The sequence below is a fragment of the Echeneis naucrates genome, chromosome 8 (genome assembly GCF_900963305.1).
Source record: "Echeneis naucrates chromosome 8, fEcheNa1.1, whole genome shotgun sequence".
Taxonomy (NCBI): domain Eukaryota; kingdom Metazoa; phylum Chordata; class Actinopteri; order Carangiformes; family Echeneidae; genus Echeneis; species Echeneis naucrates.
In genome coordinates, this window is record NC_042518.1 from 19,256,976 (window position 1) to 19,329,064 (window position 72,089).

General features: G+C 42.0%; 2 protein-coding genes and 1 long non-coding RNA gene across 12 annotated transcripts in view; all 3 read left to right on the forward strand.

Moving 5' to 3' along the window:
- bcl2l12 (BCL2 like 12) overlaps nt 1-3,017 on the forward strand; it is a 22,458-nt gene extending 19,441 nt beyond the window's left edge. For both annotated transcript variants that reach the window (XM_029508622.1, XM_029508620.1), the window contains one exon: nt 1,265-3,017. Coding sequence is in view for 1 of the 2 variants with exons in the window: in XM_029508620.1 (XP_029364480.1) it covers nt 1,265-1,306 (42 nt within the window). In the remaining variant the exon portion in view is untranslated. The remainder of the gene's footprint in view (nt 1-1,264) is intronic.
- Nucleotides 3,018-27,404: 24,387 nt separating this feature from the next.
- LOC115047458 (uncharacterized) lies at nt 27,405-38,330 on the forward strand. Of its 2 annotated transcripts, none has more exons than XR_003841011.1 (4): nt 27,405-28,804; nt 30,828-34,280; nt 34,472-36,856; nt 37,013-38,330. It is a non-coding gene; the product is annotated as an uncharacterized LOC115047458 (long non-coding RNA). The 2 variants fall into 2 exon arrangements; XR_003841012.1 differs by having other exon boundaries at nt 34,472-36,700; nt 36,857-38,330.
- A 1,366-nt stretch (nt 38,331-39,696) lies between these two features.
- tspan4b (tetraspanin 4b) lies at nt 39,697-55,320 on the forward strand. 8 transcript variants are annotated; one of them, XR_003841019.1, is made up of 11 exons: nt 39,697-40,012; nt 43,864-43,933; nt 44,020-44,211; nt 44,336-44,410; nt 49,299-49,394; nt 49,689-49,802; nt 51,706-51,841; nt 52,084-52,228; nt 52,336-52,449; nt 52,571-52,955; nt 53,562-53,645. XR_003841019.1 is itself a non-coding variant. In XM_029508498.1 (9 exons), the coding sequence occupies exons 2-8, from the start codon at nt 43,865-43,867 to the stop codon at nt 53,597-53,599; spliced, it is 702 nt and encodes a 233-aa protein (XP_029364358.1). In that variant the 5' UTR covers nt 39,697-40,012; nt 43,864; the 3' UTR covers nt 53,600-53,645; nt 53,780-55,320. The 8 variants fall into 8 exon arrangements, 3 of the variants coding, with proteins under 3 accessions (XP_029364358.1, XP_029364357.1, XP_029364359.1); XR_003841018.1 differs by having other exon boundaries at nt 52,336-52,955; XR_003841016.1 differs by having other exon boundaries at nt 51,706-52,449.
- Nucleotides 55,321-72,089: the final 16,769 nt, after the last annotated feature.

Consider the following 72,089-nt stretch of genomic DNA (forward strand, 5'->3'; position numbering starts at 1 on the left):
AGACCCTGGTTCGGGTAGGGGGCATGAAAGTATAGAGGGTTCAGGAGGTGGAGGCAGTACAAGCTACGCTAGCAGATTCAGCAACTAACCTCATCTAAATAATCCTAGTAAAATCAACACACCAACACAGGCCAACTCACCTGGACAAGCTACGCTAGCAGATTCAGCAACTAACCTCATCTAAACACTCCTATATTCAAGTAAAATCAACACACCAACACAGGCCAACTCACCTAGACTAACCGCATGGTGGCAAAGAGGCTCAAACAGGCCACACCCCCACTTAAATACACTTCCCCTTCCTGGATTTCTTCTTCTGCTTCTCCCTAGAGTCTGTCTATCTTAAGAGCTCCCCCTGCTGGGCCCCCAGCTACTATTACCTCTTCTGACCCAAATCCACTGACTGGATCTTACTGCCTCATCTGACATTTCCTTCACTATTTTCCTCACCCTCTGGCCACTTCCTCCTAACTCTCTCAACAACAGATCTGGCTACAAACCCTCTACATCCTACTTCCACTGGACAAATCCTAACCTTCCATCCTCGCTGCTCAGCATCCTTACCTAGATCTGCATACCTGAGCTTTTTCCTTTCATATGCTTCCTCAACTAAATCCTCCCAAGGCACAGTCAGCTCTATGAAATATATTTTCTTTCTACTCCTAGACCACAAAACTATATCAGGCCTTAGCTTTGTACAGGCTATTTCCTGGGGAACAACAAGCTTTCCTCCTAAATCTACCTGCATCTCCCAGTCACTAGCATCCTCTAAACTGCCTTGCTTCCTCTAAAAGGAAGATTAAATCTCTGCTTCCCCTGCAGACATTGTCTGTCTTCAAAGACTATCTCAGTCTGGGTTTCAGTGCAAGTGGTCATAACAGTGAAATAAAACCTTATATGACAAACTGAAGCAGATACTAAATCAGAGTCAGTCAAATCAGAGGGGGAAGATTCAAACAGCTATGAGTGGTTTGGTTTAACCAAACCAATCCATCAATGTTGATATATCAAGGTATCCCAAGTCTAGGTTCTTTGCACAACACACTTTTGATGAACCCATGGTCCTTGTCCAGGATCTGAGGGCCTTTACCTTGACACAGTCTGGTCATTTTAGTCCCTCAGGGGCAGACAATTAAGACAATACTTGAATGTGTTGAGTGTGCATCCTTTGAATTGACCATAGCAGCAATTTACAAGTAGACTTGTATCTACCAATCTTCATCTCTCTCTGTTTATGAAACAGTTATTTTGATTTCTTCTGCAGGAAAATGCGTTGGACTTGCAAGAGTCTGTGGAGTATGACTGAGTGATCAATCCTCAACTTTGGTTCATCTGCCATCCAAATCTAATGTGAAATATCAAAAGAGCAGGGTCAGAAGCTTATTTGATTTATTTGACTTCATTTTGACATTGTCAAAGAGGAAGTTGCTTTTGAGTCAGTTACTGATATTTTAACCTTGAGACATACCTGCCATGGCTGCTGATAAATCATTAGGAGCAAACAGTGAGGTCATGGTGTTACCAGCTGAAAAGGTACAGCCCCCAGAGGTTCCATGGTGGTACATGTGGTGTCTGTGTCAGGTGCTGGTATGTCACAGTCAAGTCCCAATCTTTTATCTTTGTGTTTAGTCTCATCTAGCTACTGAGGGAAGCATGTAAATGCACTACTGTCTATAAAGGTATAATAAATCAGAGAGAAGCTCCGCCTCCAAAACGTCTATCAGCTAAAATCAATAATCGACACGCCTTATATGGCCTTTCATTAAATATTTATATTAAAATATGAATATTTATACTTATACATTACACTTTTATTTATTTGTCTGCATTTGTCCTCATTGTTTAACACCACATGGTGTGTCAACTTTTTATGAGATTGATGCACTCTTAGTCTTGCAGCTAAATATTTTATTTCAGTGCATGTGTGTGACCATCACTAGCCCTCCCTGGAAGCTAGCTTGTTAATCTTTACTCAGTGAAATTACCTTTGTGTGCCAGGGAGGGCACACCACACCACCACAGTGACTATAGGGGGGAACAAAGGACAGACAAGAATCAGAATCATGCACAGGGGAAGGGAACCAATTGGTGCTGGTAAGAATTGTGTAGATCTCTGGAGAGACGAGAGTCCAGATAGGTGAAGGTGTAACAACAGAGGAGCTGAGCCAAGATAGATAACATCATTACCCCCCCCACCCACTAGGCCCCCCAAGCCATGCCATGACTGGCTGCAAGTGAAGGTGTCTCCTTTCCTGCTTTACAAAATAAAATAGTACGGCTGCAGCATGAGCACAAAACTGCTGTTAATAAAATCAAAGGCTTATTCCGCAAATAAAGGCGCACATGAAATCAAAAGTGACTGAAATCCTCTCACAACTGAACAACATGAATGCACTGTGTAAAAAGGCCAGTGACCTGCACAATGAATTACTGCCACTACTTCCTGATGATGAAAATAAAAAACACAATGACTGGTTTTCCAGCATTATGGAATACAGTAATGCATTCAAGGAACAAGTGGAAAAATTGAAACAGGAAAATCAGCATGAAAACTCAAGTAAATTACCACTTAAGACAAATACTTCTGAGCAACCATAAAAGGAAATAAACAAGTCCCTGCACAAGACCCTCAGGATAAAGTTCGACCTTGTAACAGCATCTCAAATGCAACAAAGATGTCATGCTCATCTACTCGCTTAAAAACGGAAACGAATCTTGCAATTTAGGCAGCAAAACAAAAGGCATTAATGGAGAAACATGTATTGGATGAAAAAGACTTACAGCTACACAAAAGAAGAGAACAGGTTTTACTGGAGAATTAAATTGCTGAGGAAATGGCAAAACGAAGTGTGGTAATATCACAAAGCAGTGTTGGCAGTAAATCAAATCATGGATAGTGACAAATCATAACAAAGTTACATCAAGGCTCTTTACACGTAGAGCAGGTCTAGACCTAACTCTTTATAAAGTTATTTAAAGAGACCCAACAGATCCCCCGATGAGCAAGCACTTGGCGACAGTGGCAAGGAAAAACTTCCTTTAAGAGGCAGACACCTCACACAGGACCAGGCTCAGGGGGGGCGGCCATCTGCCTTGACTGGATGGGTTGAGAGTGGGAGAGAGAGAGAGCGAGACAGGGTGAGAGAGGCATGGGGTTCATGTTGAACTTGTTGCTACATGAAGTTCATGGAGATGAGCTGTAGTAAAGAATTCATGAAGATATGATACCAGCAGAAACTGCCATACACAGTCTGAGACCGCTGGAGGTGCCATGCATGTGACCTGCAGGAAAGATATGACAGAAGAGCAAGGTTTATGGACAGTGCCAAGTGCAGGTGTGCAGTATTTTCCTTTGACCACCACAGCAGCTAGTATTTCAGATGCAATTGCAAATTTGATGACAGAGTGGGGAATCACTATAAAGGTCTGTGGGATGGTTACTGATGGCGCTCACAATATTGTGGCAAGTGTTACTAAGTTAAACGTTAGGCATATGTATTGCTTTGCCCACATGCTGAATCTCATTTTCAAAAAATCACTCTGTCAGACTTCTGAGCTGGAAAACATGCACAGTAGGGCCCGCAAAATAGTGGCACACTTCAAGTCCAGTTCAAAAGCAAAGGAAAAGTTGTACTGTTTAAGCTAATATAAGTATGCCCCAAAAAAAGCTTGTTCAAGAGGTTGAAACCAGATGGAACGGCACTTATGCCATGCTCCATAGGCTTTATGAGCAGAGAGAACCTTAAGGGGCAGCCTTGACATCACTTAGTACTGACATAGTGCCTTTCACTGCTGATGACTATGCAGCAATCAACCAATGCCCGACAGTTTTAAGACCATTGTATCAGGCAACTGTTGAGCTTTCTGAGGAAAGGAGAGTGTCGGAGTCAAAGGCAGTTCCTAAAGGCAAAATGCTGAGACATGTAATTTCTGCCAAATGTGCCCAAATGGCTCCTTGTATTGGTGCCATGCTTGCCAACCATTTGAAAACTAATTTGGTTGAAAAATTCAGTGGCTTGGAAAAGGTGAACTCCCTGTCTGTGGCCACCATCTTGGATCCATGGTTTAAACAGGCTGGCTTTGCTAATCAAAGCAATGCTCAAGCTGCTGTAGAAGGCTGACACGAGAGTGTGCCAGTCTTATTGATGGGTCAGCAGAAGATGTGCCACTGGAGATTGCAACAACATCTGCCAGTACTGGTGAAGAAAATTACAACTTGTGGGCTTTACTGGACAACTGTGTGGAGTCTCAGTACTGCACCAGCAGTGCATCTGCCAGCGCATCAGTGGAGATCTAGAGATATGCATGTTGATTACTGTTGAAACATCAGTTGATTTATTTAGTCATTCATTGTCTCACCGTCTGTGTCAAAGACATTTGAAAGAGCAAATTCTGACAAGAGCAGAGGATCCCCTGAAGTAGTGGGTGGCACGAAAGATTTTATATCCTACGCTGTGGGAACTTGCATGCAGGTATCTGTGCATCCCAGCATCATCTGTTCCCTGTGAAAGGATATTTTCCAAAGCTGGGGAACCGGTCAACCAGAAGAGGAGCCGACTGAGGCCTGCGACATAGAAAAAATTATATTTCTCAATAAAAACCATACAAATCCCCAAATGACAAACCATTATCTTTAAAGGTTTTCCTAAAAACACTTCACACACACACACACACAAATAAAGCAATGTTTTTGAATTCAAACACCACGATCATTTGCAAAGTAGGAAGGATCTCTAATCCTGTTAGGGACTTTTAGTACAGTTTTTAAATAAAGCTCAAAGCTTGAAATAAACCCTTAACCAACATTTAACCCTTGATGTAATTTGCATTTATTCTTTGGGTTAATCTGGAATGTGTTTTAGAGTATGGGGGAGAGCATCTGCATATTTTATAGTAATGACGATATAATCATTATTTAAATGAAGGAACAAAACACTTGAATGACTACACAGACTTTTCTGAACTTTTATTGCTGTTATGGGATTGAATCAGTGCCTGTGCTTCAGTCGTGCTCTTTAGAGGTTGCTATGGCTTCAGTTATCCACCAGATCTCACCGTCGCTGAAGTCTTGTAGCTTTGAATCTTTTTCGGCACAATTGTTAGGAAAGCCTCAGTGCTTCATGAGACTTCACTTGCCCTCCACTGCAGTTCACCCATATGTTTTTAGTGGTCCATTACGGTTACGGGGATTGCGGCTACCCCCTATGTTCACCATAGTCACTAAAAGAGCAGCTATGCACGCCTTAGCGCTTTCATTGGATTGTAACAGTAGCTGGTTAGCCCAGGTATGAAACTTCTGCATTTCATAGCGGCTCCTGAACGCATCACCGGCGATCCACAGATTCTCCTGTCAGCACTGAGCAGCGCGGAGCCTCCTTGTTTTTCTCCTCACCGGGAAGGTGCCTGCTGATCGATACCTCTGGCTGCACTCGGAACGTGTAAGGTAAGTGCGGGAACACTGCTTGTCTTCGCCAGTTGGAGGTCACAAAGATTAATGTGGAATCGGTGTGTAACTTCGCTAGAACGATGTCGGATATTGTATTTTTCTCCGGCCCCATCCCCAATCGGACCAGTGATGTCATGTATAGCCGCATATCGTCATTCAACTGCTGGCTGTTTAGGTTGTGTCCTGAAAACAATGCGGGCTACATAGATAACTGGAATACTTTCTGGGGAAGACCTGGTATGATTAGGAGAGTCGAGACAAGGGGGCAGAGCCGCAATTTAACACGTTCTTCTGTGCCTCAGTCAGAGCAGTTACCTGCCGAGAATAGAATAGAGTCTCTGTCTATGTTTAGGTCTATAAAAACTGTGTCTGTCCCCCGGCCACCTAAATTTAGAGACGTTACTAAACCCAAATTTAAACAGAAGAGAAGTTAAAAACAAAAAGTTAACAGAAATCAAAACAGCCACAAATTTGGTATCAAATAACACTGCACTTAAATGTGGATTGTTGAATATTCAATCAGATCATCAAAATCGCATTTAGTCAGCTGGATTGGTTGTTCATAACGTTCCTCTATCCTTTGCTGACCACCTGGGGCCTGTCGTAAAAGACTGTTTTGGAGCTTTGAAGACAGCACAGGACTACAGGTGTGCCAGGACTAAGTCATCCGGCATTACTAATGAAGTGCTCACGCATTATATCACCCAAAAGCTTCATGGGAAGCAAAGTTGTCCACCAGTTTTTAAGCATGTGTACAAGTGGAAAGACGTATGGGACTGCAAGCAAGATCTTAGCTAAAATTAAGTTGACCTCATGTAACTTCATATTTGTATCCTAATTACATGTACTCACTGAATGTGTTACGATTTGATTAATGCATTGCAGATGTCTAGTTTTGATTTGGAGGACATGGTGGTGGACATCAGTTACTGGTTCAAAGGTATCACAAATTGGAAAGGATACATGACATGCATGTTGCATGTTTGATACCATTAACCCTCCTGTCGTGTTCGGGTCAAATCTGACCGATTTACAACTTAAAACATTCATAAATATTGTGTTTTACATCTGATTGACTCAAGACCTTATGATATCCTCCACACTATGCACTTGAACATATAAAAGTGATGATCACCTCTTTCATTGAATTTTGATTGTTTTCATCAACCTTGTTACACCTGTGGTGTTCCCGGTCAAAAGTGACCGCCATAGGAAATGAATGGGTATCCAGACTATATTCATCCATCAGATAGAAAACATCCCCATACACACCACCCCAACTCACTCACTCACACACACATTTCAGACTGAACAATGTCTTTTGCGGGTACACATCTCTTTCCCGCGCTTATGTGCCGATCCTCCCATGTGAACCAACTTCCCGATGAAACAATGTATCATATCAAGATTCAAGATGAAAATCAGGCCAGATTCAAGAGGCTTGTGCAGGCATTTACTGACCCCATGACAGAAGTGTACCTGCTATTCTACCAAGCCACCATACCAGCTTCACTAATTTCAACTTGCTTCTCCAGAGAACGCAATCAGCAATATATTTGTTCCATGAGAAGGTGGGTTTGGATCTTGCTGTTTTTTTTTTTTTGTTTGTTTGTTTTTTTTCCATTCTGTGTTTCGGGCTGATATATGCAGGGATCTAATACCATTTTTGAAATGTCTGTCATAGATGGTGAAATTTGTATGCAAGCTATTTTTCTAATTTATGGTACCAGCAGCTCTGCAAGGCCATGAGGTGCCTTGTGAAATTGCCTACAAAGAGAAGGCAAACCATTTGCCAGGTTAGTGTATGACTATCAGTATGATCACACACAGTAATATGTGATAGATGTGATATTTAGCCTTGTACCTAGCTTTTTGCCACTTCATGAGTATAAACCTAAGGTTTGTGGTACAGAGTCAACCATAAGGAAAAACAAATTAAACAAAACCGAAGCAGAACAGCTCAGGTTTAAGGTGTCAGCAACTGTCCAATGCTAAGGCTCCACCTTCGAACCTCACATGAAAGAAAAGCTGTGGTGTCTCTGAGCAAGGGCAAGAACATCACTATCCTTCCAGCTGACAAAGGGAGATGCACAGTAATTCTAAACACAAATGACTACCATTCTAAGGTCTCCACTCTACTACCACTTACTGTTTCTGGATTGTGATGTTCACTTTGATGACAGAAGCCTCCACATTGGAGTATACAGGAAACCTACACACACAGACCAATACCTACTTTTTGACTCAAATCATCCACTGGAGCACAAACTGGGAGCTATCAGAAATTGCAACACAGGGCTGATAATGTACCAACCTCTACTCGGGCCCAGGCAGAAAAACATAAACATTTGAAGGGAGCCCTGAAAACTTGTGGTTATCCAAGTTGGACATTTAGCAGCTCAGCAGCACACTCCAGAAAGAATACCAACATGGATGATGCTGAGAAAATGAAAGACAAGCTCAAAAACATTGTCATTCCATATGTGTCTGGGTTCTCAGAGAAACTCAAGGATTTTTAACAAACATCAAATACCTGTAAGATTCAAACCCAGTAACACTCTCAGGCAAAAACTGGTACATCCAAAGGACAAGGTACCACACAACCAAAAAAGCAACCTGATGTATGCTGTCCAATGCAGTGAGGAATGCAAGGACATATATATTGGGGAGACTAAACAGCCTTTAAACAAACGCATGGCCCAACACAGAAGGGCAAACTCCTCAAGTCCAGTCTCAGCTGTCTATTCCCATCTACAGGAAAAGGCACACTCCTTTGAAGACAGCAATGTCAAGATCCTGGAGAGAGAGGACAGAGTTCTCATTTCTCTCTACCATCCCCTCACTCACTCGACTTGTTTCCTTGGTTACATGCCACCTGAATGGCGAACCACTGGAACCGATGGTCTATTGCCTGAGCACCGTAATCTATGTGCTTGGTTGTTGCTTATAAATGTTCTGTAAAAAGAAAAAGAAACTTTATACACAGTCTGCGGTCATGCAATTCCAATTTTCCACAGCCTGTCAAGACATGCATGAAAATGTTTTCTTGGTTCATTTGTTTGTGTGTTCTGTGATGTCATGAGTAAATAGTAACCATTTAATTGTATTTTTGCAGTGAACATGACAACAAGATAAACCCATGTCCACCGAATTAACCATAGAGAATAGAGATAAAACTGTACTTATCAAAACAATATATTTCTCTTTGTTTTATATGTGATTTCAAACTTAGGTGATGAAAGGCGTAGCTTCAAATCCAAACAACACCCTTTGTTATCGTAGACATATATATGGAGATTCCTCATTGAGTGTGAAGAGACATGCCTAAAGCGGCGCTTTAGGCATGTTAGTTCATTTGTGCCGCTTATGGTTGTTCTAATGAGCGGAACATAAATGCCAGGTCCCTTGGAATCACTTTTCACAGGTAATTTGTCAGAGATAATATCCAGTGAGAAAGTTGTTAAATACTGAAATAAACTCAGACAGGACATAATTTAACCAGCTTACTTTACGTTTCCCTGTGTATTACACAGCTGCTTATTAGTGAAGTAACACGTTTTCAAATTAGTCTCAAAGACAAAATTTGGGTGAAATGCAATGTTATTTAATTTATAAACTGCCTCACCACCTTAATGTGAAGGATGAAAATTCTATTTTTGGTGTAGACATTTCTTTACATTTCTGGCTACTTTTCTCACATTTTTAAGGTTTCCTAAAGACAATATTTTTAGGAGACAATGGGAACTGGCAGTGAAATTGGAAGGTCTTGTGGCAAGTGAGAGGTCGTCTGATCTGCAGTGAGCACTTTAGGGATTTTGACAGGACATTGCAGATTGCCCGGCTGAGACATGGAGTCGAACCGTCTGTCTTTAACTTCCCATCTCATTTACAAAAGGTATGTGTGCCATTTGGCTCAAGAATTCATTCATGTCCATGATTCCTATGTCTTAACCTTTTTCTGTCTGCTTAGAATAAAGTACAGTACACTTTCTGATGCTTAAAACTTTTTTTTAATCTTGTATTATATTTCTTACATTTTAGCAAGTACCATCAAGGACCACAAAAGCTTCAACGAAAGCTGAGGAGAGCCTGCCAGTGGACTTGCTCTCAGCATTTTCATGAATCTGAACTTCAGTCTAATGTAAGTATCTGCATGTAATATTTCTCAAACACGAGAGCTTCAAGGCCCTGATCATATTAAAACTTCTGTCACAGTTTCTCTCTGCCACTCATTTTAGACACATTCAAAGGACACATGAACATACTTTAAAATAAAATAGCTGCTGAATATGTAACCCTGACACTAGGACAGTCATACCCAAGGCGCCAACAGTGGGATTGAGGGATGAGATTAAGAATGTGAGTCACGTACATCTGTGAGTGATGAGGTATAAACATCACTCAATATTTTCATCCCTCTTTCCGCTAGGACCACAATTACGCTTTGCCTGCTTCTCCCACTGTTCTAAAGGCCAAACTTAATAATAATGGCTAGAGTGGAGAGTCTGGAGCACGAGGAGAGGAATTGTTTGATCCAGGAGTGAACGGCACTCTGCTTCAGGATTTGATGGAGTAAAACCCTCATAAATGAAAAGCTGAAAGACAGGCCTGAATTCTACTTGGGTAAAATGGCAACACTAATTTGAATATTTTATATAGGTAGCCTACTTAATATTTACACTCAGTGTTACAATCTTCCTTCCTTATTATTTAAATGAGTCTTACTAATTAGTTTGTGCTAACTTAATTTCAGAACTTCAGGTAGACCTCTTGGCCATAAAAGGCCATGAGTATACTAGAGAGCAAAGAGAATCTGCCCTCATACTACGCCTTCATGGTCTGAAAGCACATTACCTGAGTTCCCCGAGGGAGTCCCAACATCGTCCTCTCCCACGTCCCCATACATTGCAATGTATGTTGCCTAATTGTTAAATACATTATCCACATTAGTCCTACAAATTATGTTTTGTGACTGTGAAATTACATATTTAAAAGCTCACATCAAATCATCACATACTGCATTCTGGTACATTTTGAGCTTTCAGATATGCTATTTTCTCTTTTTTTTTTTCTTTTTTTTTTTTTCTATAAGGGTTAAAGTGTTTAAATTACTACTAGTCTGGTCCATTTTTTGTTGCACAAGTTTCTTGTGTTTACTTTAGAGTAAACACTATTTTCTATTTTTACAAATGTGGCTGACTACGGTTGATGCTAAGCTTGGTAGAGAGTAATATGTACACCTTCTCGTCAAACTTGACAGGTCCTTTGATCTTAGTTGACCTTTTGACCCCTCCCCTCTCGACCAACGAGAGCGTTTCCCCATCCCTAACCACTCCCCTAGTATTTCCACGCCCCTGGCGATGAGGTCACAACCAAGCAGATCATTTGAGGGCAGGTACGAGCAGAACGGCGGGAAATTCATTTCCAGGCTGACAGGCAAAGAGGGAAGACGTGTGCTGTAGTAGTGAAAGGAAAAAACTGTTGAGAGCAGATGGAGTATGTATTTAAAAAATATTGTTTCTCTCTCGCTCTCTACAAAGAGGGAGTATATTGACAATACTACAATGATATTCACACAACAAGATAGAAAAAAGAGTTTTAAATCATCTGAAAGTAGTATTTTCTCCCTATGGAGCGCCACTCACTAGGGTCTTTGTAATTTTCGGTTTAACGGTTTTGTCCGTTGTTCAAACCTCTGTTGTAATGAAAGGAGAGGACGATTTTCACATGACACAGAGTGTTTCTCTCTACAAAGGGTCTTTGCAAATCAGGGTTGACTAGAGAGGAGGTAGGTTTTCACCCATTGATCCAGCCCTAGCGATAAGGCAAGAACCAATGAGATCGTTCGAGGGTGGGTACGAGCAGAATGGCAGTAAATTGATGTAGAGGTTGACATTCACGAGATGGTACACAGAGTGTTTTTCTCTCTCTCTCTCTCTCTCTCTCTCTACAAAGATGGAGGATATTCACAATATATTGATTTTCACATGATTTGAAAGTTGTGGGGGTTTTTTTGTTTGTTTTTTCTTCTCTATGACTACTCACTAGGGTCTTTGTAAATCAGGGCTGAGCGGAAAAGAGGTAGATTTTTGGTTTAACGGTTTCGTTCATTGTTCAAACCTCTGTTGTAATGAAAGGAGAGGACGATATTCACATCACACAGAGTGTTTCTCTCTATGCAAAACTGAAAAAGAACCAGTGAGAATGAAAGGACCAGTGAGTCTGTCTTCTCATTCCAAGAAAGGACAAGACCCTGATTCTAAGGTGTTTACAGCTGATAAAACAAAACACAATGACAGGGAGCCTAGAGACAAGAAAGTCTTGTTTATCTATGAAGGGTAAAAAAAACTGTCAGGGTGAGTCTCAGGCACTCCAATATGTTTATTACATCTCGTAAAAAAAACAAACAAAAACAACAACAAAACAGAGACCCATAAAAAAATTTTGTTTGTCCATGAAGGGAGAGTATATTCATAATACAATGATAATCACATGAGATGGTCTCTGAAGTTTTCAAAAAAGAACTGGTTAGGCTGAAATGACTGAGTCGGTCTTCACATTTCAAGATAGACAGTGTGTTAAATAAGAGTCATTTTAGACTAATCTGAAAGTTGTGTTTCTCTCTATGCAAAACTTACAAAGAAGCAGTTAGAATGAAATGACCAGTGAGTCTGTCTTCTCATTCCAACACTCTAAGGTGTTACAGCTTGCAAAAACAAAACACGGCGGCAGTGAGCCGTGTTTTGTTTTTGCAAGCTGTAACACCTTAGAGTGTACGGGGTGTACAGCCGTACGGGGATAAGCAACTATTCCAGGACCATTCGATCATTATCATCAAAATCTCTACTAGTTAACGATCTCATAGCTGATCACGATATTGATTTATTTTGTATAACTGAAACGTGGCTGCGGCAGGATGAGTATGTTAGCATTAAAGAAGCTACACCCCCAACTCTTGTTAACTTTCATATCCCTCGTACCACAGGTTGAGGAGGGGGGGTGTCTGCAATATTTCAGTCAAGCCTATTTATCAACCCTAGACCAAAATCTGGCTGCAGGTCTTTTGAAAGCCTCACTCTTAGTCTTTCCCACTCAGACTGGAAAGGTGAAAAACCATTTCTGTTAGTTACAGTATACCGTCCACCTGGTCCGTACTCAGAATTCCTATCAGAGTTTTCTGAGTTTATATCAGAGTTAGTACTCAGTACAGATAAAATCATTATCCTGGGAGATTTCAATATACATGTTGATGTAGAAAGTGACAGCCTTAGTTCTGGGTTTCTTTCCCTACTAGACTCAATTGGCTTTTCCCAGCATGTGAATGAACCCACTCACTTCTACAATCATATCCTTGATCTTGTTCTAACATATGGCATTGAAATTGACAAGCTAACAATTCTTCCCCAAAATTCTCTCCTGTCTGACCATTACCTTATTACATTTGAGTTTACTTAAATTCAGCTATAGAAGATGTTTATCTGAAGCTGCTGTGGCTAAATTTAAAGAGAACATTTTGTCATCATTCCCAACAATGCCATATCTAAATTCAAATGAGGATTTCTCCCATACGCAGGTTGATGACCTTGTGACTAGCACTATGGCCACACTGCGTTCGAATCTTGATAATGCCGCCCCTCTCAAAAAGAAAGTATTCAATCTGAGGAGGCTGGCTCCCTGGTATAATTACCAAATCCGTGCCTTAAAGCAGACATCAAGGAAATTAGAAAGAAACTGGCGTTCCAGTAAGTCAGAAGAGTCTCACAGAGCCTGGAAAGATAGCCTAAAAACATAAAAAAGCTCTCCACAGTGCTAGAAGTTCATATTACTCAGCACTCATAGAAGAAAACAAGAACAACCCCAGGTTTCTCTTCAGCACTGTAGCCAGGCTGACAGAGAGCCATAGCTCAGTTGAAACAGTGATCCCCTTAGCTCTAAGCAGTGATGATTTTATTAATTTCTTTACAGATATAATTCTCACGATCAGAGAAAGAATTTATCAGCTCTTGCCTATGTTAGATAAAAATCCCCAACTGAATACAGCAACTCCTGAATCAGCTGCGTCGCCTCTTTTACATCTAGAATCATTCTCACCTCTGAATCTCTCAGAGCTAGCTTCTATAGTTTCATCATCCAGACCGTCAACCTGTCTATTAGACCCAGTAGCAACTAGCCTCTTTAAAGAGATCTTTTTTTTAATTGAGCCGTTCATTCTAGACTTGATTAATCTGACTTTATTTCTGGGTTATGTACCTCAGGCACTTAAGACTGCGGTCATCAAACCCCAGCTTAAAAAGCCTAATCTTGATCCAGATGTTTTGGCAAACTATAGACCCATATCAAACCTTCCATTTATTTCTAAAATCATTGAGAAAGCTGTAGCAAAACAACTACACGAGCATCTGGATGGGAACAGTTTGTTTGAAGAGTTTCAGTCAGGATTTAGAGCCCATCATAGCACAGAAACAGCGCTGGTTAAAGTCTCCAATGACATTCTAATGGCCTCAGACAATGGATCAGCCTCCATACTTCTCCTTGTAGATCTTAGTGCTGCATTCGACACCATAGATCATAATATTTTACTACAGAGACTGGAACATGAAATTGGAATTAAAGGAACTGCACTAAGGTGGTTCAAATCCTACTTATCAGATAGACATCAGTTTGTTCATGTAAACAACAGCTCCTCCTCATGTACTGTAGTCAGTCATGGAGTCCCGCAGGGTTCAGTACTTGGACCAATCCTCTTTACGCTTTATCTGCTTCCTCTAGGCAACATTACCTGGAAACACAGCATCAACTTCCACTGCTACGCAGACGATACTCAACTGTACCTATCAATGAAGCCAAATGAAGTCACTCAGATAGTCAGACTGCAGGCATGTCTTGAAGACATAAAAGTCTGGATGACTGGAAATGTTTTACTTCTCAACTCTGACAAAACAGAAGTTATTGTACTCGGTCCTAAGCACCTCAGAAAAATACTATCTAATCATCTCATCAGTTTGGACGGCATTACTTTGGCTTCCAGCTCCACTGTAAGAAACCTTGGAGTAATTTTTGACCAGGACATGTCCTTTGTCCCTCACATAAAACGAGTTAGTCGGGCAGCTTTCTTCCACCTGAGAAACATTAGGAAAATCAGAAACATACTTTCTCAGGATGATGCAGAAAAACTAGTCCATGCATTTGTAACTTCTAGGCTGGACTACTGTAACTCATTACTATCTGGATGTCCAAACAAATCTCTAAAAGGCCTTCAGTTAATTCAGAACGCTGCTGCACGAATATTAACAGGAACTAGGAAAAGAGATCACATCTCTCCCGTGTTAGCTGCTCTTCATTGGCTGCCAGTAAAATATAGAGTAGAATTCAAAATCCTTCTTTTAACGTATAAAGCTCTTAATGGCCAAGCTCCATCGTATCTCAGAGAGCTCATAGTTCCTTACTGTCCTAGCAGGCCACTCCGCTCTCTAAATGGAGGTTTACTTGTGGTTCCTAGAGTCTCCAAGAGTAAATCTGGAGGCAGATCGTTCAGTTATCAGGCTCCTCTTCTATGGAACCAACTCACAGCATCGGTCCGGGGGGCGGACTCTTTAGTAATTTTCAAGACCAGGCTTAAAACTTTCCTGTATGACAGAGCTTATCGTTAAAAAGTTAAAGTCCTCTATTCTTTAGCTATGCTGCTATAGGCCTAGGCTGCTGGGGGAAGGACTGAGCTTCTCTCTCTCTCTCTCCCCCTCTCCCTCTTTCTCTCTCCCTCCGTCTCGCTCGCTCTCCCTTCCTCCCCCCTTGCATGCGTTGATAAGAACCATCCTTCTTAAAAAACACAGTTTCACCCAGTTCTAAGCATTTATACTGCATTTACTAACCATGTTCTGCCAAAGTCTCTGTCTCTCCCAGTTCCTCTCCTCTCTCTCCCTGTCCTCATCCTGCAGGTGGTGACTCATCTCCATCCCATGTTCCTGCAACACCTGCTGGTCCCATATAGCATGAATTCTGTATTACAGCTCAACTCCATGAACTTCATGCAACAACATGTTCCTGCCTACACCCCCCCCCCCTCCAATGCCTGTCTCTCTCTCTCTCTCTCTCTCCCTCTTTCTCTCTCCCTCCGTCTCGCTCGCTCTCCCTTCCTCCCCCCTTGCATGCATTGATAAGAACCATCCTTCTTAAAAAACACAGTTTCACCCAGTTCTAAGCATTTATACTGCATTTACTAACCATGTTCTGCCAAAGTCTCTGTCTCTCCCAGTTCCTCTCCTCTCTCTCCCTGCCCTCATCCTGCAGGTGGTGACTCATCACCATCCCATGTTCCTGCAACACCTGCTGGTCCCATATTTCATGAATTCTGTATTACAGCTCAACTCCATGAACTTCATGCAACAACATGTTCCTGCCTACACCCCCCCCCCCCCCCCCCCTTCAATGCCTGTCTCACTCTCTCTCTCTCTCTCTCCCACTTTCTGACCATGCCTCTCTCCGCCATGCCCAAAGCTTTAGGTTTTGCTGATAAAACTAAAGGCTATTTTCCTCACGGTTTTAGCTCTGAGCAGTGTTTGAAGTACGAAGGTCCTTACCCTCGAGTTGAGGACTACTGAACAGAGCGCATGACAGCCGCGGGCAAGATGGAGTTTGAGTCGTGGTACGAAACGGTGAGGGGCGGGGTCTTTAACTTTGAAAAAGAAGCGCTGTTTTATTGTCAAAATGACATGGACATTCTCTCTGAGCCTTGTACCGTTTTCAGAAACGGTTACATCCAGGAAACGGGTGTGGATCCTTTTAGCAAGTCGACCATAGCCTCGGCCTGCATGAAAGTATTTCTCACCAATTTTCTCAGGCACAGAACCTTAACCATTCCTCCTCCTGATCATTACAAACATCAGTTTAAATCTTATTTGCTAAACAGCTAGGTAACTACTTTGTAGATGGTTAGGCAGGACGTGTGCCGTGAAGCTGAGGCACACTGCGGAGCCTAACGAGGCCGTCCGCTACATGGACGTGACCTCCCTGTATCCCTGTGTAAATTGCAGTTTGACTTATGCTCTGGGTCACCCTGAAATAATCCTTAAAGATGTTGAACACCCCAGCAGCTACTTGGGCTAATCAAAGCTGTAGTGTATCCGCCCAGAGGTTTGTTTATCCCCATTCTACCCTACAGAACTCTCTCCGGTAAATTGGTTTTTACTCTGTGTCGCACCTGCGCAGAGATGAATTTTCAGCAGGGGGTGTGCACTCAGTGACAGGGCTTGAAAGGGGGTCTGGGTCACGCCAGAGTTTAACAAGGCGTTGGAGATGGGCTATCGTTTGGCCAAGATCACAGGTCGTAGATGGGGAGAGCAGGGAAAGATACATCAGGGACTATCAGACGCGTCAGGGTATTTTGCTGGACGCCTTCCAAATTAAACCAAATCCAGCAAAAAGACAAATTTCTAAATTGTGTCTCAACAGCTTCTGGGGGAAGTTTGCTCAGTGAAATAACCTCTGTCAGACATCTCTCATCACAGAACCCGAAGAGTTTTTCTCTTTTATGTTTTCAGAAAAGCACAAAGTCAAATACTTTAACTTCATCAACGACAGAGTGGCTCTGATCCAGTGGGTGCATGGAGATCGCTACATCGCCCCCCCCAACAAGGTAGACAATGTGTTTGTAGCTGCTTTCACCACGGCCTACGGCAGATTAAAATTGTACGGTTACTTGGAAAAGATGCAGGACAGAGTTCTTTACTTTGACACAGACTGCCTCATTTATGCCACTAGAAAGGGCCAAAACACACTGCCTCTGGGCAACTACTTGGGAGATTAGACGAATTAGACGGGGATAGCATACAAGAATTTGCTGCAGCCGGTCAAAGAGTCAACTTTGACAGTGTCAAACAACTGGTGGACGGCTATGTGAGACAGCGTACTGAGAGTGGGGAGGGGGAGGAGTTCATTGAAACCCCTCAGCAGAACATTGTAAGGGATAAAAGGGGATTTCTCTTAAAAAATTCATTTCAGAAAAAGTTTGCGTTGTGTTTGACAAGAGACAGTTGCTGGCTACCGGTCGTACTTTGCCTTTTGGTTTTTAAAAAATAAAAAAGAAATGTCACACCTTGTTGAAGAAATTGCTTTTGATCCTAGATTGGTCCTACCTTTTTCATGCCAGATTGTGGGACCCAGCAGTTGTGGAAAAACATTTTTTGTAAAAAATGTATTGGAAAATTTACAACATGTGATGAACCGTGTACCTGAGAATTTTGTATGGATTTATACATCAAAGCATGTACGAAGAACTGCAAAAGAAAAATAAAAATATTTAATTTGTCGAAGGACTGCCGGATTCTTTTGAAGATGCTCAATTATTTCCCCCTCAACAAAATCATCTCATTATATTAGACGACGTGTTATTACAAGCGGTAATATTATAAGTGGTAAGAATTTTCATGCAATACAGACACCATAAAAATATGAGCGTGATGCTGCTGACCCAAAATGTATTTTACAAAGGTAAATACAGTCGCACCATCAGCTTAAACAGTAATTACCTGGTGCTGTTTAAAAACCCAGGGGATAAATTGCAAATCAACATATTGGCTCAACAAATATGTCCCGGTCAAAAAGATTTTTTTATTCAAAGTTTTGAAGAAGCTACTCCAAATCGGATATTTATTGGTGGACCTCACACCCGCCTGTCCAGAAAGATTCAGACTCGCCAGTGGCCGGTGGTTTATTTGCCTAAAACAAAGTGAAATCATTTACATATTTGAAAAAACAGTATGTCGGCGCGTATAAAAAAGGAACACTCCTTTGCTGAGGGCCTTGAGTCAAGCCACGCCGCTGAAACGTAAAGACATTCTCCAGCACTGTTCCACAGACTTTCTTCAGTGTCTCAGCGAGCTCTGTTTAAACGTGCTGAAAGGAAACGTGCCGTTGAACGCTTGTCAATATAAAAAACTCAAAAGCCGGAAGAAAATAATCAGACTGCTGGCAGACAAAAAAACTAGTCTGAAGAGAAAACGAGGGGTTTTGATGAAGGCCGGAGACCGGAGGTTTTCTTTTGCCTCTGCTCTCTGCCGTGGTACCAATGTTCGGTCAGCTTCTCGGCGGTCTGATTCAGAAAAACTAAATCATGAGTCAGAAAATGAGCCAAAAGATGTTTCTGCTGAACCCTCAACAGCTTAGCCGAATGATGCAGATGTCAGGCCCGACGGTTGTCCTGGGTACGGAAACTCCGGCTCAAACCATGAGACGTGCGGCCGAAAGTAATTTGGATGAAAAAATTAGGGGTGTATTAAACGAGGCGGGACTAACCCATTATGAGAAAATTAAAAAATACAACGCCGTGTTGCAAAGCTATCTCATCCTCGTCAAACAAGATGACACAGAGGGTGCGGTGAAGACACAACTTACAGCTGTTGTCGCTGCAGAAGAAGAGGAGGCAGAGCCGTTGCCACAGCAACAACAACAACTACAACAACAACAGGACGACACGGTCTCTGAAGTACTGCAAAACCTCGCTCCTCGCGATCGTAAAAATGCCTCCTATAACATGAAGACATTAAGCAAGAGCAACGGTGGATGGACTCCAAACGGTGAATTTGTGTATAAGGGAAAGACTGTGAGAGGTTCTAAATGCTTAAACATTTGTCCTCGTCTTATAATAAAAAAATCCAGATACCGGCGCCGAAGGGTTGGGTGTTTTTTTTTTAAATACTCTAACGGAGGTCAACATTCCCCTATCCGTGAATAGCCCTCAAGCTCTCAAACAATACAGCAGACTCAGAACGGGGGGTGAGGAAGAGGAGGAAGAGGAAGAGAGCAGTGGTGGTGGTGGTTTTGAAACTGCTCGGAAGAAAATCATCCTATCCCCACGATGGAGCATGCCCCCCAAAGAGAGTAGAGACAATGATGAAGAAGAAGAAGAAACACCCCCAGTGGAGAAAAGATATAAAGAGATGAAGAAACCGTGGATTGAATTTTAATAAAGTTTATAGTTGGAAAAAAAAACACATGCTTGAGACCGTTTACTTTTTTGTGTGCGCGTCTTTTATTTCTTATCCAACTTTTGACAATCTTTAAATATTTGCAAAGAGCATACAGTGTGGTGAGAGTCTTTACTACAGCTTTAATATTTTTTCACAAAACGAGTCACCGTATCATCATTTCTTAATGCCTCGTCTTCACCGCTGTACAAAGATAAAACATTTAAACGCAAAAAAAGTTAAACCGCAGGCTCTGTGACATAAATAATAAACACAATGCTGGCCGCAGGCCGTAGATAATGTGTGCTGCAGTTGTCTGCCGTGATATGACACGGTTTTGCACCATTTTTCTAAAAATGTTAAAACGTCTTTAGGCTAGTCAGGAGGGAATCCAAGAGTCGAAAAAAGTTCCTGCTCCATCTTCTTCCAGAGTAAGGGCCAACCAGTGTTCTCCGGGCTTGTGTCCCGGATGTGTGTTCATAATCATATAGGTGGGGAGTGTGAAAGATGACTTCAGTAAAAGCAACTGATCCGAGGCCCAAACTCCGCAGAAAACATTTCCCAGTAAACGATGCATGAGACTTTCCAGCTGAAGGTTATTCATTTTTGCGTTGGTTTGACTTTTAGTAGTAATCCACCAATGCTTGTCGCTTGGAGTTGATTTCCAAAATAGATTTGTAGCAAGCGTAAATGATCAGGGTGGTGGTATGAGGTAACGGCACCCTGAATCTCATTTCCAGTCTTAAATTTCCGTTGGAAACAGGGGATAAGGCGTCGGCGTCTTCGGCGGCATTGAGGTTAAAGACAAACAGAACGTAACCCTGCTCAAATTCTACCCTGTTGATGCTTAGAGTTAAATCTATCTAATAAAGTGTCTCCCTGTTGTACACGTTGTAAAACTCTCTGATGGACACACCTCGGTTAAATTGAGGTTGAAAAGCTTTGCCCGGAATTTGTCTCCCATCACAACACAGGGCCATGTATTCCACGTCGTTGTGGATAAAATTGAACGGAGACAAGTCTCTTCTACCCGTGAAAGCTTCGTGGTGCACCATAGCCAAAACAATGTATTTGAGTTTGTACACCGGCGGTAGACACGGTCTGCATTCAGACACTGTAAATACAAACACTCTATTCCTAGGAAAATGTACTCTGACCAGCTTATGCAGAGTATAAGCATCCTGCTCCGATAGAAATTCTTTAACTTTTTCCACATTTACTTTTTTAACCGTTTCATCTTGGAAGGCCCTGCGGAGTCTGCCTGTTCCTCCAAAGCTGCCCAGGTGAACCGGGTTATAATATGCTTTTTTTCTTGACACTTTTCTCAAACATGTTAACACCTGCGCCTCTCCAGAGTTTATGAAAAATCAGCGAGACTCTACTTTTTTTAATACAACTTTTATTTTTCATAAAGCATCAGAAATATGTTCACTATATGAAGGTTCAAAATACATTGAAAACATATGATGGGTCAACACGCACACTATAACACATTATAATATTTAAACATCAAGGCTGTACAGGGTGGTCCTCATCACCGAAGCTCCAATGGTGGCTCTAATAACACAATGCAGCTTCAGCAATTCACTCAAGACGTGTGTAGGCACATTGTTTTGTACACGTCGATGTATGACATCTACAATCAAAGCATTTTTCATAAAAAGATGATCCACATTGTCATAATTCATCTCTCTGATCATTTCATCAAATGCTTCAGGTAATGAGTGTTTGTCAGTGAATTGCAAGGCAACCGTGATGAGTAAACCCCACAAGGGTCCTGTGTGACTTTGAACCAAGTCCAACCTCTTTCTCATTTCATCTACACGATTATCATTTGTTGTGTTTTCAATCATCCCTTGTAAGATAAAGACTAACCAGCCAGTAGTCCAGTGATCCTCCAAATGCACCATCGATTTTCCACAATAATCCATTTCTTCAACTCTTCTCCGCCGTTCCAGAGGGTGAAGGCTTATTCGATGCTTTTCAACTTGGTGGTGTTTCCTTTTTCAACCAGTTTATCATACAGGTCGGCGATTTTCTCCTTCACGCGTTTTTTGAATTTCAGATCGTTGAGAAAGTCTCTGCCAGACTTTGTCTCTCACCCGACACGTGGACGGAGTGATTTTTCAAGGCCACGGCAATGGCGGGAATAAATTTATCCATCCAAAAGTCTCTCATTCACCTGCTCAAAGTACTTCAGGTAGAAGTAGTCCAGCACATCCTCCAGACACTCTTGCTCCCTCTTACTGGGGTGGCTGGTGATACAGCCATAGCAGATGCCATAGCCATAAAAAAAAAAAAAAAAACGTGCAATACAATTCCCAAACTCAAATAATGGCAGGGTTTTTGGATATGGGGGATGGATTTAATGAGACAGATGTTGCCACTGAGGCTCTTGTGTTTATGGTGGTTGGCATTCAAGGGCATTGGAAAGCTCCAATTGCTTACTATCTGACCAGTGCTCTCTCATGAGAAACACTGGTCTTCATTGTTCATGCATTGGAAGAACTTCATGCTTGTGGTCTGAGAGTGGTGTGCATGACAATGGATGGACATAATGATAGTGTTAATAATAACACAATGATAGTAATAATAATAATAATAATATAATGATAAGAGCAATAATAGTCATCAAATGAAGCAATTATCTAAATAAAGACTTGAACACACCTGGAATTTTTGGGCCCCTTTTGTTCTATTTATGTCTTTGTTTGCCTGTCTTTCCCCATGTCTGACGTTTGTAACAAATAACCGCCATGAATATATGTTGACAATATGCTTTATTACAATTGAGCGATTTATGATCACTTAAATACTGCAAACACATCATTCCTGTACAGATGTAATGCGCTGTAGGAGTGAGGGGCACTGTACCAAGATGGCTGCCGTGTAGGCACTTCCCTCCAATTAGCAGCATGAAATTTTATGGACTGAAGAGGAGAGCTTCTCCAGGAGACATGACGGAACAACAACAACAACAGCATACACAGAAAAAAAACCAAACAAACAAAGAAGTCAGAACTTAGCCACTAAACATAAAGGATAGTTCTAACTTGAAGCAAAAGTGTTGACAACTAGAACAACTTTGGCTGCCCTGCATTTAGCCTCCAGCATCTCGGGTTGCCGTGGTAACCAATGACGCTTGTGCTGTGCGTGATTGTAGTCTGTTTTCATCAGATCAAATCAAATCAAATCAAATCAAATCAGATTTATTTGTATAGCGCCAAATCATAACAAAATTAAATCAAGGCACTTTACATATAGAGCAGGTCTAGACCAAACTCTTTATAAATTTAGTTAAAGAGACCCAACAGATCCCCTGATGAGCAAGCACTTGGCAACAGTGGCAAGGAAAAACTTCCTTTAAGAGGCAGAAACCTCAGGGGGGGCGGCCATCTGCCTCGACCGGTTGGGTTGAGAGTGGGAGAGAGAGAGTGAGAGAGAGAGAGAGAGACAGGCATTGGAGGGGGGGGGGGGGGTGTAGGCAGGAACATGTTGTTGCATGAAGTTCATGGAGTTGAGCTGTAATACAGAATTCATGCTATATGGGACCAGCAGGTGTTGCAGGAACATGGGATGGAGATGAGTCACCACCTGCAGGATGAGGACAGGGAGAGAGAGGAGAGGAACTGGGAGAGACAGAGACTTTGGCAGAACATGGTTAGTAAATGCAGTATAAATGCTTAGAACTGGGTGAAACTGTTTTTTTTTTGTTTTTTTTTTTTAAGAAGGATGGTTTTTATCAGCGCATGCAAGGAGGGAGTTAGAGAGAAAGAGGGAGAGGGGGAGAGAGGGTGACAGGGAGAGACAGAGAGAGAGAGAAGCTCAGTCCTTCCCCCAGCAGCCTAGGCCTATAGCAGCATACCTAAAGAGTAGAGGACTTTTTAACTGTACGCTCTGTCATACAGGAAAGTTTTAAGCCTGGTCTTGAAAGTTACTGAAGAGCCCGCCCCCCGGACCGATGCTGTGAGTTGGTTCCATAGAAGAGGAGCCTGATAACTGAACGATCTGCCTCCAGATTTACTCTTGGAGACTCTAGGAACCACAAGTAAACCTCCATCTAGAGAGCGGAGTGGCCTGCTAGGACAGTAAGGAACTATGAGCTCTCTGAGATACGATGGAGCTTGGCCATTAAGAGCTTTATACGTTAAAAGAAGGATTTTGAATTCTACTCTATATTTTACTGGCAGCCAATGAAGAGCAGCTAACACGGGAGAGATGTGATCTCTTTTCCTAGTTCCTGTTAATATTCGTGCAGCAGCGTTCTGAATTAACTGAAGGCCTTTTAGAGATTTGTTTGGACATCCAGATAGTAATGAGTTACAGTAGTCCAGCCTAGAAGTTACAAATGCATGGACTAGTTTTTCTGCATCATCCTGAGAAAGTATGTTTCTGATTTTCCTAATGTTTCTCAGGTGGAAGGAAGCTGCCCGACTAACTTGTTTTATGTGAGGGACAAAGGACATGTCCTGGTCAAAAATTACTCCAAGGTTTCTTACAGTGGAGCTGGAGGCCAAAGTAATGCCGTCCAAACTGATGAGATGATTAGATAGTATTTTTCTGAGGTGCTTAGGACCGGGTACAATAACTTCTGTTTTGTCAGAGTTGAGAAGTAAAAAATTTCCAGTCATCCACACTTTTATGTCTTCAAGACATGCCTGCAGTCTGACTATCTGAGTGACTTCATTTGGCTTCATTGATAGGTACAGCTGAGTATCGTCTGCGTAGCAGTGGAAATTGATGCTGTGTTTCCTGATAATGTTGCCTAGAGGAAGCAGATAAAGCGTAAAGAGGATTGGTCCAAGTACCGAACCCTGTGGGACTCCATGACTGACTACAGTACATGAGGAGGAGCTGTTGTTTACATGAACAAACTGATGTCTATCTGATAAGTAGGATTTGAACCACTTTAGTGCAGTTCCTTTAATGCCAATTTCATGTTCCAGTCTCTGTAGTAAAATATTATGATCTATGGTGTCGAATGCAGCACTAAGATCTAGAAGGAGAAGTATGGAGGCTGATCCATTGTCTGAGGCCATCAGAATGTCATTGGAGACTTTAACCAGCGCTGTTTCTGTGCTATGATGGGCTCTAAATCCTGACTGAAACTCTTCAAACAAACTGTTCCCATCCAGATGCTCGTGTAGTTGTTTTGCTACAGCTTTCTCAATGATTTTAGAAATAAATGGAAGGTTCGATATGGGTCTATAGTTTGCCAAAACATCTGGATCAAGATTAGGCTTTTTAAGCTGGGGTTTGATGACCGCAGTCTTAAGTGCCTGAGGTACATAACCCAGAAATAAAGTCAGATTAACCAAATCTAGAATGAACGGCTCAATTCCATAAAAGATCTCTTTAAAGAGGCTAGTTGGTACTGGGTCTAATAGACAGGTTGACGGTCTGGATGATGAAACTATAGAAGCTAGCTCTGAGAGATTTAGAGGTGAGAATGATTCCAGATGTAAATGAGGCGCCGCAGCTGATTCAGCAGTTGCCGTCTTCAGAAGGGGATTTTTATCTAATGTAGGCAAGAGCTGATAAATTCTTTCTCTGATCGTGAGAATTTTGTCTGAAAAAAAAAAACTAATAAAATCATTACTGCTTAGAGCTAAGGGGATCACTGGTTCAACTGAGCTATGGCTCTCTGTCAACCTGGCTACAGTGCTGAAGAGAAACCTGGGGTTGTTCTTGTTTTCTTCTATGAGTGCTGAGTAATATGAACTTCTAGCACTGCGGAGAGCTTTTTTATACGTTTTTAGGCTGTCTTTCCAGGCTCTGTGAGACTCTTCTGACGCCAGTTTCTTTCTCATTTCCTTGATGTCTGCTTCAAGGCACGGATTTGGTAACTATACCAGGGAGCCATCCTCCTCAGATTGAATACTTTCTTTTTGAGAGGGCATTATCAAGATTCGAACGCAGTGTGGCCATAGTGCTAGTCACAAGGTCATCAACCTGCGTATGGGAGAAATCCTCATTTAAATTTAGATATGGCATTGTTGGGAATGATGACCAAAAGTTCTCTTTAAATTTAGCCACAGCAGCTTCAGATAAACATCTTCTATAGCTGAATTTATTCCTCAATGCTGTGGAGCCCATTTAAGTAAACTCAAAGAATTGTTAGCTTGTCAATTTCAATGCCATAAGTTAGAACAAGATCAAGGATATGATTGTAGAAGTGAGTGGGTTCATTCACATGCTGGGAAAAGCCAATTGAGTCTAGTAGGGAAAGAAACCCAGAACTAAGGCTGTCACTTTCTACATCAACATGTATATTGAAATCTCCCAGGATAACGATTTTATCTGTACTGAGTACTAACTCTGATATAAACTCAGAAAACTCTGATAGGAATTCTGAGTACGGACCAGGTGGACGGTATACTGTGACTAACAGAACTGGTTTTTCACCTTTCCAGTCCGAGTGGGAAAGACTAAGAGTGAGGCTTTCAAAAGACCTGCAGCCAGATTTTGGTCTAGGGTTGATTAATAGGCTTGACTGAAATATTGCAGCCACCCCACCTCCTCGACCTGTGGTACGAGGGATATGAAAGTTAACATGAGTTGGGGGTGTAGCTTCATTAATGCTAACATACTCATCCTGCTGCAGCCACGTTTCAGTTATACAAAATAAATCAATATGGTGATCAGCTATGAGATTGTTAACTAGTAGAGATTTTGATGATAATGATCGAATGTTCAACAGTCCACATTTGATCGCAGTGTTATTTGAGACTGAATTTGTGGCTGTTTTAATTACAGTTTGGTTTTTGTTTTTAGCTCCTGTTCTGTTTCATTTGGGTTTTTAACTTTTCTAAATTTAGGTGGTCGGGGGACAGACACAGTTTCTATAAAGCTAAAGCTAAACATAGACAGAGACTCTATTCTATTCTCGGCAGGTGACCGCTCTGACTGAGGCGCAGAGGAGCGTGTTAAACTGCGGCTCTGCCTCCTGGTCTCGACCCGGGATTGTCAGGGTTTTGGATTTCTAATAAAATCGGCCATATTTCTAGAAATGAGAGCGGCCCCGTCCATGGTGGGATGGACACCATCTCTCCTAATTAGACCAGGTCTCCCCCAGAAAGACTTCCAGTTATCTATGTAGCCCACGTTGTTTTCGGGACACCACCTCAACAGCCAGCGGTTAAATGACGACATGCGGCTGTACATGTCATCACTGGTCCGATTGGGGAGGGGGCCGGAGAAAACTACAGTGTCCGACATCGTTTTAGCAAAAGTACACACCGATTCCACATTAATTTTTGTGACTTCCGACTGGCGAAGTCGGGTGTCGTTGCTGCCGACGTGAATAACAATATTAGCATATTTACGTTTACCCTTAGCCAGCAGTTTCAGATAAGACTGGATGTCGCCTGCTCTGGCCCCCGGGATACACTTCACTATGGCCGCCGGTGTCGCTAACTTCACGTTCCTCAGAATAGAATCACCAATCACTAGAGTCGGCTTTTCAGCGGGTGTGTCGCTGCCTACGACTATGCCTCTTGTCTCGGACAGTCACCCAGCTGCCCTGACTAGATCCCGGCTGCTCGGGAGCCACTGGGGGGGAGGAAACTATCTTAGCTGCCGTATGAACTTGTCTAGGTTGGCCCGCACCGGCTACAGAGGGGGGGCTAGCTACACTAGCATAGGTTGAGCTAGCTAAAGTGCGGAGCCGGGATTCTAACTCATTAATCTTCGCCTCCATTTCTACCATCATCCTACATCTATGACAAGAGGTGCTATCATAAAAGGAGGCAGAAGAATCAAACACATGCCATTAACACATGAGGCACAGAGAACAGGAGAGGAGAGGAGGAGGAGAAGGAGGAACAGAGAGTGGAGACAGAGAGCTAGAGGACATTGCTAATCGGGTAGTTTGATTAGCGGAGGAGCAGAAACGGTTATAACCTTTGGAGAAAGGGGAGATATTGACTTCTAAAACCTAGTGTTGGTGTGAAAATAATTTTCTGACTGATTATTCGAGTGAATTAGGAAATAATAGCAGAACAGTGGAAACAACACCGAGATGACAAAGCACAAAATCAGGAAAGAGAAGAATTATTTGGACATTACTTCAATAACCAAGCCAAACAGCTGAATGACAACAGTGCCAGCGAGAGACGAGACAGGCAGACAGCCACTTCAGCCGGGAACCAGTCTTGCTTGGAAGGCTACGACAAGGATCTTGACGCGGCCGTCTCTCGTAGGACATCTCCCTTTTTCATGGCCTGGTGAATCACCAACCCAAAGTAAGGTTGCGTTTATCTGCTCTCCCGGCTGGCTTTTCTGAGTGGGGCAAGGCATGGTTATTTGACAAAATTGACGCAAACTTTAGCTTTAAAGCTCTCCTTCCACCAATAAATCCGCCTTGTATTTGATAAACAACCTGTCAAGTAGCACTGGGTTAAACGGTGAGGTTGAGACCCCAAGGGATTGCCCCTACCGAGACTGGACACTCTAAACACATGAAAACCACTGAACTGTGAGTCTAAATAAGTATGGCAAAAGTTATGACTGTATGTATGTGCGAATAACATGAAATGTGGTTGAACAAAAGTAATAATAATCATGCTAATAATAAATGATAAAGATGAGGATCAGAATAATAAGGCTAAAAGTTGAAGTGTTATAAAGTTAAGAATGATTAATACACTAAAATAAGTGGACACTGTGATTGTGAAATATTAACTGTTGTGAAATGATAACCAAGTTGAGTGGTTGGGTGGAATGGAAAAGTGTTGTTAATAGAAACATGGCTTGACAGAAGCGGAAGTATAACCAGATGGTCTCTGAAAAATAGGGAACTTTTGATGCAGCCAGTCTGAGCTAATGGAAAAATACCTAATGCACCAGATCAAGATAGATTATTCAATATGATAATCAAATGAGGTAATGTTATAAATCATTGGTGCTTTGTACTGCTGGGTGTGGAAGAAGCGATGTCTTGTATAAAAAGATAGCGTTGAGGGAAGAGATTGAATCCCTGGAGAAAGGGGAACTTGGCGAAAGTCGCGAAGGACTGAGGCTGAGGACAGCGAGGGACTGAGCTTCGGCAGTTCTTGTTCTGGCAACCAACACCCGGAGGTACCTAAGGATAGCTGACAAAAAAGGGAACGTTACTTCTGATGAGGAAAGGAAGAAACAACAGACCACCAACTAGGTGAAGAAACCAAAGAAGCTGTCTCCTGTCCAGAATTGGCATATGGCGAGCCTCCGCTCTTCCTGCCAGAGAAAATGGGGAAGTAAGATCTGATCTGCCACATCCAATAAATGGAACATAAAGTGCCTCAATGCCAAAGCAGTGATTTCCCCTACCTCAGCAGAATGAGTTGAAACAGGTTGGCACTGGCCATGCGAGCCGCTCTCATCCCACCCAGCAAAACAGAATTATATCAGATTTAAGGTAGTGTTGAGATTTTATGATTTTTATAATGAATTGGGTTGAGTTGAATTGAGAACTTACTTTATTAACTGCACTGCTGTATTTAACCTTTCAAATATATCACCTGCAATAAAACCACTGCGTCTTGCAGTAAAGCTTGCTAAATCTCATCCCTATTTTAGCTTCTTCATCATGAATGTAACCTGGTTACCTGGTTTTGGCTGCATGATACATCTAGAGGTTCTGAAAGGTTATCTTAACTGTATGTTTCCACTTTAATGAATTTATCTACAGACCCTTAGAGCTAGTATGTGCCAAGATAATTGAGAGGGAAGCTGCCATTAACGGGCACGGCCAGCGGTGAGTCACAGTCAACACTGCTACTCTACTATGTACTGGCAGCTGGAGGAGGCAAGGTAAACGCTCGGATGTAGACAGTTAGAAGCTAGGCGAGTTTCCTTGTTACCAGCTTAAATAAATCTGTTGAGATTCTACTCAGGACAGAGCGACATATCCAAGCTCCCCTGTTTCATTTAGTTTATGCTTGGATCTGCACCTTTACATAATAAGCACATGTTCTGATTTCTCACTTATTAGTTAATAAAAACCTAAAATTCAGCCATTTTTACACTCCTTCCTTCAGTTAATTAATTAAAAGTCAATACACAGTAAAGAACATCCCCTTCAGATTGAGACTTGATAAGAGGCAACAAATATAAGAGGCAATAAATTACACAATCCTAGGCACAACATAGCAGAGGGAGTAATGAAGGAAAAATACTCTGTCACTGTGCTTAAGTAATTTTTCGAGAATCTGTACTTTGACTTTTCCTCTTAACATTTAAACACAAATACCTGAACTTTGTTATTACATTTCCCAAAAAGACTGAATATTTTTGCCTTTTTGCTAGGCTTATAACGCTTTATGAAAATAAAAGTCAGTATTTGACCTTTTATACTTTGAGTACCTTTCAGAACCTGTACTTTATTACTTTTACTTCGCTGGGTGATATGGAACAGAATCCTATCACGATATTTCATATCAGTCGATATCGATAGTCGATATATCACAATATAAATCAAATAACTATTTCTGTCAAGTTTTAAGGTTCCTTTTTACTTCTACTTTGTGAGATGTGAAGATACCAAATTAATATTGGTTTAAATATTATTTATTTTCTGTCAGGAGTTAAACGTATGAAATGTACTACAGACCTTGTAGAACTGTATTTCAAATAAATAAAATGATTATCTAATAAACTAAAATCTTAATTCTGACCCGTCAGAAGCTTCAAGTGTTACAGGAGAACACATCAACAACTAAATTCTTTGGTCAACTACAAAAAATTTAAATAGGTAATGCAAAATAGAAAAGTCTCAATTCTGACCAGTCAAAAGCTCGACACAATTTGCAGTACACGCTGCTCTGCTTCTTATTGGACTTTAATAGCCAAAATATCCCCACACTACCGAATTCCTCTGACCGTTTAAACGATGTCCTCTTTTGAGCCTTGTGCTGTGTCCGTTAGGGTGTCTTTCTTAGGGACACTGTCGCTTGTGTTAACATTTTCTGCCATTTTCGCATATTTCGCTCCTGCTTCTAACATACCAGTGACCAGGCACGTGTGCTTACGTTGAAGCCGGCTGCATCACATACTCTCTCTACATGTGTGTCAACCTAGTTTGACGTGACTGTAACTTTATTCCCGCTGCCTGATGGGCTCGGCACGGTGCTATTCTCATTATCATTGGCTGTTTGCGTTGTCTGTCAAAACATGGATGGAACGAGTTCTATCGACCATGTCTTATATTTCTATGGAGGAAAAGTTATTTTGCGATAATTATTGTTGTTGTAAAGAAGTTGAGTCAGCACTTATACTTTTACCTGAGTCTTATGTCAAGAATGTGCGTGCTTTGGCCACCTCTGGTGTACAGTTTTGTATGCCATGTTAATATTACAATTAATTAGTTTTAGCAGTACTCTGTTGATGGATGCATGAATAGGCACACACAGACTCACCACTGACGTTTTACTGTCTTTCAGCTTGATCCTGGACTTTTTAAGTGATGAACAGGACAGGTGATGAGCCTGTTAACGATGACGCATCTGAAATTGCTACACAAGGTACCATAACAGTTTTAAATGTACACTGAGATGATAAAGTAATGGATCTGTTGTGAGTTTGTGATTAAAAATGTGGCCATTCTGACAAATGTCTGAAGAAAAATAATGAATGCTTTGTTTGAGGCCCAGGGGGCTGACCAATGCAGACAGTAATCATCTACACATTTGCTACCAGCTCCATATCCAACCTTTTCACCGACACAAACCCTCCTACCACACACACCAATACTATCACAACCTTATCACCATGTCACCCGTGCTACTCAGAGACCTCTGCAGCAACACAGCTTCATGAGAATATTAGAAGATTTAGATTAGTATTAACAACTAATAGCAGGCTACATGCAATTTAACCCGTGCCTATTTTCTATTACCCATAAAATGATATTGTGTTCTTATGCACCCTTAAGTTTTTAAAATCGCATAAATAAATAAATGTTTTGCATTTGTAATGTTGAGATGCACTGTAATGCATCCAAAGCTACCCTATGGGCATTTACAGGGGTCAGCAATTAAGGTCTGAGTTTCATGGATGGTTTAGTTCAGTTTTAATGCCTGGCAGTATAACCCATGAGAGTGTTTTGGGAGAATGTCTTTGGTTAACATTAAGCATTTTGCATGGATTGAAGTCATGTTCATTTCTTGTCATAGCTTTCTTAAACTTCTAATTTCTTCCGGTCACTGAAGGTGTGAGGGTTTTTGATGAGACAGGGAGTGAGGTGGATGTGGAGGTCTTTGCGATTGCACAGCAGCCTGCTATTGGCATACTGACTATCAGATTTGATAATGGTATAATTGCTCTTTTACTGATTATATTTATTTCAACAAAATCCATGAAATGCTGCCCTAAATTGCACTTTGCTGTAGTTGTGGTGTTATCTTGGGCCTGCCTCTCTCTCCTGAACTTCATGTAGATTTCAAGGAAATGTCATCCAGAATGTCAGTTTTTGAGTTTAGTCTGTCTAGTGTTCTGCCCTTGTAACTTCCTGTTTTATTTTGAAGTCCTAGTTCTGTTGTGTTCGGGGTGAGATCCTTTCCGTTGTCCCTGCTCTGTCTAGTCCTTTGTCTGATTCTGTTCCTGCTCTGTCTGTTAACTATTAAAGTGTTTTTCATCGTCCCCTACCTGGTCTCTGGCTCCTCATCCTACAACACGCTTCACCGCATCTCCCGGCGTGACACAGCAGTTCCCAAGTAACAACTTGCAGTGTTAGTCCCCTGTCTGTTGGTAGTGCCAATGACATCATAATTCTAGAGGAAAGTGACAGCCCTTCAACAAAAAGTCAGAGGGCAGATAAGGAACATGTCAGTTGGCATGGGATTTTTTTTACTATTATTATTATTATTTTTTGCAATGGATTAACCCAAGAGTTTCAGTGTTTTGCATTTTTTTTTTTTGGTGTATGTATTGTCAGTACTGAAATGCTTGTCTACTTCACAGTTGGTTGAACAGAGACCAGCGGGAACGCGTGTCATTAAGGAGTACATCCGCACCAAAAGTCTAAGCAACTCCTCACAATGTCAGATGATCAACATGTCTATCGCTGACATTACAGAAACTCATGGGTGATTTGGTTGTCTCTGGTAGAACTTTGCCTCCCATGTTTGTGGGGAAACCATGTTGTTGTTCTTCTGATTTGCTTTGCTGTGAAACATATTTGAAGCATTTGATTTAACAGTATTGGTTACTCTTTTCAGGACAGCCCACTTTCCACGGAATGTGAGAGAGATGCTCGAGGCATAGTGGAGATGTTCCAATACTTGATGGATCCATCCTCTAAAAATGGATATGCAAGCCTTTTAATGTGTTTGCAAACTGAGAGCAAATTATTGCTTTCATAAGACCTGATGCATGATTTAAAAATGAAAATAGTGCAAAATTGTGTACATTAATTTTAGACATAACCCCCCTAACATCAACAAAACAACCATCATCAAAGGGCAGACATTAGATGTTGTGGAAAACTACAAATATCTTGAGACTATTGTAGTTAACAAGCTTAATTTCACTTGCCATGCTAATGCTTTGTGTAAAAAAGGTCAGCAGCGTCTTTCCTGTCTGAGGAAACTTTCCAAGTTCCATGTTGACAAGTCCCTCATGATTCTTTTTTATAAATCATACATCGAATCTGTCTTGACTCTCTTGCTTCTCTGCTGGTTTGGTAACCTTAATATTAAGACCAAAAATGCTCTTAGTAGGGTGGTGAAGACATGCAACAAGATCTTGGGAGTGCAACAGTGCACACTATCTGACCTATATCATCGGCAGATATTTCGGAAGACTAGTGTCATTCTTTTGGATAACTCCCATCTGTTAATTTCTGAGTTCCAGTTGTTGCCTTCTGGGTCCCGGCTCAGATTCCCTCTTGTTTAGAGTAACAGACACAAACACGCCTTCATCCCTACAGCCATTTCCTTCATGAATACATGTCAGGGAGGAGTCGTACTTCAATTATATTCTGTGGTTACCTATTTAGCTCCTTTGTTACTATCTATGATGATGCTGATTATGATTATGTTTTTCATGGTTTTTATGCGATGTTGATGCTGCTTATCATTGGTATTGTTGGTGATGGTGATGTCCATACTGGTACCATGCACTTTCCCTACTCTGTGTAGGCTACTTATATCTATGTTGGCTTTTGTTGTTGTTTGTTTGTTTGTTTTTTCTTATCAACTACGTCCCAGTGTCTACTGTTGCTTCAGCACACTGTGTTCCCCTTCCCTCTTGGACTGTGATTGTATGTATAATAATAAACAATAAACTTGAACTTGAACTTTCTGTTTCCAAACCATTTAGATCATTTTTTAGTTTTACATTTATCCAAGATCAAATCATATCATAACAGAGTTACACAAGGCACTTTACATATAGAGCAGGTCTGGACCAAAGTCTTAAATATTAAATTTATTAAATTAAAATAAAATAAAATAAAATTTAAATAAATTTATTTAAAGAGACCCAACAGATCCCCCCCAACGAGCAAGCACTTGGCAAAACTGGCAAGGAAAAACGGGGTGGCCATCTGCGTCAACCAATTAATTTCAACTAACTGCTGCTGGTTTTGTAACTAATAAGCCTGTTGTAATTTTGAAGGATATGTATTGCATTTAACTGTTTAATATAAAACTTTTATACTTACTATTTTTCCGGTTCCTCATCTTTTTTGTGCAGCTGTAATTTTTGACCGATGTAAATTATAACATAGTATGATCATTTAACCTTTAGCTCTTGTTTCCAAATACAGACTGTAACAGTGATCTTTCATGCATTATCCTCTTCCTCCACCTGATACGTCCCTCAGCCTTGACCAGAAAAGACCAGGCAAGGTATCTGCAACCCAAGCTGAGAAGCATCTTGCATTGTTCAAGAAGGTTTGTATTATTGCAAATGAGGAAGACAACTGTGCTGTGGTGTAAAACTGTTTTACTGCAAAAATCTTTTTGAGCAATTTATAGATTATTTCTCAGACTAAAATATTAATATTTACAATTAGCAATTCGAAATAGAGACAGTTTTAACCTGTGATTTAAACTTTTAACTTTGACCTATTCTTTATCCTCAGACTGGAAAAAATCTTCAAGAATACGTTGATACAATCAAAAGCACTACTCAAACATATCTTCTTGCTGTTGGGATGAAGAGGAGCACCATCCACGATTTCTTTATTATTCTGGAAAAGCAGGTCATACCATGCAAGTCAACCACTTCTCTAGGTGCTTTTGGTGAATTCTTTAAGGTACACTTTGTATTTGGCACCATGTCCTTCATACAGACTACAATTTACAATATTTCTTCCTGCATCTGCCATCTGTTCCAACAAGATGAAACACCTGTATCTGAGTCTTATTTTATGTGCAGGCCTCATTCATGCTTTGCATTGACCATTTAAGTTTGAAAATGGGCATGTACAGGGCACGACATTAAGCTGACAAAGCTGCACACACTTGTAGTCAGTCTGTGATTTATAAAACAAAGTTTGCTTCAAGTGTGTGTACTCAGGGTTTTATAAATCTGAATATTTTCTGGTGTACGCAAACTTTGGCTTTTGGGCGTACACACACTTCTATTAACGATCCTAATGCAGTTTTGTAAATGTGGCCCATGGTGTCTACTGTAAAACATGCATGCATTGATATTTGGTGATCTAGTGCAGAGAGACAATGAGTACTGGTGTCTGTTAATGATACTACTGCAGATAGTAAATACTGTTTTCTCCCATTCTAACAAATGGCATGACCATCTTTCTGAAGTCTGTTTCCTTCTAGAAATCCTTTGCCCAAGCATCATTTCATGACTCATTATCCTCGATGTGTAAGGAATATAGGACCACTTCTGCACGTTTGGTGTATGCATTATGAGACAAAACATAACTTTTTCAAAACTCAACAGAAGTTTCAAAAATATCACAAAGACGTTGGTCAAAAAAACATCAAAAATACATGGCCTTGCATTGGGAATCTTTCAGCCTGAGCAGAGTAACTATTGGTACAGGAAAGATGCTACCCATTACAGATTTGCAAGAAGGTCCAGAAACTGCAATCAAACTAAATGTGGAAATATCTGATAATGCTCTTTTGGTGAAATGGTTGAAGCATTATGGTACAGAGTATCACCGTGGCTTAGTAGTGTGTGTTGAGATTGATGAGGAGATGCCAGTATTTTGTAAAACCAGTACCATTATTGAAAAAGATGAGAAAGTTATACTTACTGGCTCTGGTCTGGAAACAATTTGTTTTGATGAATATTACCATGCTTTTAAAGTTCTGTGCCAGCCATCCCAGGCACTTAAGGTGGTCAGTGTCAAAACATTGGTCTATTTTAAACCAATAGATGTTCAAATTGCATGTGGGCAAACAGATTCTTCACAGTTTTTAGTACCGTATTGCCATATGATGCAGCCTTGACCAGTGTTTTTTGTTGTCTGGCTGAAGTCATCCTGCACACATGCATTCTGTTATAATGAAAACCATTTTTCATTGTTTCCTGGAGGTGGATTGTTTCAGTAAAGCAATAGTTAAATTGTTATTCAACCTGAGACAGTCAGACAGTTTCTGTCATCTGGCATCATGCTAATAATTACAATCAAGATCTTTTTCACCAGGAATGAAGGTTTTCTTAAATGAGAGCTTTGCCATTTGTCTGCATTTGGTGTGAAAAAAGTAACTGTTGTGGTTTTATATATTCTGTCTCTTAACTGTAACACCTGTTTGATTAACTATTAATATGTGGCTAATTTTGGGCAGTGCCATAAAAGCAGACACTCTTGCATAACTCACTGAGTGGACCAAGATTTAGGTTTGAATTAGTTGGTTGTTCCCAGATGGCAGTTTGTTGTAGGTTGAAAATTGCTGAAATTATTCTGTGTAGCTTGTCAAATGCAATTTGAAATGAGAAATGTACATGTATATTTAACAGGTGCTTTGAGAGATTTTCTCTATTGTTCAAACTGAAAATATTTTATTATGGAGAGTGTAATAAAAGAGCTTTTGCATGCTCTTTATGTTTACTTTTCTAATAATTATACATTTTGATACATGATACATTTTATTTATAACCCACTTTATATTTTACAAGAAAATCTGTGCGACAAAAGCAATAAAAATGAGTTAAAAATAATTTTTCAAAAAAAGCAACAAAAGTTACACTGGAAACAAATTACAGATTAAAATATATTTTTTAAAAAAGGTAAGTTTTTAAACCCTTTTTAAAACTGTTTCTCATCTGTGGAGCCCTCAGATGTACTGGGAGGGTGTTCCACAGAGCAGAGGAACAAAAAGCTTGGTCTCTGAGGGTGCGAGACCTGGTCCTTGGAGGAAGAAGTCTGTAGCTGTTGGTGGAGTGGAGTGAGCATGCTGAGGTCTGGGGCGTGAGAAGTTCTTCAAGGTGCTGGGGAGTGTTGCCATGGTTGCACTGGAATGTGAGGAGGGAGATTTTGTATTCGACCCAGGTGCGAGACCTGGTCCTTGGAGGAAGAAGTCTGTAGCTGTTGGTGGAGTGGAGTGAGCATGCTGAGGTCTGGGGCGTGAGAAGTTCTTCAAGGTGCTGGGGAGTGTTGCCATGGTTGCACTGGAATGTGAGGAGGGAGATTTTGTATTCGACCCAGGTGGATATGGGAAGCCAGTGCAGTGAGTGAAGGATGGGTGTGATGTGTTCATATTTACGTACTCTCAGCAGGATCCTAGCGGCACAGTTTTCAATGTGTTGTAATTTTTGGGTACTCTTGTTGGGGATCCCACTGAGAAGTGCGTTACAGTAATCAAGTTTGGAGGAGACAAAGGTGTGGACGGGTTTCTCAGCATCTCTTAGAGTGAGTGTGGGGCGGAGTCTGGCTATGTTCCTGAGAAGATGAAATGATTCTTTGCAGAGGTGATTAATGTGGGCCTCAAAGGTTAGGTGCGGGTCAAACCTGATGCTGAGGTTGGTGACTGTTGATGATAGTGGGATGCCCTTGCCAGAAAAAGAAATGCAGGTTGTGGTGGAGCTCTGTCTCTGATGAGGGGAACCAATGAGGATGACTTCAGTTTTAGAAATGTTTAGCTGGAGAAAGTTATGCTTCATCCACACCTTTATCTCCTCCAGACATGCGATGAGTATGGAGTGAGGTGGTGCTGCCGATGGTGATGAGTTAGTCTCTGTCCTCATAAATAGCTGTGTGTCATCCGCGTAACAGTGGAAAGCTATCCTGAAGTGGCTGATGACTTTGCCTAGGGGAAGCATGTACAGCATAAAAAGGATGGGTCCAAAATATTCAGACCAGTCAGTGAGGTAGGACTTAAACCAGTTCAGTACTGTGCCGTTTAGTCCAACAGAGTTGTACAGACTTTGGAGGAGTATGTGATGGTCAACCATGTCCAAGGCTGCAGATAAGTTGAGGAGAATGAGGAGGGATGGTGAACCAGAGTGAGCTGTCATCAGCAGGTCGTTTGCGACTCTCATCGAGCTTTTAATGAAAATGTTTACTTTGAATAAATTGTCATTAATGTATGGATATAATTTTGTCTGTATTTCTCCCTCTGCATACATTTTAGGTTTTGTGTTGTAGCTCTACATGGCGAGCTTTAAAAGATTAGATTATCCATAGCACTGGTAGGAGTCAGCAAAAAATCAATACTCTTTGAAGTAATCTCTTGATCAACATAGTGTTAAGCAGGTTTAACACTGGAAGAAAAGTTATTTCTCAACCCTTAACTCTTCAGTGTGTTGTGATTAACACTATGGGTGTGAGTTACACGATGGGTTTTACGTAGTGTAAAACGTGATAAACACTTCTCAGTGTAGCGTAGTGTAAAATTTTAATGTTGTCCAGAGTCAAATTGACTCTGGAAATTTAACTCCACGTCCAATGTACATTTTACACTCTTTCTCTCTCTCTCTCTCTCTCTCTCTCTCTCTCTCTCGCTGTCTGTCTCTCCCTGTCACCCTCTCTCCCCCTCTCCCTCTTTCTCTCTCCCTCCCTCTCGCTCGCTCTCCTTTCCTCCCCCCTTGCATGCGTTGATAAGAACCATCCTTCTTAAAAAACACAGTTTCACCCAGTTCTAAGCATTTATACTACATTTACTAACCATGTTCTGCCAAAGTCTCTGTCTCTCCCAGTTCCTCTCCTCTCTCTCCCTGTCCTCATCCTGCAGGTGGTGACTCATCGCCATCCCATGTTCCTGCAACACCTGCTGGTCCCATATTTCATGAATTCTGTACTACAGGTCAACTCCATGAACTTCATGCAGCAACATGTTCCTGCCTACATCTCCCTCCAATGCCTATCTCTCTCTCTCTCTCTCTCTCTCTCCCACTCTCAACCTAACCGGTCGAGGCAGATGGCCGCCCCCCCTGAGCCTGGTTCTGCTCAAGGTTCTACCTCTTAAAGGAAGTTTTTCCTTGTCACTGTTGCCAAGTGCTTGCTCATCGGTGGATCTGTTGGGTCTCTTTAAATAAATTTATAAAGAGTAGGGTCTAGACCTGCTCTATATGTAAAGTGCCTTGATGTAACTTTGTTATGATTTGCCAGTCAAATAAATCTGATTTGATTTGATTTGATTTGAAGAGTTATATTTACACTGGCAATTTTACTGTGGCTTTATATATTATGCCATAGGGTCTACAGTTTGACCTTTGAAAAATGGGAAGATTACACTTTTTGAGAAAAATATCAAAACTATATGAGGCGTCAACGCTGTTTTCACAGCACCATCTGCTCTTTAAAAATGTTTAAAGATTATTATAATGTGCATGTATTATACTGTATGTGAAAAAAATAAACATACTGCTTTAGAGAATGTGTTTTTATAGACATTTTTATAGGCAGACTTTTTATATTGACACAAAAATTTAACCAATCTCCTTAAATTTCTTCAGGAGGAAAAGCTGAGAGCATTTTTATCAGGGGGTAAAGGCCAACATGGGGAGAAGATGAACTCTAGGAGGCTCATCTCAGTTTAAGATAAGGAGTTCTTTCTTCTTCTCTTTCTCCACTATGCACTGGTGCAGGTATACAATGATTTTAGTCTTTTTGGAGCACAAAACTACAAACCACCACTGTTTTAATCACAACAGGTTATTTCAAAGAGATGCTGAATAACATAATGTGCTGCGACATTACTATGACAGAAACTATGACAGAAAAAGAAATGTGCATGCCTGTGTGTGCATGACAGAGAGAGAGGATTCCTGAACAAAGGGCTAAAAGAAAAGTTTTAAGCTTCGGGCTGGAGGAGGGACAGGAAAACGACAGGGGAAAATGGGAAGGGGAGGAACACAGAGAGGGGCGGGCAACAATACACACATCTGGAAATAGTTGAGAGAGGTGGGGGGAGTTCTGTTAACAAAACTGAACAAAACAAAGGCTAAAATTACTTGAAGTAGGATTTAGATTCCAGGAATTTATCACAAGGTAACCCGTGGACAGAGACAACGCGCCAGTGAGGACTAACAAAGCAGAAAAAATTTTTAAAAAGTGGTTGAAAGGCACAGCTGGTCTACTGACCAGTCTAAAGAGGATCTGGGGAGGAAAGGAAATATAAAACCGAACCTACGGGCTGAATAATCCAGAAGTTACAAAAGGGGGCCAGACAAAGTTGAGATCTGAAAGGCCAGAACTCGTCCTCAGGTAAAGTTGAGCTGTAACTATATACTGCGAATCTCAGGAGCAGAAAACTCAAACTGTGTATGATGGTTTTTGATCTACAGCAGTGGTTCTCAACCTTTTTTGAACAAACGCCCCCCTGAGCTACCATGATGGTCTTAACCCCCCCCCCAAAAAAAAAAAAAAAAAAAAAAAAAAAAAAGTGTGTGTGTGTGTGTGTGTGTGTGTGAGAGAGAGAGAGAGCATGAATTTTGATTTGAACATCGCCTCCAAAATATGTTCTTGACACAGAGACACACACAGAGTATAATGGTAAACAACATGGAAATGTTACTTTAGTTGTAATGGGACCCTGAGCTCTTCAGGTGATTTTCTGGAAAGAACTGTGAGGTGGAATTTAAGTCAAATTGATGTTTCTACTGAGAGAATGGCCACACAGCCTTTAAGGGTTTTTGAATTTAACGTTTATATCACTTCAAAGTATCACAACATTTGAAAATAACTCCAGGTGTAGGTATTAAGCAACTTGGAAGAAAAACACCACCACAGTAGAATTTGTTGAAAGTTTGTGTCATAGGTGTTTGTAGATGCCAACAACATCATGCACACTTCACGTGAACAACGGTGAATTAACCAATGAAAAGACGAAACGGAACCACTAGTGGTTGGAACGAGTGGTAGTGGGTTTTCAAGGGGTTTTGCTGCTGCTGTGGTTTGTTTACAGGCGTTACTATGGCGGCCGCTCCTGCTCATCTTGTCCAATTATGACAGATGCAGAGAGAAGAGGAGATTTTAGCTGGTCATGGAAGCAGCAGACATGGGCTTTTGGTCTCAGAGAGCTTTCCTACTAACATGCCTACTATGTCAGTAAAATTTATTGAAACACATAAAGTCGATTTGCACTAAAAAAAAACAAAACCCTGGGAAACCATGGAAGTTTAAAATGCAGAGTTCAAATTAACTTTGTAAAAGCCAAGTTGTGGTGCCCCCCATTTGAGCCTGAGCGCCCCCCTCTCAGCCTTGACGTTCCCAGCGCCCCCCCCCCCCCCAAGGGTTCAGAACGCTAATCCTAGAGGCATTGAGAATATGTTGTATGTGTTGTATATGTGCAGCATCCACAGATGTCAGACAAAGTTATCATTGCTAACTAACATCAGCGCCATACAGGGCAAAAGGCTGGTCTCTTTGAGTGGCATGTATGTCACCTGTATGTCAGGTATGTCACTTGAAGTAGCAATATTAGTGTTTTAAAGAAAGGTTGTTGACTAGTAGCTAATAGTCCAGTCTCAGCAGATCCATTCCAGCACATATTCTTCCCTTCTATATCTGTTGAGCTTGGTGTTGTTGTTCTACTCCTTATGAACTCTCACACTCCTTGCCTGTTCTTTGTCACATCTGCATTGATAACAGTAAGTAACTTTTCCTTACAAAAGTCAAGGTGTTTAGGGGATCTCTTTCCATGTACCTAAGCAGGGCTGTCCATTAACATTGTAGGTGGCAGGTGTGCAAAATTAAAGGGCTACCCTCTCATCATCACCTATAGGAAAATTAAGTTTTAAAATAACAATTTTTACAAGTAATTATTTACAAGTAGTTTTTACATCAACCATGTTTAGATTTACCATGAGAACCAGAAACAACACAAAAATCAACACCACACTGAAAAATTATCAAAATAGAAATAGAATAAATCAATCAATCTGCCTTCCAAAATGCAATAAAGGCCTATGTCCAGGTACAAATTTAACTGGCACAGGTCAGACTACCTACATGTGGGCTGAGCTCAGTACTCAACTATTGACCTAGGAGATGAAACAAAAAACTTCCACGGGTGCCAGTGGCATAGTGAGCGCAGCACACGTCCAATAAACAGGTGGCTACAAGTTACTTGATGTCACTGGTTAACACATGACATTCATAGTGGGAAATATCATGTCTATTTAGCAAATTTCCTGACAATCTTCAAGCTGTCCTTCAAGAAAGTTCACAGCCACATTTACATAGTTCACTTTGTATTGGACTAGTGTACAGTATTAACAGTTTCAGCTGTCAGTCTCTCTATTCAATTACTGTGGGCTGAGTAGATTGTCTCTGCACCAGTTCTGATATACATCCTGGTTTTCCACTGCAAGATCTAAGCTCAGTGGTATAATTTGGTCTACCAAGGAGGGGAGGGAGTTTCCTTCCTGTAAGCAGTTTGACTTCCTGTGTCGATGTGAGGACCACTCAGTCAGTGACAAATCTGAGTCACACACACTCATGTTTCAGAACAGTGCTGACATTATATAACTTGTATTGGAAACAACTAATGTATAAGATTACACCTGGATTTTAATAAGCAATACAGCACAACACATAATGACGCATCACATATTCAAAAATTAGACTGTAATAATCCTAAATTCAGATGAGCAACCACTTCCCAATGTGACTTAATAAAAGGTTGTGGGCCCTGCTCCAGGCATTGAAACAAGGGACATTTTTCCCGTAAATACACTGACTGCCTGAATTTGGTCCTGTGTTGCATAGGAGTTTCTGTGTTAATTCTTCAAAGTGGCGTGACATTGAAACGTTCCAGTTAAACCGAATCAGTTGAAATCAGTTGACTACAAAATCTATTGGATTATGGATTTGCCAACCCATTTAAGAATAATGATTAAATACTGATGAAATTGTCAACTTATGAGTGGATAGAGGTGAGTTAAAAAATAAATAAATTTTCAGGTGTTCATGCAAATTTTTGTTGTTGTTGTCTCTTTCTTCTGCAATTCATCCTTACAGTTAAACACCACAAAGTGTATCAACTTTTTATGAGGTTGATTTTTGATCTGTATTCAGTGAAACAACCTTGTGAGGCAGGGAAGAGTGCTACACCACAGTGAATATAGGGGGGAAAGAAGGACAGACAAGACGCAGGAGGATGGACAGGGGAAAGGAAGCAGGTGGTGCTGGTTGGAAGTAGTGGTGTGAAAGATGCTGTTCTTTTCATGCCATCTCACTCAATATTATGAGAGTCAAGATAGGTGAAGGTGCCCCAAAAGAGAAGCCATGTCAAAGACAGGGTACAGAGTGTTAGATTGAAAGAAAAGCTCAGCCCATTTTTGGCGGGATTAATCAATTCTTCATAATGTGACACACAAAAGTCTGGGGTTAAGACCCCCCACAGACCTGCCACCCAGCATGTTGGAGCACAAGAGGCACCAAACGCAGAGAGCCACCTCAGCCACATGGCATGCTGCAGCCCGAAGAGATCCAGGGAGGTAACTGCCTGCACCACTGAACCTCCCGAGCAAGCGCACATAGGATCAGGACACAAGCTATTCAAACTTAAGGGTGTCCATCAGTGCCCCTGGTACCAGGACACCCTCGATTGCAGGTCAATGATTGACTTTGTAATTGTGACAGCTGAACTGGGATCATATGTTTTGGAAGTCCAGGTGAAGAGAGGAACTGATCACCACCAAGTGGTGTAGTGGATCAGGTGGCTTGGAATGATGCGAGACAGACCTGACAGGCCCAAACAAATAGTGAGGGTCTGCTGGAAACATCCAGACCAGGATTCTGTCAGGTTAGTCTTCAACTTTCCATCTGGCAAAGCTTTTGGGGTTGGTGGGAACATGGAATCTTTATGTGCCATTTTCTGGGTATGCCCCAAGTGGAGGAGTTCAACTAGCTCTCGGTCTTGTTCATAAGTGAAGGGAAAATGGAGCAGGAGCAGTGTAGGAGCAGGTGTACCATGTCATGTGAAGTTGGTCACATGACCATTGAGTGTCTCTTCATGCTCCCCCACACACATACACACACACTATATCCTAAAGACAAGTGAAACCAGTGCTGAATATTTCATTCTAACAGTTTTAATTCTTCTGTTGCAGGATGTCAGTGTCTCGGAAATGTCTCTGCTGCGTCAAATACTTGATGTTTGTTTTCAATCTCATCTTCTGGGTCAGTATTGATTCCAGTATTTACCTGTAACACACATCATCACAGACAGAGCCTGTGATTAACACTACCTTGTGACTCCTGAACAGCTTGGAGGATGTGGCCTGTTTGGTGTTGGAGTCTGGTTGTCCTTCAACCAGGCAGAATTCTCTTCTCTTCCTCTGTCCTTTCCGTCCCTCTCAGCTGCCAATCTGCTGTTTGTGGCTGGTGGCATCACCATGGTGACGGGCTTCCTGGGCTGTCTTGGTGCTCTGAAGGAACAGCGCTGCCTGTTATTCATGGTGAGAAGCTAAGCATTTTAATCTATCAGTAATATGCAGTGCAGTAGAGGTGGTCAGACAGGAAGTGGAATTGCTGAGGTTGATGTTGAGATGAAAATCTACAGATTCTATCTCTGTCTTGCAGTTCTTTGTGATCCTCCTGCTCCTGGTCCTGACTGAGATCACCTTGGGGTTGGTCATTCACATCTTTCACGATAAGGTGAGCTTGTCATTCGCAAGGTTTAGGTTCAGGGCTTATTATTTTTCATATAATGCAAACTCCACGCAAATAAGCCCTATGCTGGGAATCAAATCTACAACCTACCCAAGTCATTTCTTCAGAAGCAGGTCTTTACCAAGAAACTGAGAATAAATAGGCAGAGGTACAGAATTCCAGAAAGAAAAACTCTGAAAAATGGGATCAGAAAACAGGGTCTCATATGGGAGGTCACCTGGGAGAAATGCTGGAATTCTTATTGGATACGACAAGATGATCTGGCAAAGAGGGAAAGGGGTATGCAGCATACACCAGGGAGAGGGGTATACAGAGACACAGGTGAAACGCATTAGGACAGGAAAAGGCTTGACAAGAAGACAGGGGTAAGACGCAGATTTCAAAATAAAACAGGAAGTGACTAAACTAGAATGACACCTCAATGCAGTGCTTCTCAAATAGTGGGGCAATGTCTATAAAATTATAACAATTTTATAAACAAATGACACTAGCAGTGGAGAGTGTGTGTGTGGGGGGGCACGAAATATTTTCTTCTTCCTAGGGGCGGTGTAAAAGAAAATAATGGAGAAGCATAATTATCATTGTTATATAATGCCATTCTAGTTACATATCCAAGCTCACCTGTTTCACCTAGTTTATGCTTTGACTTGCACCTGTATATAATGAACACGTTTTATTTTCCCTTTTTTTTTTTTAAGTCAGTCCACAGTAAAGAACATTCCTTCTAGATTGAGATTTGATAAGAGGCAACACTATATTCAAACCAAGGCACAACAAGTTCATGCAAGCATCATTGCCGTACAATCCAGTAAATAAAGAATGAAGGAACAGAGTTATGCAGAGGTACTGATTCTCCAGGTTCATTCAATGGATGAAGGAGATCATTTGTTTTTATTACTGTTTTTGTATAAATTGACCCCACACTTTTGGAAATAGGGTTAGGGTTAAGACATTTTTCCAGATACAGGTTGGTAAATGATTAAGAAAATCGCAGCAAGAATATTCTAATTTTCTTTAGTGAGGGGGAATGATTAACTGATGCACAGAATTAAATGAGAACCTAACCCTAATAGCAATTAGTTCAGTTCATTCACTTAGCATTTAGCAACTACTCAATACAACCCCAGATTAGATCTCTGTCACTCAGTTAATACCTCAGGCACCGGTTATAATGTTGTTGCAACTCCAACCAACAAAATAAAACAGAATAAAAAGGAAAAGAGACCATAAAGTCCAAAAAAGTCTCAAGATTCCAAAAGTCAGTCACAAGGAGATTGGATGGGTAAGGTGTGGATATGAGGAGAGTGAGAGAGGGGCATGAGTAGGACTGTGGCTGGGATCTGGCCACACCAGTAGGAACAGTGTCTCTGGTTTCCTGGGTTCTTCTAGCTCACCATCAAAGGATACCCAGTACAAGGAAACATGGCCTGCATAAACACAGGCTCCTTAAAAAACATGTTTCTAATGTAATTAAAAAATGACTGAAATTAACATTCACTAAATCACACCAATTCAATCTCAATAAATTCAATACATTCAAGAAGTCATTTGACCTGGGTCATCAAATATAAGTGCACATTACTCAAAATAAACAGAATTATTTACCATTACATCATTTATCCATTCATATAAGAAACAAACACACCCGTACCGGGAGTAATAATACAACAATAAATAAACATATTTCAAGTGTCACATATATCATCAGATGGGCTAACATATCATAAAACAATAGCGAGAGTTCACACAATCAGAGCAGGGATGAGTTGTAATTGCAGCAGGCTAAAAACATATCTGCGTAACCTAAATGGGACTTGATTAAGTCTAGAGGGGATAGGACAGATGTGACCAATTTTCTAAGAAAAAGAATAATATCGTCAGCATAAAGGGCTATTCGATGGTCAGTTTCTCCTATCTTTATACCTCTAATCAAGTTATGCTCTCTCACAGTGATGGCAAATGGCTTGATTGTGATTATGAATAGTAGGAGGGACAGAGGACAACCTTATCTACAGCCTCTATTGAGCTTAATCAATTTTGAAATGTTATTGTTGGTAATAATTTTTCCATGGGAATCATTATATAAAAGTTTAACCCACTTACAGACTTACAAAACCCCTCCCCCAGGCCAAAACATCCAATAATTTCAAATAAGTAAGTCCATTCCGCCTTGTCGAAAGTCTTCCCAGCATCTAATGCTAAGAAGGCTGTACCTGATGCCCCCCTCTGGTCATGCAAAATGTTCAAGACCCTTTTCACATTGTGAAAACCCTGTGATCTTCCATTATTAGACCTGATAATATAGGCTCCAATCTTTTAGTCAAAACTTTACAAAGTACCTTCAGGTCTGAATTCAGAAGACTAACTGGTCTCCTATTTTCACACTTATTGCTAGGTTCACCGGCCTTCAGGAACAGGGTAATCAGGGCACCCCTCAAGCAAGGAGGGAGTATCCCCGTTTGAAGAGATTCTGAAAACATTTTGAGGAGGGGTGTTCTAAGTTTTGATTCAAAGTTTTTTTTTTTATAAATTTCGAGGGGTAGACTATCTGGACCTGCTGTTTTTCCAGAATTCATACATCTTATTGCTACCAAGATCTTTTCCAATGTCAAGTTTGCCCCTAGCAATGACCTTTCGCATTCTTCTATTTGGGGGAAATTAAGTTTGTTTAAGAATGAAAATGAGCTATGATCTGTTAGCCTGTTTACTGCAGAGCTATAGAGTCTTTCATAAAAGTCTCTGAATTTATTATTTATGGCAACAGGGTCTGCAATGGGTTCCCCCTTATCATTTTTAAGAATGGTGATAGACCTTTCAATTTGGTATTGTTTTATAGATAGATAGATAGATAGATAGATAGATAGATAGATAGATACTTTATTTATCCCAGGCTGGGAAATTGCAGTGTAACAGCAGCATTACACACAGGGAATAAAATATATAAAATATATGCAGTAAGAATAAAAAAAATATATACAGTAAAGTAAAGTGCACAGTGACTGTGAGTAATGACCAGAGCTATTTAGCTGTTATTATACAGTGTGATGGCATGTGGCAGGAAAGATTTCCTGTATCTGTTTCTTCGACAACGGAGCTGTAGCAGCCTGTGGGAGAAGTTGCTCCGCTGTCGGTCCACTGTGTAATGGAGAGGGTGCTGCTCATTAACCACAATGGATAACAGTTTGTTCAGTATCCTCCTCTCAAAGGAGTCTCAAAGGAGTCCAGTCTTAAACCAAGTACAGAGCCAGCCTTCTTGACGATCTTGTCAAGTCTGTTGGTGTCGCTGGCTCTGATGCAGCTGCCCCAACATGCAACAGCAAAGAAGATGGTGCTGGCAACAACAGACTGGTAGAAGATCTCCAACATCTTTGCCGCACACGTTGAAGAATCTCAGCTTCCTCAGGAAGTAGAGTCTGCTCATCCCCTTCTTGTACACAGACTCGGTGTTAGATTTCCAGTCCAGTCGATCATCACTCTCAGGTATCTGTAGTCCTCTACCTCCTCCACCACCTCCCCCCTGATCCATAGTGGCTGTGAAAGTGTCTTCTTCCTCCTGAAGTCGATCACCATCTCTCTGGTCTTGTTGATGTTCAGCCTCAAGTGATTCTGTTCAGACCACTCTACAAAGTTGTCTATTAGTGTCCTGTACTCCCCCTCCTCTCCCTCTCTTATACACCCGACAACAGTTGAGTCATCAGAGAACTTCTGCAGGTGACATGACTCAGAGTTGTACTTAAAGTCAGTGGTGTATAAGGTGAAGAGGAAGGGAGAAAGCACAGTCCCCTGTGGAGCTCCTGTATCACTGACCACCACATCAGACAGCACACTGCCCAGACGGACAAACTGTGACCGGCCTGTCAAGTAGTCTGTAATCCAGGAGATCACTGCGTCGTCAACACCCATCACCCACAGCTTCTCACCCAGTAGCAGAGGCTGAATGGTGTTGAAAGCACTGGAGAAATCAAAGACTGTGATCCTCACAGTGCCTCCCTCACCATCCAGATGCAAATGGGCTAGTTGCAGCAGGTAAATGACAGCGTCGTCAACTCCTAAATGGGGCTGATAGGATTACGCCAAGATAGGATTTTCTCCGGTTTTTCCCCTTGGTCAAAGATGCATTGGTTAAGTTTGAATTGGTTAGCAATAGCTTTGGATGCTGTAATGTCATTGTAAATGTAAATGTAATTTAGAACAGGGGTTGCTGAAATAAATATCCTTTCAATTTCTTGTCAATAGAAATTAAAATGTTGGTGCAATTGTGCTGCAAATTGTACAGCCAGAAGTGGAAGCAAAAACTGAGCATAGCAAAGTTACTTAACTTTTTGCACTGAAAAAAGGAATGTTTTTGGTAACAATACCTGACTTCACCTGTTCTGTTTACATTAGCACCAGCGCTGTTATGCTAGTCAACTGACTAGTTTGTCAACATGGTACAGTTATTCAACCTGCCTTTCCTCCTCTTGAATGCATTGTATAAAGTCCCTTACAACTGTTGACAAAAGTGCGGGTGTTGCCCTTGTATGGTAGCAGTAACTTTGCAGGGTACCATATTCCGTTTCTTATCCCCATATTATGGAGCTTCTTTGTCACAGAGTCGAAGGCCTTGTGTTTCTTGTGCATCCCGGCTGCCAGATAGGGGTAAAACTGTACTGCTCTGTCCTTGTGGAGTATCTCCTTTTTGTTTCGGAGCGCCTTCAGAACCAGCATCTTTTCTCTGTTGTTCAAGAAAATCAAAATTAATGTTCTTGGGGGTTGCAGCTTGGTCTTTTCTCGGTCTGACTCAATGAGTTCTCTCAATGATTACAGTGCTGGATTAGCTCTACAAAGATTAATTGGATAACTGAGTCTCCTTCCTTTTCTCATTCTATTTTAGCTGGACTCTAAAGCACAAGGTGAATTAAAAGAGGGTATGAAGATTTATGAGTCAGAACCTGCATTGAAGAAATCCTGGGACAACGTTCAGAAAATGGTGAGTGTAGCTTGCGTTGAGTGACTCCAAGACATATGACTGTCAGGTTAGTGTTAGGGTTAGTGGCTCTACCTTCAAATCATCAGTAACTTTCAAACACAGGGCTACAATTAGTCCCAGATAGTTACTCCACAACTTCTGAACTACATATAACTATGTTTGATTGTTCAGTATGTTTTAACTGGTAGGTTCTTTGAACTTTTCAGTTGCCTGTTGCCTGTTTTCAGTTTTGACTTGTCGGTATAGCTAATGGTTATGGCTAATGGCTAATTGTTCAACTCTTTCCCTTCCCAGTTTAAATGCTGTGGAGTCACTAACAAAACAGACTGGTATGACGTGCTGAATGGTACACTACCATCATCCTGTTGTTCTGTTGGGAAGGACCAGTGTGTTGATGGGTGGAGCGAGGTTTGTGGCTGTCTTTATGAATCTCTTAGTGTGTCTAGTCTCATGACACAAAAGGCTAAATCTGAGTTATTGTTTATAATAATAATAATAATAATAATAATAATAACACATTCAGATAATTAAAAAACTGTAAATGTATACCTATATAGAAACATTTATAAACTTTCCTCAACAGTCAAGCATGGCAGATGAATTGTAATGGCGCATGTATGGCTCCCAATGGAACTGGTTTTCTTTTATTAGTTGATGATGTTACTGCTGACAAAAACAGTAAGATGAATTCTGAAGTGTTTCGGGGAATAATATCTGCTTGTATTCAGCCAAATTCTTCAGAACTCAGTGGGTGGCTATGCACTGCAAATGGACAGTGTATGTTTTGAGTTGGAATGTTCTGTAATTCAGTCACCTGAGCTGAATCCAATAGAGCATGCATTTCACTTGCTGAAAATGGCTGCAATGAAGGCCTGACAGGGAATCACAAGGGACGAAACCAAGCATCTGGTGATGTGTATGGGTTCAAGACTTCAGACTCTCATTGATTGCACAGGATTTGCAATTGAACTGCTCCCTGGTGCCCGTTTGCCTGCAAGCCATCTGTACAACCTGTTATGCCTAGAGAGGGAGGCCATGGAAAAATACCTCCATGATTTCCTGTCTGCTGGTTTGAGCCGTCCCTCTTCTTTTCCTGTCAGAGCTGGTTTCCTTTTTGTTAAGAGAAAGGATCACACTTTACACCCCTGTATTGATTTCTGTGGCCTTACTGCTTTTTAACCCCTCCACCAAGCTACATTGTTCACCAAACTAGACCTCCACAATGCATGTAATCTCATCCGAATCAGAGAAGGGGACAAGTGGAAAGCGGCCTTCAACACACCTCTTGGCCAATTCGAGTACTCTGTCATGTCTTTCGGCCTTACCAATGCCCTGGCTGCATTTCATGTACTAATGATGTTCTTCAGGACATGCTGAACCATTTTTTTTTTGTATATTTGGATGACATCCTAATTTTTTCCTGCAACATGGAGGAGCATGTCCAGCATGTCAGGTTAGTGCTAAGCTGGTTACTGAAAAACAAGTTATATGTGAAAGCCGAGAAATATGTCTTCTGTGAGTTATCTGGGCTTTCGGGCCAGTTAATCCAGAAAAAGTTCAGGCAGTAGCAGTTCAGACAGCGGCCATCACGCAGAAGCAGTTACAATGTTTTCTGGGATTCACTAACTTCTAATGAAGCTTTATCCACCACTACAGCAAAGTAGCAGCTCCTCCACTGCCTCTCTTTTCCAGTGGACTCCTGCGGCTGATGCAGCCTTCCAGGCCTTGAAACAGTTTTTCACCTCTGCCCCTGTGTTGGTTCATCCTGACCACGCCCAGCAGTTTATTGTGGAAGCCGAGTCCTCTGACTTGGGGGTGGGGGCTGTCTTGTCACAGTGGTCTCAGGACAATAAGCTGCATTCCTGTGCCTTTTTCTCTCTGCGTCTTTCCCCCACAGAGCGCAACTATGATTTTGGAAACAGAGAACTATTAGCAGTGGTTCCAGCATTGGAGGAATGGAGGTATTGGCTTGAGGGAGCTGAACAACCACTTGCTGTATGGACTGATCACAACAATCTCTCCTACCTTCGCTCTGCTAAACGATTAAATACCTGACAGGCCCAGTGGACCTTGTTTCTAGGGCAATTTAACTTCACTTTCACCTTCCAACCGGCTCCTGTAATGCTAAACCTGATTCCCTCTCCTGCCAGGCCACTCCAGAGAGACACGAACCAGAGGTCATTCTACCTTCTTCTTTTGTGGTTGCTATAGCTAAATGGGAGATAAAAACCCTGGTTTGGGAGGCACAGCACTCTGACCTGGACCCAGGTAATGGTCTCACTAACCATCTATTTGTTCCCGGCTCTGTTAGGTCTCAAGTGTTGCAGTGGGTATATTCGTTGGGTGCCATCCCAGTTTCTGCCGCTCCCTCACCTTCATCAAGCAACGTCTTTTGTGGCCTTCCATGTCCCACGACACCCAAGCTGCCTGCACCAGCTGTGCCTGCAGTAAGGCCTCTCACCAACCCCTTGCTTGCCTGTTATGCCCTTTCCCTGTGCGCAGTTTTCCATGGCTCCACATTGCAGTGGATTTAGTCACAGGCCTTCCGCCATGTGAAAGTAACACCAACTATTGTTGATTGCTTCCTTAAGACTGAGCACTTCAGCAAGTTGCCCTCAGCTACTAAGACAACACATCTGCTGGTCTTTCATGTATTCAAACTGACATACCTCAGGATTGTGTTGGACAGGGGCCCTCAGTTTACATCTCAGGTTTGGACACCACCCTCAGACTATTGGGTGAACAGAATGGGCTAATCAAAACCTGGAGGCAGCCCTACGCTGTGTCACAGCTCGCCATCCTTCCTCCTGATGCACCCAGTTACCCTGGATTGAGTATGTCCATTGTTCTCTCACCTTCTTGGCAACAGGGATGTCCCCATTTAAGGCTTCTCTAGGATATTAACCCCCCATTTCCATTTGTTCGGGCCAACCTTTGACAGTGTCATCGGGTCTGGAGGGAGGTTTGGTCAGCTCTCGTCCATTCTGCTGCCTGAAATAAACACCTCACTGACCATCATCGAACTCCTGCCCCTGCCTACCAACTCGGACAGAAGGTGTGGCTCCTCAGCTGGTTCTCGTTATCATCATCAGCCTGCAGTACAAAGCCTTGTCTAGTCTGATCTCCTGGTGTCGAATCTGCCTGTCCTTGATCACTTCTCCTTGGCTCTGCCCTAGTAATGTGACCTTCAATGGATCCTATGCCTGCCACTTCGAGTTCTGGTCTCCAGCCTCACTACCACCTCAAAGCCTCAACACATCTGGACTCTAGCATTCACTGCAGTTTTGTTCAACAGCCACTTGCCCTTGCCCATCCCCCTCCCTTTTCCCCTGAAGACCTTCTTTTCACATTAAAGAACATTGAAACCTCCCTTCATGGGATCTGTCTGCTTCTGGGTCCTATTGTCTCAAACCTTCACAATGTGTTCACTTTTCAGAACATCAAAAATATCTGTCATCAGTAGGGGCAAAAGTTATTCCCTGGAAAGTGCAAAATAATCTGCAATGCCACTGCAGGCAGTGAGGACGTCAATTGTCAATGAGACAGCCAGTGGAGTGCGAGGTATTCACTGCCTGCGAGAATGTCCTGCTAATTTCAATGTTCTATATAGTCTCAGCACAGGGAAGTGAAGCAAAAAAAGAAGAATAGAAGGAAATGTTTGTCAAATTCTTCATGTGTTAACTGAGACTGGACTGAATTCAGACTCGGTCTGAGAGAATTAGCAGTCTAGTCTCAACTGATCAGCAAGTGTTGAACCCACAGGCCACAGCTTTTCTTTAATTTCTTTTATTTTCGACCACAGTTTAAAGAGCCTTCTCAGTTATTATTATTATTGGTCTTACTGACTTTTGTGTAGTCTAAGTGCAGTGAAATTCAAATCACCTGTCCACCAGATAAAACTAATGATTAGAAGGTCAAAATGGACAGCTATAAATGGGGGGCTGGAGGGGTTGTCTGGGGGATCATTTTACTCCTCACTGCCTATTTCTTAAAATTTATTTATCACTCTAATTTACTTGAAAGCCATCATTCCTATTGCTCATCTTTAGACTAATGGCATCCAACAGCTTTACTATAACATTGTTCCTTTCACTTGTCTCTACAACTCCTTTTTTCCTCCCCCTGTATCCTTATTCTTCACAACCTGTCTTTTTTTGTCCTCTGCAGCCGTGCTATCAGAAAGCCAGGCAGTGGCTGCTCGCTAACATCCCCTCAGTCCTGGTGTTTGGAGTCTGTATTGGTGTTGTTCAGGTATTTATTTGTCAATTATTTGATCATTTTTCTAAATAATAATGATACAATCTGACCATATTTTGCCTCTTTGGTTCATAAATCCACAAACTTCGCAGCTTGTGACTAAAACTTGCCTACCTCTCTCTAATCAGATCTTGGCGCTGGTGTTCTCCATGCTTATGTACTGTCAGATTTTGTGTGCTGAGAAGCACCTGGACTGACTAGCAAGCTCATATCACCAGTCTTTGATGGCAGTCAGTCCACTTAGCACTAACTCATCTAGGATCTAAGTCCGGGACAAGATTCTCTGTCAGATCCTTTAGATCTGACCAAAACCATTAGTGGATGCTGGCGATTTGGAAAAATCTAGAAGTGACAGATGATCCATCATCTCTGCTCCTGCAGAATAGCTTGAAGCAAGTTATTTTCTATAAATATGCAAGAATATGCTATTTCAGGCCTGTTGAATTACAACACACTGTATAGTCTGTTAGTCAATACAATTGATATGTTCACTGTTCAGAATTCACTGATTTCATCAATCATCCAGGAGTCAGAGACCCAACGAGGAATGCTTCACTTGCTGATTTAGTTTTTGTGTAGAGGAGGGAAAGCCTTTACCTATCAGGTTTTATGTAGCATTTGTTCAATTTATTCATGATATCCATAAATTCTGGTGTCTTCTATGATAGGAGAGCATTTGAAACATGACAGGTTGAGAGAAGTTACAGCTGTACTAAGAGTGTTTGATATGCACATAAGTCCATACCGTTTATTCACCTGTAACTGTTTTATTGAATATACAGGTGCATCTCAATTAAATCATCATATCATCAAAAAGTTGATTTATTTCAGTAATTCAATTTAAATGTGAAACTACTTTATAGATTTGTCACATACAAACTGATATATTTCAAGGGTTTACTTCTTTTATTTTTTAAGATTATGACTTAAAGCAAATGAAAACCTAAATGTGTCTCAGTATCTCAAAGAATTTGACAATTTAACACAAAAAAAGAAAGGATTGAACACAGAAATCTTGGACTATTGGACTACTGAAAAGTAATAACGTGTACAGAACTTAATTCTTCGTCAGGCTACTTTTGCATGAATTACTGCAGCAGGGTGACAAGGCATGGAGGCAATCAGTCTGCAGCACTGTTTAGGTATTGAAGGGTCTATTTTCTTGCATCCTTCACTTCACAATACCCCAGAGAGAATCCATGGGGTATTAGGTCAGGCAAATTTGCTGGCCCATCATCGTAAGGGACACCAGTGCAAAATTGCCATGTCCTGCTGGAAAATGAAATCAACATTTCCATAAAGCTGGTTAGCATATGGAAGCATGAAATGCCCTCAAGCTTGCTGATTGATGGCTGTACTGATGCTGGACCTGATAAAAACACAGTGGACCAACACCAGCAGATTTCATGGCTCCCCAAACCACAACCGACTCTGGAATATAACTGGACCTCAAGCAACTTGAATTCTGTGCCTCTCCTCTCCTCCTCCAGACTGTAAGACCCTGATTTCCCAAGAAATGCAAAATGTACTTTCTTTGAAAAGAAGACTGCTGAGGAATGGGCCTCATTTTACATGATCTCAAGACTGCAGTTATCCCTGTTGCCTGTACACCCAATTCTACCACATTTTTTTCTTCCATTAAACTTTCCATTAATGTGCTTGGACGCAACACTAGATGACCAGCCAGCTTCTTTTGGATCTAGTCAGGGCAGCTGGGTGACTGTCCGAAACAAGAGACATAATCATAGGCAGCAGCCCCCGGTTCACCACCCACAGGTTCTCCCCACTCAGTGACACATCTGCTGAAAGGCCGACTCTAGTGATTGGTGACTCTTTTCTGAGAAATGTGAAGTTAGCAACGCCAGTGGCCATAGTTAAGGAGATCCCGGGGGCCAGAGCAGACAACATCCAGTCTTACCTGAAACTGCTGGCTAAGGATAAGCCTAAATATGGTAAAATTGTTATTCACGTCAACAGACGTGACTTTGCCAGTCGGAGGTCAAAAAGATTAATGTGGAATCGGTATATAAGTTTACTAAAACAACGTCAGATGCTGTAGATTCCTCCGGTCCCCTCCTCAATCAGACCAGTGATGACATGTACAGCCGCTTGGCGTCATTCAACCGCTGGCTGTCAAGGTGGTCTCATGAAAACAATGTTGGCTACATAGATATCTGGAAGACTCTCTGGGGAAGACCTGGTCTGATTAGGAGAGATGGTGTCCATCCCACTGTGGGTAGTGCCACTCTCATATCTAGGAATATGGGTGAGTTTAGAAAGCTAGAAAGCTAAAACCCTGACAACCCTGAGTCAAGACCAGGAGACAGAGATGCAGTTTAATACGTTCCTCTGCGCCTCAGCCAGAGTGGTTCCCTGCAGAGAATAGAATAGAGTCTCTGCCTATGTCTAGATCTATATAAATTGTGTCTGTCCCCCGACCAAATTACTACACCTAAACTAAATGGATGAGGGTGCTGAGTTCCCAAAGTTCCCAAAGTGAACTCGCGCATTCGTTTGATGAAGGATGCAGGAGACATCCAAATCAATTTAATATATTTTATTTGAACACAAACAGTAAAATATACTATAAAAAAGAGATCATTTACAGAGCTCTGGACCAGACTATGTTTCCCTGACCAGCAGACAACTCCAGCATCGGTTCACGAAGTCTGATGCTCTATTTTTCCCTGGTCCAGCTTTTGTTATGGTTGCAGAAAGGAAATGAGGTATGTGGGTGTGACTTCTTTGGGTTGCACACTTCCTCCTCATATTATCTGGCTCCATTCCTGTAATCAGCCCCTAGTGGCTGTTGTAGGTCCCTGTTTTCTGTGCATGAGAAAGGAGAACAGACACAAACCACAACCCCAGTGTATCTCCTTCATTCAGTAATAAAAAGGCCATGATTGTATACACTATATATAAATATTTAATATAAAAACATGTAAGAGGTATAAAATCAGATATTAAAACAATATGTGATTCATTAGGTTAAAACAGCATGATTATCAACCGTACAAAAAATAACATAGGGTCATCCCAACAAGGGTTAGGGTTAGGTTTTCTTTCATTACTAAACGCAATTGGCTTTTCCCAGCATGTGAATAAAACCATGCTATAGTCGCATTATCTAAACCAGTGGTTCACAACCTTTTTTGAACAAATGCCCCCCTGAGCTACCATGATGCTCTTAATGTCCCCCCGCCAAAAAAAAAAAAAAAAATGTGTGTGTGTGTGTGTGACGTGGAACTTGGTAAGAATAACACCACCACAGCAGAATTTGTTGAAAATTTCTTTCATAGGTATTTGTAGATGCCAACAACATCATGCACACTTCACACGAACAACGGTGAATTAACCAATGAAAAGATGAACCACTTGTGCATCAATTAATGTGTCATTAATTAATGTAATTTTCTGAGGACGGACAAGACGGCCTGGCAACAAGAAAAAAATAATAAAATAACTAATTTAAAAGAAGAGAACAAAGTCTGTTCGCACTTTTACTTTTTAGTGGGAGCCCTGCGCTTGGTGAGCCGTTGCCAGCTTCTTCAGGTCCGCACACTTCGACACGAGTTTTAGCCTGAGCGCGCCAGAGCTCACCAGGTTCAGACGATTCCGATATTTTTTCTGCATGTGGAGAGCTTGGCTGAATCCCTTTTCCACGAGATACGACGTGGGAAGAGCGAGGAACAGGAGATGGGTTAGTACTCAGTGTCCATGGACATCTCCCGTATGCGCCGGGCAACACTGTCATTGCTGAGTGGGATGTCCTTGGTGACTGGCGCAGGGTCACGCTGCATGACGGTGGAGATCGCCTTCTTTATTGCGGGAATAACTAGGGACTCCCCGACAATGAAGGGTAAGCCAGCCTTTGCTATTAGAAGAGCTATATTATAACATGACATCAACCCGCTCTGTTTGGTTGACGCTCCGTTTGGTTGATCAGCATGGTGCTGATCGGAGGGCGCGTAAGCCGCATCTTTTGATAACTTGTCCGGATGTTTTATTGAAAGATGCTCCTGTAATTTTGATCGTACTATAAATGTTTGTAATTAAACATGATTACGTAGTCTCGATTGTGTATGTTTTCATTGGTTACTGAATTAGCCAGCGAAAGGTGTGGGAAAGGAGTTTCCAAAGGAGTTTTCAAGGGGTGTCTCTGCCACTGTGGTTTGTTTACAGGCGTTACTATGGCGGCCGCTCCTGCTCAGCTTGTCCGATTGTGACGGGTGCAGAGAGAAGAGGAGATTTTACCTGGTAATGGAAGCAGCAGACACGGGTTTTTGGTCTCAGAGAGCAGCTTTCTTACTAACATGCCTACCATGTCAGTAAAATTTATTGAAACACACATAAAGTCGAATTATACATATAATTATACATAAAAAAAACAAACCCTGGGAAACCATGGAAGTTTAAAATGCAAAGTTCAAATGAACTTTGTAAAAGCGAAGTTGGAACGCCCCCCGTTTGTATGTATTTGGTTGTCCTGAAATTCAGCATCACAGTAAATATCTCTTGGAATCTTGGAGATAATATATATTTTAAGGTGTGTCAGGTTTAATTTATACTTTGTTTTTCTTGCAGATTGACGGCTCGGAAATTGGAGAAATGGATTATGCCGCTATGGCTGCTTACATTACAGCCTGTGTTGACAGGATTGCCACAGGGCGTATCTGTGTGGAAAAACAGACAAGAGTTGTTGGAAATGATATTAAAAAAATGTCCTTATTTGAAAAACATAAAAAGAAAATTAACACAATGAGCAACAAAGACAATGTTCAATGTTTTGAGGGGGATAATTCAGTGCAGCCAGCAAAGATGCATCTTAAAACTAATAAGATAGCCTGCAAGATGACCAGAAAAAGAGAATCAGGGTGGATACATGACAACAGACAAGTCAAAAAAACACAGTGGTGAACCAGATTTCTTGATATTTCCAAGAGAGCCACTAAAAGCAAGATTCTGTCATGCTAAAAAACTGTTTTACCCTAATGAGTTGACAAAAGTGAGAGAAAGTGGAAAGTGATCTTGCATTTTTGTGTGACTCATCAGAGGCCATTTTTGGTCCTTTGACAGATGGGACGTTTTTTTGGTGAGCTTGATGACACACATCAGCCAATCCCAGCAATAGAAGAACAAATACCCTCACCTACACCTCAACTCTTATTGATGCTGAGACAGCTTCTGCTTGACCACCAAGTCCTGACAGTGAACTTTTGTATGTGAATGTGAAGCTTCACAGAGTGACTTTCTTTGATAAACTGATTGCCCAATTCAAGGATGAAGCAATGGTGAGCTACTCTGTGAAATGCAGCTTCATGGATGAAATGGGGTAGATGCTGATGGTGTGTACAGGGATTTCTTGACTGCTGCAGAGGGTGCAAATGCAAGGGTGCCATCACTATCCCCAAAATGGCAAGAGGAGGAATGGAAGTCTGTTGGCAGGATATTGGCCAAGTGACTGAAGGACCATGGGTATTTTCCATTCTGGCTGGCACAAGCTTTTACAGCAGCAGTCATATTTGGTAAATGCTCCATTTCACCTGATTTACTGGTTGACTCCCTGATGTTGTATCTTAGTCAGTCTGAACCTGATCTCTTGTCCACTGCTTTGAAAGAGGCATTTGTCGGTGATAATAAAGAAGAGCTTCTTGATCTTACGGATCGCATGGGAGTAACAACAATATCAACGCAGGATAACTTGAGAGCCGTGCTTGCCCAGGTGACTCACAAGCAAATAATCCAGCACCCAAAACATGCACTGGATAATATTACAGAAGTTGCAGGACCAACACTCGGGAAGTTTTTCCCAGTGGACAGGATATGAAGATGATGTATGAGGATCTTAAACCAACATTACGAAAGATGTTAATGACAAAAAAGAGCTTCTCTAGCTACTTCAGCAGACAACCAAAGTTTGTGATTTTTCCATCAGTACATAAGGGGACTGAATGAAATAGACCTCCGGAAGCTGATGAGATTTCTGGGTCTGATGCCATCTGTGTAAAAGAAATTGAAGTCACATTCACATCTTTGGACGGTAGGTTTAGACTGTGTGTAAATGTAGCATAGAGAATGCAAGGAGAATATGGGATTAGCTCAGGTGCTGTGTGATGAGTGCAAAATGTTTTTTGTTTTTTTTTTTTAATCTCAAGATTTTGGTTTTATGATATCAAGAAACAATTAATAATTTACTTTGATTTAATCTCCTGTTGTCCTCGGGTCAGGAAGGAAGGAAGAAGAAGAAAGGGTGGAGGAAGGAAGGAGAGAGGAAGGAAGGAAGGAGGGAAGAACGTAGAGGCAGGAACAAAAGGAGGGATGGAGAGGAAGAAGGAAAGAGGGAGGAAAGAAACAAAGGATGGAGGGAGAAACACAGGAACTGTCAAAGCAGAATGGGTCAATTTTACCTGCGAGGGAGAATAATACAAAGGACATTTTTTGTTATCAGAGCATGTAAGGAGAATATGTGATTAGCTCAGGGGCTATGTGATGATTTCACCATTTTCATTTTATCATATCAAGAATCAATTTACTTTGATTTAAGACACTTTTGTTATCAGTCTAGAATGAGAATGTTCAGATGTTAAAATAAATACTTTCATAAAATTAGATTTTTACTGTTAAATACTAATTCTAATAGAAGTGGAAACTACTTTATGTCAGACATCAACACTGACAGTGTTTGTGCATCTTACATTGGAAGGTACTTTGAGGTGTTTTTTGTATAAATAAAATCACAGGTTGTGCTCTTGTTTTGTACAGCTGTCTTCACACAAATTGTGTCTTTGCTGTTGATACATGTAGTTCAGTAGTCCTTAATTTTTTAAATTGTGATCAAATAGTAGAGAGTAATATGTACACCTTCTCGTCAAACTTGACAGGTTCTTTGATCTTAGTTGAACTTTTGACCCCTCCCCTCTCGACCAATGAGAGCGTTTCCCGCTCGCAACCACTCCCCTAGTGTTTCCACGCCCCTGGTGATGAGGTCACAACCAATCAGAGCATTCGAGGGCGGGGACGAGCAGAATGGCGGCAAAGTCATTTCCAGGTTGACAGGGAAAGAGGGAGGACGTGTTTTACTAGAGTGAAAGGAGCAGATTGAGTATGTATTTAAAAAAAAGGATGATATTGTTATGATATTGTGTTTCTCTCTACAAAGAGGGAGTATATTGACAAAACAATGGTTTTAAATCATTGTTTTAAATCATCTGAAAGTTGTGTTTTCTCCCTGTGAAGGGGTTACTTACTAGGGTCTTTTTTAATTTTCGGTTTCATCCGTTGTTCAAACCTCTTTTGTAATGAAAGGAGAGGACAATATTCACACAGAGTGTTTCTCTCTACTCAGGGTTGACTGGAGAGGAGGTAGGTTTTCACCCACTGATACAGCCATAACCACTCCCCTAGTGTGTCTCCACCCCTGGCGATGAGGTTACAACCAATCAGATCATACAGGGGGCGGGTACAAGCAGAATGGCGCTCAATTCATTTCCAGGTTGATAGGCAAAGAGGGAGGACATGTTTTGCTAAAGTGTTGAGAGCAGATTGAGTATATAAAAAGGATGATATTCACAGAGTGTCTCTCTCTCTCTCTCTCTCTCTCTCTCTACGAAGAGGGAGTATATTGACAAAACAATGGTTTTAAATCATTGTTTTTAAATCATCTGAAAGCTGTGTTTTCTCCCTGTGAAGGGGTTACCCACTTACAATTACTTTTGTAATTTTCAATTAAAGGTTTTTGTTTGATGTTGTTCAAACCTCTGTTGTAATGAAAGGAGAGGATATTGACAGTGATAGTCACATGACACATAGTGTTTCTCTCTGGATGCAAACCTTACAAAGAACTAGTCCATCTTCTCATTCCAAGAAAGGAGAAGGCCCTGACTCTGATGTGTTTATTACACTTGGTGAAAAGTTTTGTTTATCTATGAAGGATTAAAAAACTATCAGGGTGAGTCTGGAGGGACTCTAATGTGTTTATTACATATCGGAAAAAAACATTGTGAATGAAAGGTTAAGAGACTGTCTTCACATTACAAGATAGACAGAGTGTGTTAAATAAGGGTGTGTCTGGAGGGACAAAATCTCAGAATCTGCGTTTACCAGAAAAACACTCAATTTACTGTCAATCATAGATGAGTTACGCCGACGTGACAGGGTGGGGTTTAAAAAACCAAGAAACACACAGAGGGCCACAGCAAGCACAGCCTGTGTATGGACAAAATGATCGATTGACAAGTTGTGATCAGTTGACCACTCGGAGCGGCGGAAGAAAGAAATGAACAACAGTAAGTCATTTTAAGATAACGCTGTTAATTGATTGTTTCTGAAAAGTTTTTTTTTTTGTGATGTGTATATTCTCTTAAAAGTCTTGGTTTTACAGGCGTTCTTCTAGAGGGTGAGTTGGAGTGTCTCACTTTTGATGATTTTCCTGAAGGTAAGTGTTGTGTCTTTATCAAGATTATATTATATATTATACTAACCCTAAACCCATATTATTATTTTAATTTTTTTACGGTATTTTTTCCGGTACTTTTCTCCTGCACCAGCAACTGCTACAGCCGTGACCGGGCCCGCCGGGGGCTCCCGGAAAGCCACGGCTGAAGAACCGCGACCATATGGGGATAAACAACTATTGCAGGACCCGAGGGCTCAAGACGGGAGGGAGCTTGAGGAGAATCTAGGAAAAGATCCAAGGAGTCTTCGAGCAGCTCTTCTTCTTCATCTTCTTCCTCTGCCGCCAGCAGAAGAGATTTTTTTTCCACATCTAAAACATCAGCCTGTACTTCAAACTGTGTACCTGCATGAACAGACCGTGTATAGCTCCGTGGGAAATAATTTTATTTATTTTTTCAGACTATAGGAAGGAGAAGAGGAGGAATTCACGCTACAGAAGAAACAGGCCCCCATCATACAAGAGACCAAGGTCCTCATCATACAAAAGAAACAGGTCCCCATCATACAGAAGAAGAATTAAATCGCCATCCTACACGCGGCCACCAAACTGCAGGAGGATACCGTGCAGACACCTCGATAGATTCCTTGACAGGTTGTATGCACTGGCGTATGAGGTTTGAGTTCAAAAAGGTGTGACATGGAGCAAAAAGGGAATGAAGGTTGTAGGATTTTTTCAGACGACCCTTTTCTGGTGACCTAGCTATAGATGAGTTGAATCATCCTGAAGCTCTAACGAATGCTGCAAATGAACTTCGTTCTGTAATAAACTATTTAACTATAGAAAATGATTCTGCGACTGAGCCCCCCGTCTCTCCTCATTTCTCTCGGCTTAATTCACCTTCTCCACCGGTTGTTTCACACAGAGTGTTTGAATGCCATAGACAGGGCGGTACACCTGTTAGAGATTCAGGAGGGGGGAAACGCGGGTGTAGTTTCAGGGGCTGAGGAGAGGGAGGGGGAGGGGGGCCGAGGGGCAGAGCTTGTGGAGGATGAGAGGGGTAGAGATAGAGGAGGAGGGGGGCCGAGGGGCAGAACTTGTGGAGGATGAGAGGGAGGGGGACAGAGGGGTAGAGCTAGAGGAGGAGGGGGGCCAAGGGGCAGAGCTTGTGGAGGATGAGATGGAGAGGGGGAGAGGGGGTTGTGATTAGAAATCGATTCAATCATATAGAAATTAGGCAAATTTTAAATTTCCAGACTCCGTCGGGCGTAGCCGATTATGTCATTAGTGGTGCAGTTGATTCGCAACCCTCGCGGTGGAGGGAAAAGAAGCGTAGATGAGGGACGAGGAGGTTTTGAAAAAGAGGAGAAGATTTTTGTACGTGGTGGAAAATCTCCACAACAAAATGTGCTTTGCTATTAATTTGGCACACCTGCTGCATCCCCATCTCTGCGATAGAGAGGCTGAGAGAAAGGCCAGAGGGTTTCAGACGGCTGTAGGTTTTGATGATCAGACGGAGGTGACGTTTGATGATGTTTCAAAGTTTGAAAGGGCCTTGGATTGTAAAATTGTAGTGTTTCATAGAAACAAAGGCACACGAACCCTCTCCAAATTCCTTACCGCTAACCCTAGAAAAGACAAAACTGTGTTTATGTTTTTAAACTAGAATCACTATTACAGCATAAAAAATGTACAATCTTTTCTAGGAGCCCGTCACGTGTGTGAGTACTGTTACACGGGGTATGACAGCGTTTGCAGCCACCGCTGTCCAAGGCGGTGCTCCGTGTGTTTGGACGGCTCGTGTTGTAAAGTAAGGTTCGAGCCCGTCCTCTGTGTAGATTGTAACAGAACGTGTCGGTCTGCTTACTGTCTGAGTAAACACAAGGAGCCTATTGAGAGAATAGGGTTTGGGTTGTACGCCAGTCAATGTGAGATGTACAAACAGTGTGAAAAATGTCACAGACTGTGGTATGTTGCAATGAACGGCAAGAGCAAACCTCACGTGTGTCAAAAATTCAAATGCAACATATGTGGGGAGGTCACCGGGGAGGAGGGGTCAGGGAGCAAGAAGCATCTGTGTTACATGCAGCCTTTACAGGCAGACACAGATCATCACCAGAAAATAGTCTTTTATGATTTTGAAACCTTCACGAACGACCAGGGTGTGCACGTGCCGTATCTGGTGTGCACAAAAACATTAAATGGCGTTAGATGGAATGCCCACGGCATGACATGCGCTCTAGAGTTTGTCAGACATTTCAGAACGGCTTCTTATCAGAAAGAGGTCTTTATAGCACATAATTCTAAAGGTTTTGACAGCTACTTGGTCCTCAACGCCATGATAGAGCTGGGCATAAAGCCGTCCTTGGTCATACAGGGTAGCAAAGTGATTTGTTTTTCAGAAAGTGATTATGGTCATAAGTACATAGATTCGCTGAGTTTTCTGACCATGTCTCTCGCCGCCATGCCCAAAGCTTTAGGTTTTGCTGATAAAACCAAAGGCTATTTTCCTCACGGTTTTAGCTCTGAGCAGCGTTTGAAGTACGAAGGCCCTTACCCTCGAGCTGAGGACTACTGCATAGAGCACATGACAGCCGCGAGCAAGAGGGAGTTTGAGGCGTGGTACAAAACGGTCAGGGGCAGAGTCTTTAACTTTGAAAAAGAAGCGCTGTTTTATTGTCAAAACGACGTGGACATTCTCTCTGAGGCTTGTACCGTTTTCAGAAACGGTTACATCCAGGGGACGGGCGTGGATCCTTTCAGCAGGTCGACCATAGCCTCGGCCTGCATGAAAATATTTCTCACTTCTCACTTTTCTCAAGCCCAGAACCTTAGCCATTCCTCCACCCGATCATTACAAACGTCAGTTTAAATCTTATTCGCACGACAGCATACAGTGGTTAGAATGGGTTTCTAACACCCGCAGCATCTTTATACAGCACGCTCTGAACGCCGGTGAAAAACAGCTGGGAAGGTACTTTGTAGACGGTTACGCAGAAGCAGTTTGGGCCCCTGTCGTCATGAGGGAGCACAGGTGGGAGGAGATGAAAAAAAAACACACGAGGGGGTGAAAGATTTTCTCAGATGTTACGATGCCCCTCAGCCTCTGTCACCCCGCGAGGCTTTGTACGGAGGCAGGACGTGTGCCGTGAAGCTGAGACACACCGCTGAGCCTGATGAGACCGTCCATTACGTAGACGTGACCTCCCTGTATCCCTATGTAAATTGCAGTTTCCCTTATCCTCTGGGTCAACCTGAAATAATTCTTAAAGATTTTGAACACCCCAGCAGCTACTTTGGGCTAATCAAAGCCGTAGTGTATCCACCCAGAGGTTTGCTATTCCCCGTTCTACCGTACAGAACTCTTTCCAGTAAACTGGTGTTTACTCTGTGCTGCGCCTGCGCAGAGATGAATTTTCAGCAGGGGGCGTGCACTCACAGTGACAAGGCCAGGGGGTCTGGGTTACGCCAGAGTTTAACAAGGCTTTGGAGATGGGCTATCGTTTGGCCAAGATCACAGAAACGTGGCATTTCGATCGCAGGGACGCCTCAGCAGAACATTGTAAGGGATAAAAGGGATTTCTCTAAAAAAATTCTTCATTTCAGAAAAAGTTTCGCGTTGTGTTTGACAAGAGATGGCTGCTGCCTACCGGTCGTACTTTGCCTTTTGGTTTTTAAAAAAAATGTCACACCTTGTTGAAGAAATTGATTTTGATCCTAGATTGGTCCTGCCCTTTTCATGCCAGATTGTGGGACCCAGCGGTTGTGGAAAAACTTTTTTTGTAAAAAATGTATTGGAAAATTGTCAACATGTGATGAACCGTATACCTGAGAATATTGTATGGATTTATACTTCTTACCAAAGCATGTACGAAGAACTGCAGAAGAAAAATAAAAATATTAAATTTGTCGAAGGACTGCCGGATTCTTTTGAAGACGCTCAATTATTTCCCCCTCAACAAAACCATCTCATTGTATTAGACGACGTGTTATTACAAACGGCGGATCATCCGGAAGTGGTAAGAATTTTGACGCAATACAGACACCATAAAAATATGAGCGTGATGCTGCTGACCCAAAATGTGTTTTACAAAGGTAAATACAGTCGCACCATCAGCTTAAACAGTAATTACCTGGTGCTGTTTAAAAACCCACGGGATCAATTGCAAATCAACGTATTGGCTCAACAAATATATCCCGGTCAAAAAGATTTTTTTATTCAAAGTTTTGAAGACACTACTGGAGATCCTTTCGGTTATTCATTGGTGGACCTCACACCCACCTGCCCAGAAAGATTCAGACTCAGGTCGGGAATACTACCTCGCCGGTGGCCGGTGGTTTATTTGCCTAAAACAAAGTGAAATCATTTACATATTTAAAAAAAAAAACTAAAAAACGGTATGTGTGCGCGTACAAAAAGGAACGCTCCTCTACTGAGGGCCTTGAGTCGAGCCACGCCGCTGAAACGTAAAGACATTCTCCAGCACTGTTCCACAGACTTTCTTCAGTGTCTCAGCGAGGTCTGTTTAAACGTGCTGAAAGGAAACGTGCCGTTGAACGCTTGTCAATATAAAAAACTCAAAAGCCGGAAGAAAACTATCAGGCTGCTGGCGGACAAAAAAACTAGTTTGAAGAGAAAACAAGGGGTTTTGATGAAACAGACCGGAGGTTTTCTTTTGCCTCTGCTCTCTGCCGTGGTGCCCATGTTCGGTCAGCTTCTCGGCGGTCTGATTCACAAAAACTAAATCATGAGTCAGAAAACGAGCCAGAAGATGTTTCTGCTGAACCCTCAACAGCTGAGCCAACTGACGCAGACGTCAGGCCCCACGGTCGTTCTGGGTACGGAAACTCCGGCTCAAACCATGAGACGTGAGGCCGAAAGTGATTTGGATGAAAAAATGAGGGCTGTATTTAACGAGTCGGGACTAACCCCTGACGAGAAAATTAAACAATACAACGCCCTGTTGCAAAGATATCTCACCCTCGTCAAACAAGATGACAGAGAGGGGGCGGTGAAGAGACAACCTGCGCCCGATGCCGCTGCAGAAGAAGAAGAGGCGGAACCGTTGCCACAGCAACAAAAACAACAACAACAACAACAACAACAGGACGACACGGTCTCTGAAGTACTGGAAAACCTGGCTCCTGGCTCGTAAAAATGCTTCCTATATCATGAAGAAATTAAGCAAGAGCCAAACGGTGAATTTGTGTATAGGGGAAAGACTGTGAGAGGTTCTCATATAGTGGACCTGTTTAAACATTTGTCGTCGTCTTATAATAAAAAAATCATCGGCGCCGAAGGGTTGGATGTTTTTTTTTTTAAATACTCTAATGGAGGTCAACATTCCCCTATCCTCCCTGAATAACCCTCAAGCTCGCAAACAATACAACATACTCAGAACAGGGGGTGAGGAAGAGGAAGATAGCGGTGCAAAGAGAGAAGAGACGATGATGATGAAGAAACACCCCTGGCGGAGGAAAGATATAAAGACATGCGGAAACATAGAGATATGCAGAAACGTCCGTGGATTGAATTTTAATAAAGTTTATAGTTGAAAAAATAAAAACGCTCGAGACCGTTTTCTTTTTTTGTGCGTCTTTTATTTCTTATCCAGCTTGTGACAATCTTTAAACATTTGTAAAGAGCAGACGGTGCGGTGACAGTCTTTACGACTCCTTGTACAGCTTTGATATTTTTTCACAAAACGAGTCACCGTGTCATCATTTTTTAATGCCTCGTCTTCACCCCCGTACAAAGATAAAACATTTTCAAAGGTTAAACCGCAGGCTCTGTGACATAAATAATAAACACAATGCTGGCCGCAGGCCATAGACAAGGTGTGTTGCAGCTGTCTGCCGTGATACGACGTGGTTTTGCACCGTTTTTCTAAAAACGTTAAAATGTCTTTAGGGTAGTATATAAAATCAGGAGGGAATCCAAAAGAGTCGAAAAAAGTCCCCGTTCCGTCCTCTTCCAGCGTAAGGGCCAACCAGTGTTCTCCGGGCTTGTGTCCCGGATGTGTGTTCACAATCATGTAGGCGGGGAGTGTGAAAGATGACGTCAGTAAAGGCAACTGATCCGAGGCCCAAACCCCGCAGAAAACATCTCCCAGTAAACGATGCATGAGACTTTCCAGCTGAAGATTATAAATTTTTTATTTTTCTTTTTTTTGCGTCGGTTTGACTTTTAGTAGTAATCCACCAACACTTGTCGCTTGGAGTTGATTTCCAAAATAGATTCGTAGCAAGCGTAAACGATCAGGGTGGTGGTATGAGGTAACGGCACCCTGAATCTCATTTCCAGCCTTAAATTTCCGTTGGAAACAGGGGATAAGGCGTCTGCGTCTTCGGCGGCGTTGAGGTTAAAGACAAACAGAGAGTAGCCCTGCTCAAATTCTACCCTGTTGATGCTTAGAGGTAAATCTTTCAAATGTCTCCCTGTGGCGGTATACATGTTGTAAAACTCTCTGACGGACACGCCTCGGTTAAATTGAGGTTGAAAAGCTTTGCCCGGAATTTGTCGGCTGTCACGACACAAGGCCATGTATTCTACGTCGTTGTGGATAAAACTGAACGGAGACAAGTCTCTTCTCCCCGTGAAAGCCTCGTGGTGCACCATGGCCAAAACAACGTATTTGGGCATGGTCCCCAGAAATAGATTCTCTTGGTTACATATTCGAGAATTCTCTGGGATGGGATAAGTTTTCACGATCACCCGGGCCAAAGGATAGAGAGCGTTTCCCTTTGTTAAGGCCGCGGCGTGTCCTAAATGCACCGCGGGGGCCACGGTGGCTTTTTTCACAAACAGAGAGGCTCCCAGCACTTTTAAACAATAGGTGGCATCACCGGCGCACATGAGGCTGAAGGCGTCGCTGGCTCTGGTGAGCTTGACTCTCAAATCCACCGCGTTCAAAAGAAGCCTCTCGCTGAAAAATATGTCAGCGTGGAGAGGTCCCAGCAGGTGGACCTCTTTGGACTCGGAGGTAAAAGCGGCCCTCTCACACAGGCCTTTGTTGGGCCCGTTGGTGACCACCACCGAGTCCATAGAACCCGCCGTGTCTTTGTAGAATAACCCGGCGCTGAACTGACTTTTTAAGGCGTCTTCCGAATAGTTTAGTAAGGTTTCTATCACGGCCCTGTACGGGTGAGTGGCGCTGGATTGCGATATCGGTGGCGGTGTTTTTAGTGGTAAAATACCTCCACATTCTAGTTTTCACCGTGCGGTTAAATCTTTCCACCACCGAAGCTTTCAGATCGCTGGCCGTGGCAAAATGTTTTACCTTGTGTTTCTTCATCAGCCTCTGGAAATTCTTGTTGAAAAATTCTTCGATAACCGTCGTGCTCGGCCAAAGCCTGCATATCGCAGAGATCGGCCTGAAATTGAACCATCGGTCGTGGCACAAACACTCTATTCCTAGGAAAATTTACTCTCACCGGCTTGTGCAGAGTATAAGCATCCTGCTCTGATAGAAATTGTTTAACTTTTTCCACATTTACTTTTTTACCAGTTTCATCTTGCAAGGCTCTGCGGAGTCTGTCCGCTCCTCCAAAACTGCCCGGGTGAACCGGGTTATAATATGCTTTCTTCATAACGCTTTTCTCAGACATGTTCACACCAGCGCCTCTCCAGAGTTTATGAAAAAAAATCAACGACAGTCTACTTTTTTAATACAATTTTTTTTTTATTTTGTATAAAGCATTAGAAATACGTTGCAAATATATGATGGTTCAAAAATACATTGAAAATATATGATGGATCAACACACACACTATATTCAAACATCGAGGCTCTACAGGGCCGTCCTCATCACCGAGGCTCCGATGGTGGCTCTAATAACACAATGCAGCTTCAACAATTCACTCGAGACATGTGTAGGCACACTGTTTTCTAAACGTCGATTTATGACATCTACAATCAAAGCATATATCCTAAACAGATGATCCACGTTGTCATAGTTCATCTGTCTGATCAATTCATCAAATGCTTCGGGTAATGACCGTTTGTCCGTGAATTGCGAGGCAACCGTGATGAGCAAACCCCACAAGGGAAATGCGTGACTTCGAACCGAGTCCAGCCTCTTTCTCATTTCATTGACACGAATATCATTTGTTGTGTTTTCAATCACCCCTTCTAAAATAAAGACTAACCAGCCGGTAGTCCAGTGATCCTCCAAATGTGCTGTCAGTTTTCCACAATAATCCCCCATTTCTTCAACTCTTCTCCGCCGTTCCACAGGGTGAAGGCTTCTCCGATGCTTTTCAACTCCAGAGCTTTTCCTTTTTCGACCAGTTTATCGTACAGGTCGGCAATTTTCTCGTTTACACGCCTTTTGAATTTCAGATCGTCGAGAAAGGCTTCTGCCAGACCTTGGATCCTCTCACCCAACACATGGATGGAGCGATTTTTCAAGGCCGCGGCGATGGCGGGAACAAATTTAGCTGTCCGAAGTCTCTTGTTCACCTGCTCAAAGTACTCCAGGTAGAAGTAGTCCAGCGCATCCTCCAGACACTCGTGCTCCCTCTGACTGGGGTGGTTGGTGATACAGCCGTAGCAGATTTCCGAACGAAAAACGGAGATGACGTGGTTCAGCAGATGAGACACCACGGCTTTCACCGTGTTCAAAAGAAAGGTGGACAGCACGGGTTAGGGTTAGGGTGCTTCCCAGGACGAGGACGAGGCGGACGAGGATTCGGCAGACGGAGCGTTGTGGGTATGAAAGACATGATTTATCTTCTTGTTCTCCTCGTTCCTTTTAAAGTATGGACGAGAGGAGGCGGAGTGACTAGCACGCTGTGTAAGCGTGTTGGAATTGGTCGGGAGGAGAAGGAGGAGGAGGCCGAGTGGTTATTCATAGACCAGTGCCTTGGAAGAGGTGGAGTCTAATACACCAGAATTTTTCTCACCAGCAGAATGTCTCTGAAACTCTGACTGCTCGCAAACAGAGTCTTAATTTTCTCTGTGTATTCCTCCATCACACTCAACCAGTTCTTGAACGGAATGTGCAAACATCTCTGAAACACTCCGCAGTCCTTGTTGAAATACTCCAACACAAACTCGTCCTCACACCCTTCACTCACCCAACGAGTGGTTCTGTAGTACCATCGACCCGACGGGGTGTTCTTGGTCTCCCACACAATGTGGGCTGCAATTCTTTTTTTCGGAGCTCCTGATGAGCCCTCTTCTTCTTTTTTCACACCGTTCACTTTTAAATTTGTTACGCCCACCAACGTCAACGCCGACCAGTCTGTTGAGGTGAGTGTCGCTCTCGATCGTGCCGGGCTGTAAACCTCATCTTTTTCCAACTGGTAAAAACACATCTCTTGACAGGTATAGTTGAACACGTACCCCCAGGCACCACCGTCCGACAGTCTCCACTCTCTGTGGAGATCTTAGTTGACCTTTTGACCCCTCCGGTTTCGACCAATGAGATCGTTTCCCGCTTGTAACCACTCCCCCATTGTTTTCCACGCCCAGGCGATGAGGTCAGAACCAATCAGATCATTCGAGGGCGGGGTTGAGTAAAATGGCGGCAAATTCATTTCGAGGTAGATGGTCAAAGAGGGAGGACGTATTTTGCTAGAGTGAAAGTGTGAGTATGTATTTAAAAATGTATTTCTTTACAAAGAGGGAGTACAAAACAATCATCATGTGTTTTCACCGTGTGAAGGGGTTACTTACTAGGGTGTAATTTTCGTCCGTTTCTCAAATTTCAGTTGTAGTGAAAGGAGAGGAGGAGGATACAGAGTGTTTCTTTTCAAAGAGGGAGTACAAAACAATCATCGTCATGTGTTTTCTCCGTGTGAAGGTGTTACTTACTAGGGTCTTTTGTAATTTTCGTCCGTTGTTCAAACTTCGGTTGTAATGAAAAAGGAGAGGAGGAGGAGGACACAGAGTGTTTTCTTTTTCTGTACTCAGGATTGACTAGAGAGGAGGTAAGTTTTCACCTGCCGATCAGTCCGTAGCCAGCCCCCTAGTGTGTCCACACCCCTGAGGTTAAAACCAAAGTAATGCCGTCCAGACTGATGAGATGATTAGATAGTATTTT

Bases quoted from the DNA above. Each gene is read 5' to 3' on its own strand.
- tspan4b (XM_029508497.1), top strand. From the start codon at position 43,865: ATGTCAGTGTCTCGGAAATGTCTCTGCTGCGTCAAATACTTGATGTTT. The intron at 44,411-49,298 runs GTGAGCTTGTCA...ATTCTATTTTAG, and splicing joins TTCACATCTTTCACGATAAG to CTGGACTCTAAAGCACAAGG. The intron at 51,842-53,561 runs GTAAGGCCTCTC...TGTCCTCTGCAG, and splicing joins CTGCACCAGCTGTGCCTGCA to CCGTGCTATCAGAAAGCCAG.